The 72,089-nt window shown below is 43.7% G+C and overlaps 1 protein-coding gene and 1 long non-coding RNA gene across 3 annotated transcripts; both read right to left on the bottom strand.

Moving 5' to 3' along the window:
• Window positions 1–14,559: 14,559 nt before the first annotated feature.
• LOC108350490 (uncharacterized) lies at window positions 14,560–18,514 on the bottom strand. The gene is made up of 3 exons (XR_005502019.2): window positions 18,313–18,514; window positions 16,093–16,193; window positions 14,560–14,695 (listed from the first exon to the last, which is right to left on the bottom strand). It is a non-coding gene; the product is annotated as an uncharacterized LOC108350490 (long non-coding RNA).
• A 22,121-nt stretch (window positions 18,515–40,635) lies between these two features.
• Window positions 40,636–50,511, bottom strand: Pax1 (paired box 1). Of its 2 annotated transcripts, XM_063283810.1 has the most exons (6): window positions 50,160–50,511; window positions 49,628–49,920; window positions 48,545–49,174; window positions 46,953–47,095; window positions 46,353–46,575; window positions 40,642–41,855 (listed from the first exon to the last, which is right to left on the bottom strand). In XM_063283810.1, the coding sequence occupies exons 1-6, from the start codon at window positions 50,246–50,248 to the stop codon at window positions 41,764–41,766; spliced, it is 1,470 nt and encodes a 489-aa protein (XP_063139880.1). In that variant the 5' UTR covers window positions 50,249–50,511; the 3' UTR covers window positions 40,642–41,763. The 2 variants fall into 2 exon arrangements, with proteins under 2 accessions (NP_001388828.1, XP_063139880.1); NM_001401899.1 differs by lacking the exon at window positions 50,160–50,511 and having other exon boundaries at window positions 40,636–41,855; window positions 49,628–49,943.
• Between the last annotated feature and the right edge of the window lie 21,578 nt (window positions 50,512–72,089).

Below are 72,089 nucleotides of genomic sequence, written 5' to 3'. Positions count from 1 at the left end.
TGGGTTTCTTCATTTTACAGAAACTGTATCAACTGATGGATAAGCCTAGTTGAACTGTGAAAAAAATACGTCAGTGTTTTTAAAGTAGAGAGTCGGGCTAGCTGGCTCATTAAGTAAAGGAACTGCTGGCAAGCCTGATCATAAGTATGTGATCCCCAGGACCACATGGTAGGAGAGAAATGACTCCCACAAGCTGCTTTCTGGTCTCCACTTACATGGCATGGTGCACAGGTGTACACATGCATGTACATGCACATACACACATGTACACATGTTCTCACACACTTAAGTGGGCAAGTGGGTATGGGTGCAGAGAGGGATCAAAAAGTATAAGAAGCCATTCTCCATCTCAGACCCATTCTCCATCTCCCCTAAGCCAGGAACGGAACTGAGAGCCAAAAGATCACCTAGATGAGCACACAGTAGCACAAAGCTACATAGCACACTGAAAAGCAAAGCAGAGGAGAAGAGAAAGGAACATGAATGGCCCTTCTGCTCATGAGCTCAGGGAAGAAAACACTAAACAGGTCTTGACAACTCTGAGGTCTTGGACAAAAGAGAAAGGAAAAAGACAGGGAGAAGAGGACTTTTCCAGGCTCAGGAATTGGACCAAAAGAAGGCCTGAAGTATCAGAATGCTAAAGTCCCTCAGGAAATAATCCATTAAATCTATTTAAGAGTTTAAGAATATCTGAAGAAGTCTAGTCAGATACCTAGAAGTGTTATTCTGTTTAGAGACATCAAGAAACCAGAGTGATGACTATTCTAGCAGCAGTGCCCATAGCTACAAGTGGTGAGGAGAAAATCTAAAAACAAGTGACCTAATTGGATAAGAGATGAGAATCTGTGTCGGGTTCATAGAAGGTAGAGGGGAGCCCAAAGATATCATGGGTACCTCTGAGATTCCAGAATAATGAGTGAGCCAGTTGGATGAGTCCACAGTGTTGAATAGTACAGGTGAGCTTCATTTTATACTGAGGTTATGCCCAAGGTAAGTTGGAAAAAATCATGAATCAGCAATACATTTGAACACCCCTAACTTAGCAAATACCTTAGCTTTGCCCAGAGTGCCTTAGATTTGCTTAGAGCACTTACATGTGTAGAGAGTTGGAAAACTTCCTCTGCCACAATGTTTGTTTATGCCTAGTAGTCACATGTTCACAAGGCTGACTGGGAGCAGTGCACCCATATTGCTACCCAACACTAGTGACTGACAGCTCATGCTGAACTTCTATTGCCTTCAAAGAACATAAGCTCATCAGTCAGACCATCACAAACCAAAGGTCAACTGCATTCCAAAGTGACATCAAATGATTTGATCCAAAAAGTCACTAGCAGGCAGGAGAGATGGCTCAGCAGTTAAGAACACTGTGGCTTTTGCAGAGGACCTGAGTCAGGTCCACTGTGCTACACTGGGCAACACACAACTGCCTGCAACTCCAGCTCTGGGATCCAATGCCCTCTTTTGGCTTCTGAGGCACGTGCATACACGTACACACACAAAAATATATTAAAATGAATAATTTGTAAAGTCATTGGCATTTTATAAACAGAGAAGAACATTTAAATAAAGCACATCTATAAGCCCGGTTTCAACTTTCTCTTACTATTATTCATGCTTTTATCCACTGTGTATTGCATGAGAATCTCTGCACCTGTTCTGAGATGCCAGCAATGTTTATATTAGACTTACAGGTGGTGAAATGATACAAAAAATAAATACCATCTCCCCAGTTCTGGTGGATAGTTCCTATCAAAATATTTCATAAGTCAGGACCACGCACCTACCCTCCCCTCCCTCAGCAAAATGTAGATCGAGGTAGGAAACAGAGCAAGAAGGAAACTTGGCTCACACTGCAAAGCTGCATCTCATTTGCAGCTGGAAGGAGATGTGCTGAGATCTTGGTGCTAATAGCAAGCAAAACTACAGCTTAGGAGGAAGAAAACCAATATTTGAAAATTATATTCATTAACTGTATTTTATATATCAGCTAGCTCTGGAAAAAATTCCAAAGCCCTGACTGAGGGAGAGAAAGGCTGAACATGCGGGTGTTTGATTTCACTGTGTCTGTTTTTCATAAACTGGCATGGTGCTCGCTTCTCGTCATGGAACGAGAGGATATTCTATTTGAATTCCCCTTTTCTGTACCACGTGGACTATCATTTATGAACTAAAGAAATCTGTTTGTGATTTTTTGCTAGGGTATAGATTACACAAAAATGGTACCTGAAACTTCTTTAGTGACTATGGTCAACAAATTGATTCTTGTGCCTCTGCCTCATGTGCTAAGCAGAATGGCAATGGCGGCAGGTAAGCATTAGAAACAGCATCATACAGTCTTTTGTTGTGAAAGAAGAAAGGTTTGGGGTCTTCACCTGTTTGGCCTATCTTGGCCTCGTGCTGGTCAATCTCTGTTGTCTGATCCAGTGCATTCAGCTTCTCCCCATCTATAGATCTTCTCGAAAGGAACCCACAATTCAGATCCTGGCTTTCACGTGTTCTGTTAAAGCCCTATGTTGGAGAGAGCTTTTGTTTATATGCCTCACACTGCTTTCTTCCCTTCCAAGCTTCTCTGTCTCCATTCTACAAGCCATGTGAATGAGCCCCTGCTTGCTCTTGGGTGCCTTTTCCTAATGTGTTGTCACTTTCTGTCTCTCCTTGTCCTCATACACAAAGATGTTCACACAAGTGCACATGGATGAGTTCACACTGTCGAGCATGTGGACAATCTTCATTTGAGCTGTACCTCTGAGCATTAATGCCTCTGAGACATATAAGCTCTCCTCTGCTTTCCAGACAGATTTTTGCCTGTCTTAGCATCCTCCTCTTATTCCTCCTTCTTCCACCATTGTAAAACCACTCTCACTTCCCTGCTGTTTGGAGCACAGCCAGGATTCCTATGAATCACAGAGACCCTGGGTTCTCCTGCATCCGTCCACTACCCTACACAACCCCAAAGTGTGATTTAGAATTTTAGGCATCGCTACATTCTACACATATGATTCACTAATATGTGGGAGCCACTAAAATACCATAAACAAATGCACACTATAAAGCAGAAATAAAGGATGTCAGTTATACACACGCTCAGGTAAGGATTACCCAGGATGACAGTGTGGGAGGGTCACCAAAGCCCTTCTTAGAATTGAGTGGCCAACCATACATATACAGCCACCCAATTAGACAAGATGGATGAAGCAAAGAAGTGCAGACCGACAGGAGCCGGATGTAGATCGCTCCTGAGAGACACAGCCAGAATACAGCAAATACAGAGGCGAATGCCAGCAGCAAACCACTGAACTGAGAATAGGACCCCCGTTGAAGGAATCAGAGAAAGAACTGGAAGAGCTTGAAGGGGCTTGAGACCCCAAAAGTACAACAATGTCAAGCAACCAGAGCTTCCAGGGACTAAGCCACTACCTAAAGACTATACATGGACTGACCCTGGACTCTGACCCCATAGGTAGCAATGAATATCCTAGTAAGAGCACCAGTGGAAGGGGAAGCCCTGGGTCCTGCTAAGACTGAACCCCCAGTGAACTAGACTATGGGGGGAGGGCGGCAATGGGGGGAGGGTTGGGAGGGGAACACCCATAAGGAAGGGGAGGGGGGAGGGGGATGTTTGCCCGGAAACCGGGAAAGGGAATAACACTTGAAATGTATATAAGAAATACTCAAGTTAATAAAAAAAAAAAAAAAAGAATTGAGTGGCCAAGCCCATCTTCAAAACATGGCACCCACAGCTGCTTCAGAAAGCACGTAGAGGATTGGGGCAGTTCATAGTTCATACAGATCAAGCCCCGGAGCCACAAGTATAATGCCAACTCATGCTCCTTTGCTAGAATTTTGCCCTGTGACCACACTTAACCCCAAAAGAGGCTGTGAAATCATGTCTAGCTGGAAAAGGAGAAAGTGGGTCTGGTGGTTCATTAATAGATTAGTTGTGCTATAAAAATTCAATAATCATAATGGTGAGTACAGAGAAAAATGACATAGGTTGTGTGATGTCAAAGTGGGCTAGGTGTTACAGGAGCAGTATCTGTAGGGAGAGAGTGTACCAATGCACTGCCTCCTTGACCTGAAGCAAAGATATATCTATAAAGTCTCCAAGATAAGAGAATAGCAGGGTCTTCCCCATGACTGAGAGAGAGATGCTTGCTCAAACATGATGCTCGTGTACCAGCTGGCCTTCTGCAGACAAGCATCACTTACAGAAGGCTCTTCCTGCACTTTCCTTGCTTCCAAAGACTTCCTGGCCAAGAGGCTATCCTGCTGAGATCCCCTCTATGATTAGCTAGCCACTCCCTTGTTTTCCCAGAATTCAGTAAGTGCTGCAGTTGCTGGCGAACCTCCGTCTGAGCTCACAGTCCATCAGATCCCAGCTATATGTTTCCTGTGTCTGTTCTTACTAATCTCCCATTGCCTCCAGGACCCAGCCATCCAGGTAAGAGCACATCTGTTTAGATGCTGCTGAATATAGGCCTGGCTTGTTCTGATGTAGATCTTATGGCACCATTTGCTATGGCTTAGATAAGAGTTCCTCCAAAGGCTTGCTTCTGGCCTAGAGCACTATTAGAAAGTGGTGAAACTTTAAGACAATAGAACCTAGAGGAAGGAAGTTGTCTGTGGAGAACATGCCCTGTATTATTGAGATCCTGGGCCCTTCCTCTCACTCCTTACTTTCCAGATGGCGTGAAGTGAGTAGTTCCCATTAAGACCATTGGCTTGAAAGCAACAGAACTAATGGATCATGGGTTGAAAGATCTTAAACCCTGAGCCAAAACAAACCTTTCCTGCTTGTCACGGCTAATCCTGGTTGCCAACTTGAGTGCAACAAGAATCAACTAAAACACAAACAGCTGGACTCTCCTGTGAGGACTTGTCTGCACCAGATTATCTGAAAAAGGAAAGTGAACCCTAAATGTGGGTGGCATCTTTTAGGAGCAGTCAAGATAAAATGACATGAGAGACAGAAATTTTACTTTTTGCTTGACCCCCTCACTCATGCTGGCAAGCTTATCTATCCTGCTGTTGGGACATTCTTTAACCAATATTAAAATCAACTTCTTTAGGTTTGCAACCTAAGCTGAAGACCAGCAGTTTCTTAGGAATCCTCCGGCCTTCAGTGCTAGATTAGGGCTGCTGAGCCATTCATCCCTGTCTACTAAAACACTACTGGATTCCAGGCCTCTCCAGCATGAGACAGCCATTGTTAGACTACCCAGACAGCATCCTATAAACCACTCTAATAAATCTCCTTTAAATATACATTCGTTCTATCAGTTCTATTACTTTAGAGAACCTTGACTAGTACATTCATTATAAATTCATTATCGCATGCGTGCTCTCAACAATACAAAGCTGATGACCATAAATTGAAATGAAAGTATGTCTGCAATAGTAATTGTGATATAAATTGGAAAATGATGGCTAACACAATGAAAGTACAAGGAAGTGACTTAGAGGGAAGGGGTGGTAGGGAGAAATCTTCCAGGTAAAATGTCTCTTTTGTCTTGGTCAATGATGGAAGATTGTTTATGTACTCTATAGGGCATGCCTGGAATACACTAAAATGAGTGTAAATGTTGATTAAAACTACATACACCACATTGTGAGTTCTGCATGAGTAAGGACATAGAAGCCAGAAATCAAAGTTGACAAAAGTATGGAGGAGACCATCAGAAGTGAGGTGGGTAGGTTAGCTAGAGAAGAACGTGATAGGTTTTGATACCATGCGAACACACTTTTGATTCCTCTCTCTTTTAGGGTTTCTGGAAAGAGGTTGCAGGGCTCTCCCAGTGCCTGTAGATATATTCCATCAGAGTGAGGAAGAGGCACACTGTGGGATCAATGGCTGGCAGTGGAGTGGGCTCTGCAGAGACTAAAGAGGCTGGCTGCTAAGGAGGGCACAGTGAAAACAGGCAGGTAAGAGCTGTGCCGTGGGCAGTTTCAGTGGATTTCATGGTCAGTTGGAGAGGGCTTGATGCCCTGGGCTCTGCATCCACAGTAGTCAAAGTGTGGCTGTCACTGCTCCTGGACTCTTTCTGAGCTCAATGTCTCTCTCGGGTGACAATCAATCCTAGGACTTCAAAGAAGAGAGGCTATTTTACCAGGAAATTAAGATTCAACTTCAGAACTGAGTTCATTCTTTCCCTCCCCCTAGTGACAAGATGAACTAATAGCTTCTATGAGCTGTTCCTAATTTGCATAACCACAAGGTGGCAGTTTTCCTAGTGAGGCCCTGCATCCTCTGGCATGCTGCTGCACAGGAGATGGTGGACAGTAACAACAAGGACAATAGATATTATTCATCAAACGCATCAGCTGCCACCACTGGACTAAGCATGTTGCATAGACTGTCCCACTTTATTCACACTAAGTCAGCAGGCTAATTCTACAACACCAGTAGCAAAGTCTCCTCCAGCCCAGCAGTTCCTGGTCTCCTGGGATCCTTTCTTGTTCAATCAAGTATCATTTGTAATCTTTGTGAACCAACATAGCAGCTAATAAAGTGTTTTCTGCTGCCTTGATTGACAGTGTCCTGTGGCAGTTAAGTGGACCAGAGGGTAAGGAGGAGGCTAAGGTTTCATCATGTGTAAAACGAGAATAATAACACATACCTCATCCTACTATCAGAAGAACCAAATTAAATTATACTTGTAATTCACTTACCCCCAGCCTGGCATCTGGGGACCGTTAAGTACATGTCGCCCATTATCACTCCTCAGTCACCACTCCTGCCATCTCTGTTAGTCCTGTGGTTTTGAGATTTACTAGATTCCAGCTGCCATGCTAACCTCCTTCTATAGGCTTTTGATTTTAATTCTCAATATAGCCCCATAAGTAAAAAGGCACACAGAGTGTTGCAGGTTGCCACCTGCTAAGTGACCCATGAAGAGCAAAGCTGAGCTGACGGACAAACATTCCCCTGGTGTGTGCCAGTCACTGGTCCTACAGTGTGCCTCTTTCCCACCCTAGTGAGAGCTATCTACAGCCATCTCTTATTTTGATGTATTTTACACCATATGCTAAGAATAATTTATTTTAAAAAGTCATCATCATCAAAGATTGTGGAGTTTAATATGTATATATTTATGCTACAACACAGGGGGAAGAAATACACCTTCCCATTGAAAGACAAAGACCCAAACAGGTGGTGAGGAAACCATAGGATTATTGTGGTATGTGAGGGACAACTGAAGAATGTGGAATTTTAGAAGAAAGCCTGGATAAAAATTTAATGAAGAAGAGAACAGCTTAAGAAAGTGTCCATTAATAAAACAAACAAACAAAAATATTATAGCCCCAAGTTTGACATGCTTCCAATGTCAAATGTAGTGTGTTTAGGATCTTCCCAGGTACTCTAATGAATTCTTCACAAGATTAAGCTAACTACCATTCTGAAAATGGGAGAAATAGAGTCAAGTAAGCTGAGAAGCACTGAATTAAGTAACATAAATTGACTTTATTATTTGGGGACTTTTCAGAGTCTAGAATATACTAGTGCAGTCTTTCAATATACAGATCTGGGCAGAATGAGTAGAATCTTCTAATTCATGCTTACTGTAAAAGTTTGTGTAGATGGGCATCTTAATTCAGGTCCGATACCATGAACATGGTTAAAACGCACGGGCAGGGGAGTCCTATTCATGATGATTTGCTAAATTGTCATATTGTCAACTCTTTTCTAAACATTTATGTTTATTTTTTAGGTTTGTCCTGCTCTCAACCTTGATCAGAGAAGTTTCTTATTGCACAGAGTAGCAGTTAGTGACAAGATTTCCAAAATGCTGAGAATAAGCCACTGTGAGCACTCAGCAGTACGTGGGACATCGGTATCAACCCCAGCCCCACACCAAGGCTGGGGAAACATTGCAGGAGAGGAGAGAGAAAGAATGTGAGAGGCCACTGAACACTGTGAAAGGCTGGCCTCTGAGCATGACGTGGCTATTACACCCATGAACTCACAGTTGCTATGGTAGCCCACATAAGACCTCCATAAGACCAATGGAGTTTAAAATCCCAGTACAGAGAGGAGAGTCACCTCTCTATCCTTACTATAGAGTCAATTCTCTACCCCAGCTAAGGAATAATGGCACTTGATGACTGCTAAAGGAGGGGGGGTGGCAGTTGGCAAGTTGCTCATGTCCCAGCCAACAACCCCTTAATAGTTGCACTACCTGAGTTATAACCAAAAAAAAAAAAGACATGAAATAAGAAGGACTATGGGAGATATGTTGGGAGGGAGGAAGAGTTTCAGAGAGGGAATGGAGAATGGAAATTACCAAGATATATTATATAAATGTATGACAATTTTTTAAAAGCCAAGAGCTATCAATTGAAGTTGATTTTTTTCACCAGTGCTTAAAAGTAAAAATACTAACATATTTAGCATCCACATTGCTTGCAATATACTTTTATAATGCATGTAAAGAATGATGTAGGATAGAAAAAGCAGTAAGTTGCCAGACAAGTGACTTGGAAGTCTGAGTGCCAAGCCAAGGAGCTCAAGCTTTGCTCTGTAGACAATGGGTGACCATCAAAGGTTTATGAGATGGAAACTGTGGCCAAATTCATCATCTACACAGATATTCTGGCTGTAAAATACAAGAAAGACGAATGAGGAGAGAGAGAAGACAGCATCATGAAACTGTTGGGATGTAGAAGTGAGAGGAAGTGGGTAGGAAGCAGGCAGCAGAGAAAAGCCTTGTCCAAGAATGACTTTGGGTGAGGAGTAAGACATGGGGGAAGCAGCAGACAGCACAGAAGAGCAGAGCTGGTTTTGACATCAGGAAATCATGTTGAAAAGGAAAGACTACTTTAGAGAAGAGAATTGGAAAGGACTCTGCAGGGGTATTACACTCAGATTTGGGTCACGCAGCACAGGAGATCATCAAGAACGTTGAGGAGCAATGACTATCAGTCACTGAAAAGATAATACATTAATATCTCTTCAGAGTTTGAGTGGTAGGAACACTAGACATTAACAATCACCAACTCATAACAAGTAGTCAAAGAGGAAGGACAGAGTGAGGTGCTTCAGGGAGTAAGTAGAGAAAGAAGAAATTCCTAGCTGTCCCCAAGTGGGCCTGTGAGTGTAAACCTTGGTTCCCAATTATCAAATCCCTACTCTCCCTGATCAGTGCCCTGATGATGGCTGACCCAGTTGACTGTTCCCTTGCCTCTGTTGACTACCCTGGGAAGCCCAGTTCTCCCAAGCTCTTGGTTTGTTCCTTCTGTGGATAGAGCCACCATGCATAGTATCCTCATTCAGCTGGCATGATATAGCTAACTTCTGAAGGTTAGTACTCACAAACAGACTGGAGAGAAACAGGTGACGCCACTATCTTTATTTGAAGAGGAATGAGCAAAGAGAGTATAAATGAACACATTCCTCCTGTGATCATGAAGACTTATCTCACTATAGAAGTAGGGATAGTATAGAGCATGCCACATAGCTGTCCATCAAGGGCCACTTCCCAATGCATTTACTCTCCAGAATTTGCCACCTCTGTATGTCTATGCCATAAGGCTCCCAAGACCAGGAAAAACTGGAGAAGAATCACGGAGTTCTCAGAAAGAAGATATAAGAACATAGTGGTTTGCTGGCCTCTAACAGCCAACTAAGCAGAAAGAGTTTTTAAGAGGGGAAAAGAAGAAGGGAAGGATTTTCTCTTCGGAAACTGGCCAGTACCATCCCAAAGGAGAAACCTTAATCAGGCATGCTTGATGTTAGGCGGTGTATTATTGTAAAGGTCCTGAAAGTCAGCAGTCACTAACAGCACCAAATTCACCTTGCCTCTCTCCCACTTTGTACATGCAGGTATAAGAACCCTCAACCTCAAACGAAAGCATTGCTGAGCAAAATTGCTTCAAACATCAAATACACATCTCCAAAATGAAAACCAATCAAACTAAGGTTTAGAGAAAGCATGTGTGTGTTAGACTTACCCTATAAATTACTTTTAGCTATGATTAAATTCTTTCTCTCTAACAAGTTTCTGGACCATCAATTACTATAATAGACAGGGCTTCTGGACTTCTAAAACAAGTTTAGTAATTGCGTTCAAATGCATTCTCTCAAAACATATTTGGGATGTGGCATTTGAAATGCCAGCCTGGAGGAGCAAGGGACATGAGGGCAAGTAAGCACAAAAGAATGGTTGACCAGATGGTCAGCCTGTAAGCCTGATCCATAACCAGCTATGTTTAATATTCTAATGCCCAACCTGGGCAAACTTTATCTCCATGGAGCAATGCATTCTTCAATATTCTGGCAAATAAATATACAGCTGTGGAATCATTTTTCTCAAGTATATTTAGGCATCCATTGTTTGCAACGAAGTTCATGACTGTGTAAAGAATTTGTTGCTACAAGCTTAGGAGGAGGAAGAACAAGAAAATCAGCCCTGTTGGGGATTTTTTCCAAGTCACAAATTTAAGTGAAAATAAGTCAATATTGCCCGCTTCCAATCTCAACAGGGTGCTAAAGTTATTTGGCTGAGTTTCTAGTATTTATTGCTCTTAGAAAATTGGTCTCCAGGGTAATATTTTTACAAAGACAGATTCTTCATAAAAAATTTAAGGTTAAAAAATATATATTAGTAGAACAGACCCCAAGAAAAGTTGAGCTTCCTCGCCTATAAAATAGTGATAATACCTGTTGTGAGTATTAAATGCAGTAGAAGCACTGAGCCAAGGCCTGGCACAGGAGAGAACTTGAATAAATCTGTCCACCTCCCTCAGGTCCCCTGAGAAGGCTGTGTTGCCAAGTGGAAAGAACACCATCTCCTTGATTTGGATTTCTATATCATTGAGGTTCCCTGAGTGACACGGAATCATATATTTATTACACAGACTAGAATTAGTGGAAATTTTTAAAAAGGCTAATGCTTCTGCATCTGACCATAAGCCTGGTGCCCTGAAATAAGCAGAATAGGCTGCATAGAAGAAGAGTTGAATATGTCAGTTAACTTTATCACTATTGTGCAAATGCCTGGCAGAAGCAACTTAAAGGAAAAAGAATTGTTTTGTCTCAGTTTCAGGGATAAAGACCATCATGGTGGAGAAGGCATGGTGGAGCTCCTAGTGGTAAGTGTGCATGAGAGGAGCTCCACACATCTTAGTAGAGCAGGAATCAGACAAGACGAGAAGCAAGACCAGGTAGTAACCTTCAAGGTACACGCCAGTGCCTGTCTGCTGCCCAAGTCCTACATCCTAAAGGTTCCACAATTTCCCTAAATAATGCCATCAGTTGGAACCAAAGGTTCAAACACATGAGCCTTCTGAGACATCTATATTCAAACTGTAACACTGACCATGAAGGAACCCACAGACAGTCTGGAATTGGAGTCCATTTTCACTATACCCAACCTTGATAACACAGTGGTGTTTAGATAAAACCAGTGACCTTACCACACAGCTGACTCATCTTAAAGACCATGAAGGAGAAGATGATGAGGACTAAGGGAGCCAAGGCTTATCTCTGCGCTTACCCACCATATGAAACTACACATAAATGAATCCACAAAGAAACCTGATTCCCTTTGTCTTGCCAGTCTTATACAGTTGAACCCTAGAACTACACAAGAGAAGGAATGATGGGAAGTGTAGTTTCAATTCAATAGTGGTTCATATAAGTGGAATAAGAAAGCCATCACAGCTTCCCTACAGAATGGATTACCATGCTCCTGGAAAAGTTAAACCCAATAATATATACAACAATCCCAAACTCACAGATTTAATTTCCTAACTACTCTACATACAATATGACTGTCCAATAAGTCCAATAAAGCCTATAGCATATGACTGGTTTTTGTTGCTTTGTTATACTTTAATTTTTTGTATATGGATGTTTTGCCTACAGGTATGTCTGTGCACCACATATGTGTCTTGTGCTTGTTGAGGCCAGATGAGGGTGCTGGATCTCCTGAAACTGGAATTATAGATGATTGTGAGTCACTATGTGGATTCTAAAACTGGAACCCAGGTCTTCTGAAAGATCAGCCAGTACTCTTTTTTAAGATTTTTTTTTATTTATGTATGTGAATACACTGTTGCTGTCTTCAGACTCACCAGAAGAGGGCATTGGATCTCATTACAGATGGTTGTGAGCAACCATGTGGTTCCTTGGAATTGAACTCGGGGCCTTTGGAAGAACAGTCAGTACTCTTAACCACTGAGCCAGCTGTCCAGTCCCATATCACCAGCCATCATTTAACAACTTCAGTTTATATTTGGAAATATATAGTATGAGTGCAAAAAACATTAACTTTTCATTAATATTAATGGGAAGATATTATGGTGATTTCTTTTGTAACCCAGGTTTTAAAAATCCACAGATAGAAAAATATACCATTTGAACAACAAAACTAAGTACACATGAGTAATAATATGAAATTTTAATATTACTAGTAACAATTATGAGATATCCGTTTATTTTATCTCATCAATTTCAGTCCATAATCATTATCCCTATCATATTTAGGCCACTGAAAAGGCCATAAATTATGGTGGGAGCATGTGACAGAACAAACCACTCATCCATGACTGGGAAGTAAAAGAGAAAAAAAAAGGAAGGGACTAGGACATTTCTTTGGAGACATTGATTATCAAAGGACCTCCCTCCTACTAAGGCCACACCTTCTAAAGGCCCCACCATATCCAAGCAGTGCCTGTCTAGCAGCTCTTTCCCACACAAACCTTTGAGATGCCTGTAAAGTCCAAAGCATAGCAATGACTGAAATGTAATGTAGGAACAACTTACTCTTCTGATTCTGTTTCTTTCTTCTGTGGTTTTTTGATCATTTTTTTTCAGATTTGAAGAAAGATAATTGTTGTTTTGTATATAAACACTCAAAAACATAAGTTTGTTTTTATTGATACAAATGACTATAGGCATAAATTTTTCTTAACCTGCTTTAATAAGTATTCCACCTCCCCTCTATTCCACCACCCACCAGAAGTAGCAAAAAAGAAAAATTATTAGGACATGGGGAAGTGGACCTGTTTAGAAATAGTTCTTCAGGGTAATTCCAATCTTTGCTGTTCTTAGTCCAGTCCACTACCAAAAACCAGACACACCAGCAGCTGCAGGCCAGTCCACTTGGCAGATACCACACACGAATCTTCAAGTGAAGTTCAATCCAGAAGAAACCTCAAGGCTCACCAACCATCTCTACTCTTCCATAGAAGTGGCAAGTAGTCGCAGGACCCTCATGAGAAGTTCTTTGGCACATTTCTCTCAATGAAGTCACCACAAGCGAAGCTTGAAAATGCAGTGTAAGGTGATCCAATATATGCATGACATCAGCAAAGAATAGCAAGGTGGAGCAAAGGGAACCAATGCTCTGGCTCCCACTGTCTGTGGGGTCATATTTATATTCTTTCTAAACAGGAAGTGTCTTTTTACACGTTTGCTATAGCAAAGCATCCTTTCACCTGTGTCTGCTTCAGCAAACATCCTTTCACCTGTGTGCCCCAGCAAAACACTATTTGACACAACTGACTTTCCAAAGGAACCAGAAGTTTCCACTTCAAAGGACAGTATTTCTTCATTTTAAAGACTAAATCATATTCTACATCACATTTCTGGCAAATTGCCCCTAGTGACAAGAGCATAGAATTTCAGCTCCTCATATTTTGGCAGATCAGGAAGCAAAGACAAGACCGAAGGGACTCTGGTGTGATCTAAGGAGGCTTTTGTTGCTTTACCCTGGAAAGATTTTCTTAGAAAGATTGAACATGAACTTATTAGAATTCCTGTCAGTTTCACTTCCAGAAACGCCATAATTGGTTGGCCAGAGCCAAAGATCTACACAAGATAGACCAATGAAATCCCAACCTGGATTTTATAGGTATAATATAGGAAAGTTATCAAACCCTAGAGACAGACTCTAGGTAAGGGGCACAGCAGAGGTGATCATGGAGACATCTGCTGTGTGTTTGATCATTTCCATAATAAAGTTTTCCTTTATTAATTTTTATCATCAAGTTCCTGATGGCTTACAGCAGTCACATTTAAGTTTTAGCCTCTCCCTTGGGAAATAATATAAAATTGAAACAAAGGTAGTTTTTAAATGATCAGCTTGGTTTTTAAATATAACAGTTTCATAATTATTATGAGCTTCAATTTTTAAGAATAAATTATTATATCATTATTATAATGCAATATCTATTGCATAACACTCCCGGTAATATCTCTTGTCCCAGTCCCTCCCTGTCTTCCCCAAGGAAGCCTAGGAACTTGAACATCAAAGGTTGACATCGCATGTCCCAGCACACCTGGATGAACTCGGGTTCATCAGATGAGCATTTGACACACAATTGCACTGACCCTCTTCCGCCAGGGCACAGAAGGTTGCATTCCAAAAGCCAGGGAGACTTGATCAAAAGATAATGTGGCGGCTTTTCCAAGAACAAACCTTCTATATCAGTTACCCACATGAAACGCACAGTCTGTTGCAAAGAAAAATCGAAGCAAGTATGTGAGTAGACACAACAGGAATGTTAAAAAAAAAAAAAAAGCAAAAACAAAACCATGGTTCTTGTCCTGTGGATCTTTAATAGTATGGCCAATGAGCAACAGGGACCGGGCTGTATTAAAGGCCTCCTTATTTATATCATGGCTCTGGACAGGTGGTGGTCCACAAGGGGGCACTGCTCTGTGGCGCTGGGCTGGAACATGGCAAAGCATCTGGATTTCCAAATGGAAAGAAAAAGTCACAGAGTTTACAACACACAGTAGGCCTGCAAGTTAATCATGGCACAGACACATGTCAGAAGCATAAACAAGCCTGCACTGTGGTCAAGGTAAAGTGCACACAAAAATCAGGTTTATGGTGCTTGTATCCAAATGGCCACAGCTCCAGGGTCCTGAAGAACATGAAGTGAAGAGATAATGCTTGTGGATGCTGATTATTGAGTGCCTACTATGTGCTAAGCATTTGCAGATGTATCCTCACTATCACAACACACACTCGTTGAAGGAATTATTATCCCATTTTTGAGATGACACTGCTGAGATACAACATCTCAGATAACAACATCTCAGATCCCCACACTGAGGAGGTAAAGGCAGGAGGCTCTTTATGACGTCAAGGCCAGTCTAATCTACACAGCAAGTTCAAAAAGTCAAATAAATAAAATCTCAGATCAATGGATAGAAAAATGAAAATCAAGATGCAGTGTTTCTTGACTCCAAAACATTTGTTCCTTTCGACTGTACATCAAACCATATCCAGGGCCTGATATAACTCACTCCATACAATTTCTTCTCCACAAAACAAGATCTGAATATAGGTAAAGGTACTCAGATTAAAATAAAAACTTGGGAGTCGTAAATATGGGTCAGCACATAAGAGAACTGGCTGCCCTTCCAGAGGACCCAGGATTGAGTCCCATCACCCACTTGGAGGCTCACAACCGCCTGTAACTCCAGTACCAGGATTCTTGATGACCCTTCTCACCTTCAGGCGTATGGTACACACACATGCATGCAAGCAAAATACACATACATATAAAAATTAAATAAAAATAAAAGCCTCATGGCATTCCATTCAAGTCGGACAAAATGCAACTTCGAGGTTTTTTTTCCTCCCAGACTTAACTTCAAGGTTACTCTCCCATCCTAGCTACTTATTTTACTTAAATCATTTAAATGAAGCCTTGACACCGCTGTCACGTGGGGGGAAGCCACAGCCATCATCCACAGGACAATTGAGAGGTAAAACGTAACTATGAAAATGTTTATAAATACCTGCCAGTGGTCTGGCTAAAAACCATTCTGTGAAGATGCACAGAAAATTAATGATAAAGCAGTAATGCTTTATGGGCTGAGAGGAAACCTGAAAATGATGAGATGGAGGGTTAGGAAAAGACAGTCCTAACTGGGATGGGTAACAAGGACCTGTGTCACCACAGACAATGGACCACCACTGGGTCACAGGACACTTAGATGAACAATGGAATGCCTGCCTAACTAACAGCAAAGCCTCAGCCTTGATTTCATAGTTCAGCAAGTTCCTGTAAAACAAGGGACCCCAGCCCTGACATCCCTTTGCCATCCCACCAGCCTGTCACCCTCTGTCTTACCAGTCTCGTTCTTCATTTAGTTTCTACAAAGCTTCAGCCGGTTGGTTGACAGTCACCTCATCCCTGACACAAAGTTCTAGTAAAAAGACTGAAGGCCCACCCTATGCAGAAGAGAATGTATATAAGAATGGATTCTAATGGAGCCCACTGCCCTGAAGTCCAGGGAAATGTGATCTCTTAATGCCAGATGCCCACACATCTTTATAAAGGAGCCATAAGATACTTCAAGTTGAACGAATAAGGGCCTCTAATGTCAATCTCTGGTCTCCATGCATATACACACTCATGCACATACACACACACATACACACACACACACACATACACACACACACACATACACACACATGCACACACACAGCAGTGGATAATCCACTTGATTAGAATTTAAAACATTGCCTGTGTGTACATTTGTTCCTTCTAGAAGTATATTCCCTTTAGAACTCCCTCCTTATAAACAATGCTATATCAAGCCAATGTCTCACATGATGAGAAGAGATCTCTCCTCTTGAGCTAAGGAGACCTCAGAATACATTCTCTTTTGAACTCCAATGCAGTACCTGATTATATTAAACCAGTAAATAAGACTTGGTTTGGAACCATGGATATGCAATACCACTGTTTGTCTATCATTTCTTTTCTGTTTGTGAGTCCAATTAAATATTTTGATTAATTCCTTGAGAATTGTATACATTGTATTTTGATCCTATTTGCTCCCTTCCCTCAACTCCTCTAAGGCCTGCCCCCTCTTTCCTACCTACCCAACATCATATCCTTCTTTTTGTTTTTTATTCCTAGCAAGCCCAGTTTGTGCTGACCATATACTTCCTAGTGTGTAGCTTCCATAGGACATGGTTGACCTACCAGGGATCACATCCTTAAAGAAAATGTGTCCCCTTCCAGCAGCTATCAATTAACAAAAGCTCTTCACATGAAGTTAAGACTTTGTGCCCACCTTATCTCTCCATGCTGGGAGATTTCCTAGCTTCAGCCTCCACAGGTTTTGTGCATGCTTTCGCAACCACTGTAAGCAAGCCTGTTGTGTCCAGAAAACAAATTTCTTTCTCTTTCCTCTTTGGTTTTCCTCAATGATTCCTTGAGTCACTGGAGGAGAGGCTATAATGTATTATGTCTCATTTATGGATGAAGACTTCCTAAGTCTTATTCCCTACACCTTGAACAATTGTGAGTCAGGGTCTTAAAGGAAGATTTCCTTTTTGGTTTGAGCTTATAAGGAGTATGTGTTTCTACTCTCACAGGGACCTGTGAGATGGCTGGGCAGGAAAAGGTGCCTTCTGTCAAGCTAAACTGCCGGAGTTCCATCCATGGAACTGGCACTGTGAAGGGAGAAAGCCAACTCAATCTGCTTATCTTCTAACCTCCGCAAACACATCAAGGCATGCATGTGTCCATGACAACACATGTGCCCACACACATACACAAAAAAATAACTAAATGTAAATATTTTTAATAGATTTTCAGGAAAGGCCAATGACAACTTTGACCCAGAGTCAGCTGGCTTAGTGGGGTTCTAACCCTGTGACTGTTGAGCCTCTCTGGATTTCACAGGCTTCCGGTGTCAGTTTCCATGTGTGGCTTGAGAGACCTTGGTAAAACTAGGGCTATACTGCAGTGCATAAGCACAGTCCTGGGCATCCAACTTGCGGTGGTTAGACCAGTTGCCAGAACCTGCACATGTGACTTCTCCCTCAGGATTTCAGACTTTAAGCCTTGATGTGGAGCGTTGTTAGGACTGCTTCACCTGAAAACAACCAAGATGGTGTCTCCACGGTAGGCTTTGCAGAGTTCCGTTGAATCTCTGTCAAGTCTCTCTTCCATGACACCTCTCTTGCCTTCGGAAAGCTGATGTTTTCATGTAGACATCCATCCCTCCCCTACTCTGATTCCCTCAGCTACAGAACCCAATACAAGCAGCTACCACAACTCTCAGATTAGGGAGCTGGTTTTGAGAAGTACTTGGAGAAAGGAAAGGGAGATAAGTCAACCAAGACTATGACTCTGAAGCAGTTGTCTCTGTGGACAACCTACGCTCCTTCCCAAGGGACCTCTGGGGGATGGCGGGGCCGGAGGATTGTGAGGAACACACCTCAGACTTTCCCTATTCTGAGATGAGATGCTAGGAAATTTACTAACACATCTCATCCCATCATTTGTTGAGCATTTGTCCTGGGGCATTATCTCTTGTCATTTTCAGCTTACCCCACATCCAAGTTGAGTATGTTCTTGGAGCCAGAGAACTCCCTGAAAGAAAGACAGACATAAAGTTATGGACAAATAAGGAACTATAAAAGAAGAATGACAAAGTGCCTACTGTGAGCTCCTCCTGGCTGACAAAACCAGGAGACAAGGCTCCTACAGTGTACTATTCAGAGCATACCCTAATGACAGTAATCCATGGATGAGTGAGTCAATAAATAAATGAGCTAATTAAAATTATTAGGTTTGTTTTGCCCAGAGCAACACTATAGGGGAGTAACTATTCTTGCCTGTTGCTTCATAACAAATTTCCTTGAAAAATGATTGACTTAAAACAATAAACACAAATTCAGAATGTCTAAGGCTCAAGAATTCAAAGTCCGATTCTCTGGTGGGTCTGTCTCAGGCCCCTCATTGTGGTTGCAGCTACAGCCATAGTCATCTGAAGGCCCAGCTAGAAGATCCGCTTCCAGGACGTCTCCCCTACAGGACTGTGACATAAGGTCTCCATTTCCTGGTGAATATTAGAGGAAGACTTGGTTTTTCAATAACTCATGAATTGAGTAGCTTTATGTCAAGACCATCAGTCCAAGAGAGAGCAGAAGGAATCTTGAAAATCACATATTCTCACTTTCCTTTCTCTGTATTTCAGAAGAAAGATATGAGTTCCAGGGGAATCTACACTACTCAGCTCCATGTCTTAAGGAGAATGCCATGATGCTACGGGCTTTGTGTGCCTGCTTTAATTCTCCAATACCCTTATTTTACTGCAACCCCCTGTAAGCCTATCATCCTAAATCTCCTGCTGACTTTCCCAGACCTTCCTACTCCTCCAGATGACCCTGGATATCACTGAACATGCACTGTCCCAACCTTTCTTATCCATGTGCCACTTGACAGGAATCTTGTATACACATAAGGGCATAGTTAAATCCTATCCATCCATCAAAAGGAGTTTCAATTCACTTTCTCCATGGAGCTTTGCCTATGTCTCTATTGAGATCCTATACTCTTTTATGCATTCTACAGCAGTGATCATTTCTTAGACTTAACATTGTACGAATATCCACTGATTTTCTTTCCATCTAGACAGTAGCCTCCTTGTGGGGAAGCTCAGCCAAGTCACAGTACAGTCAAGTGTCTTCTTCTGCATAACCAAATCCATATTGGGAATCTAGCACAAGAGTCAAGAAATTTTTTCTGTAGAGAGACAGGTGGCAGATATCTAAGGCTTTGTAAGTTATTTTATCTCTGACAAAACCACTTACCCATACATGACACAGACAGGCAGCAGTGGGTGACCTATAAACATATGGGTGTGGCTGAGGTCTAACCAGATCTTATGTCATAATACAAAACCAGTTGGGTTTGGTCTAGGAGCCCTGGTATTCCAAACACTAAACTCAGGTATCTCCTAAGTGTCACTAAGTTGTAGGATTCTGGGATTCAAATGCAGAATTATTCTATATTGACATGGCATTTTCTCTGCTATTCGATTGTGGCTATTTTCTTCCATTTTCATACTCTGAATGCATTTCCTATATATATATATATAAAAAAAGAAAGAGTATGTTAACTTCATGAAAATTCCTTTCCGTGTTTTAGAAATCATTTTAAGGACTTAGAGGCTGAACATAGTATGCATACATAATTATATGACAGTCATTTTCTCACCATTATTCTGAGACAAAAGTCACTAACGTAGTTCTCTAACTCATGTAGAAAGTAACCCATTTTATTCTCAGTTACAAGACTACAAGCCAGTCATTTAATAAACAGGAATTTCTACACAAAGTTGAGGATTAGGTAAACATTCTAAGAAAGTCGTTCTAATCTCAGCTGTGACTCACGTATTTAAACCGCCTGCTTCTCTCCTAAGATCTGCATGAATCGTGACACTTAGAGTCAGCGAGCCAGATCACATACATAAACTGATGTGACTACTTATAAAGTTGAGCTTAATGAGAACATAATAGAAAATAAACAATTGTCTAGTTTTACTGAGACAGGAAGAGGCTGTGGAGGATACACATTTTAAAAGCTAACATATGGGTCTTTAAAAGGAAATAACATTGTTCAACAAAGCCACCCTCAAAAACTTTAGCTCGCTTTTATAACAGTGGATATGAAGCTTGAAATATACCCTGATAATAAAGGAAACTCTCTGTTTTCAGGGAAATGTCAGGATGCAAAGTATATTCTTGTTTAAACAGAGGTAAAAGAGAAGCCAGTGTGCGTGTTTGACAGTGATAAATAGCTTCCAAAGTAAATAGAGCAATGGCTGTCTGTCCCACCTTTGAAGAACCCGTTCTGCGGGCTGACAACCCTTTGGCTTCTTTTCTGTCTGTCTCGATTGATCACAGAAAGCAATTATGAATTATCTGTTGTCTCAAAATTTACATAAGACTCCTCATTTCAAATCTTCTAAAAAATTATTAAGTAAATGATTTAAACATTCAAACGAGTTTTGAACCCCATCTTTGATCACAGTGCCTCCCTGGATGCTTGTGGGAGTTTGAGAAAAGCATATATAAAGTTTCAGTGTCCTCAGTAAAATAAATAGAAACGGTGTTTAAATCACTAAATGGATTCTATGACAGTGGCTTGGAAGGATGGTTTAAATTTGGTCAGTACATTGTTAATTTAAGTGAGATAGATTTGAAAATTGACAGAAGATCCTAGGAAGGTATTAATATAGTGAGCAATGCTCTATTCTAATTAAAGGGAATAATTTATAGGTATGCTATGTAATCATTTTGCCTACAATCAGATGGATAAATTGTGGGTTGGGTGTTTTTTGTTTTGGCTTAGTATTTTGTTTTGCTTTGTTTTGTTTACAATATGCTACTACACTGCTGTATATTTTAGATAGAACAACCATCGCAAAACAATGGATTTCATCCAGGCATAGTGACACACACCATCAATCCCAGAACTGGGTAGGCAGAGACAGGCAAATCTCTGAGTTTGAGGCCATCCTGGTCTACAGAGCAAGTTCCAGGACAGCCAGGGCTAAAAAGAAAAACCCTGTCTTGAATAACAAAAACAATAGAAAAATTAATCTCATACATAAAGTTGAGCAAAAATCCAGACATAAAAGAACATCATCATATAGTTCACTCATATGAAGCTGAATAACAGAAAAACTAACAGGTCAGATAGAAAACAAAATAGTGGCTTATTCTCAGTGGAGATGAGCCATAGGCAAGGAAGAAGTGTGAAAAAATACAGTGTTGATCTTCACACTGTGTTTGTTTTGCTTATTACAGCACTAAGGCTTAACCCAAGGGCTTTGCACATTCTAGACAAATGCCCTACCACTGAGCTACCTCCCTTGCCCCAGCAAGCTGGTCTTAAAGACTATTATATTATAATCTTTATGATGCTTTCCTGTTTCTACACTAAGTCTTTTTAAAAAAAATTAAAGGTTGTTAGTGGAAACATCTCTAGAAGAAGGAATAGAAGTTGTAGAAAAGACCCAACAGGAAACCAGTAAGTCAATAAGGGGTGTGTTAGTTACTTTTCTCTTGGCTGTGACAAAATACCTGGCAAATAAATTCAAGGAAAGAAGGGTTGACTTTGGCTCATGGTTTAAGGCAGGATATGGTACATCATGGCAGGAATGCCTAGTGGCCACTGCTGTGGTGGCTGGTCACACTGGTTTACAGCCACAAAGCAGAGAGAAATTAATGCTGGTACTTAGCTGGTTTCTTCCTTTTCCCATTTTATTAAGCCAGGAACTGTAATAGATGGGATGGTGGTGTTCACATTTGGTGTAGGTCTTCTCTCCTCAGTTAAAAGTCTGTGGGAAGTCTCTCACAGATGTCCACAGCGGTGTGTCTCAAAGAACTTCAAATCCCGTAAGGCTAGTCATCACAACCTTCCCAACTTGACATACTTCTAAACTGTAACCTTCCAAAGCTGGTCCTAAAGTTTCATGGCTGTCTCATAATGAAAGATGCATTTAGTCCATCTCTAAGTGTCCCCAATCTCTTAGCATTTCTAAAAATGATTTTTATCCAAATTCTCCTTTGAGAGTCAAGGTAATCCTTTAACTGTGAAAGCTTACACATTGGAAAAAAACAGTATACAATGGCATGAAATAAACACTCCCATTCTAAGAGGAGGAATGGGGTGGGGCAAGAAAAGATGAGGTCAAAGAAGACTGAAGTTCAACAGAGAAAACACCAATCCCTCCAACCATGTCTGTCACCTAGGACTGGTAACGGCCTCAACAACCTTGGGTAGCTATACACCTCCTACTCCGCTGCCTAAAGCACCTGTAGCTAATTTCATTCTGTGTTTGCTGCTTCCCCAGACAGACATCCCTCTGCCCTGGCATGTCCAACTTCCTGTGGCCTCCATTGCAACTGAGGTTTCTTCTTCATGGCTTCATACAGTAGCCTCTCCAGTCGTTCATTTAGGGACTCAGATCCCACGACGCAATGCCTGGCTTTAGTGGCTGCTGGAACCTTGGTGCTGGACTCCATGATCCCATCATTCTTGCATCTTTCGTGCCTGCAAAGCCAGAACCATGTGGACAATGCTGCCAAGTTCTGCTGATAGGTCGAGATTCAGTCTGAACACTCTGTCCCTTTATAAGCCGAACCTTCTAAACACTTCCCTAGAAAGCCATTCTAGAACAAGGATCCTGTGATGGCTTTCTCAGTTCAGAGCTTCTCTTTTCAAATGGATCTAAATTATTATCAGCTAGAAGCTTCGATAAATGATGATATCTTGCTCCCAAAACACTTCCTATTAGCCCAGTGCATGGTATGTGGTTTCTCCTTAATGGCACGAATACTTTTAATAATTACAGCTGCGTTCTCTGCAGCTACCTATAACTTTAATAGAAGCTCACTCAGACTCCTGAGTGAAGCTGCACAGATTTTCACATCCTTCTGCTTTCTCTCATGGTGAATCTGAATAAGACCAGAAAGCAATAACCATGAGACAGTCTGGATGTTATGCTGACTAGAAGTTGCCTCCACCAAAAAACTTGGTCTGTTAGTTTTGAATTTAGCCTCATTTAAGTATTCTCTCTCTCTCTCTCTCTCTCTCTCTCTCTCTCTCTCTCTCTCTCTCTCTCTCTCTCTCTTGAGGTGTGTGTGTGTGTGTGTGTGTGTGTGTGTGTGTGTGTATGTGTGTGTGTGTGCGCGCGCACCTGTAGAACACAGACATCAGATCCTCTAGAATTAAAGTTCTAGGCAGTTATGAGCCACACAGTGTGGGTGCTAAAACCCAAACTTGGGTCTTCTGTAAGAGGAGTACTCAGTCTCAACCTCAAAGCCATCTCTTCAGACCATGGTATGCACTTATCCATCAGCAATCTGCTTTGTAACCTTCCACTCAAATCAACAATTAGGCTCTGATTACAGCATTTGTGTCTCTGCAACCCACGGGTCCAAAATCTCCCACTTCTTCCTGCAAACTAGTTCATTAAACCTATGAATTACACAGTCATAGCAACAGCCCCACATCTCTATATTAGTTACTGTGCTCACAGCTATGGAAAACACCTGACAAAGGTGACTTAAGGGAGGAGGGGTCTGTCTTGGCTCACAGTTTGAGAGTATAGCACATCATGGCATGGAGAATGACAGCAGGAATGAAAGGAGGCTGGCTGTGTTGTGGCCCCATTAGAAAGCAGGAGGGATAAATGCCTGATCTTAACTCACCTTTTCCTTTTCTCTTTTCTATTCAGTGCATGACTCCAGCTCATGGGATAGCCGCACCCACATTCAGGTTGAATCTTCCCTCCTCAGTTAGCCTCTCTGTAATGCCTTTTCTAGGTGATTCTAAAGTTGACCAAGTTGTTGATGAAGAAATGCCATCTTGGGAATATAAGCAGGGAACAAGAAGATGAAAATATTCCTTTTCAGGGTTGGGGGAAAAGGAGCATGGGAAGAAGAAGGAAAGCTCTGATTTTGAACTAAAACTTAGTCATGTGCTTAACCTATAGTGGGGCTTATAGGATCTACATTTTTCTACACAGCTTTTTTTTTAAAGATTTATTTTATTTATTATATATATAAGTACACTGTAGCTGTCTTCAGATACACCAGAAGGGGGCATCAAATCTCTTTACAGATGGTTGTGAGCCACCATGTGGTTGCTGGGAATTGAACTCATGACCTCTGGAAGAGCAGTCGGGTGCTCTTAACCGCTGAGCCATCTCTCCAGCCCTCTACACAGCTTTTTTAATCTTTCTTTTTCTTATCAAGAAGATTACATTGGTAATAATAACTTCAACAGGAGCAAAGAAAAGAGTGAGTTCAGAGAAAGTGTTCATTTAACCATATCTCAAACACACTAGGCTGGAGAGGTAAATTAGAGAGTGAAACACTTATCACACAAGCATGAGGACTCAAGTTCAAATCCCCAGATTTCACATAAAGCTAGATGAAGTACCTATAAGTTGCATTGGGAGAGCAGGGGTAGGGATCCTCATAGACCAGCTAGCCCGATGTACACAGAAAAGAACTCTGTCTTAAACAAGGTAGGAAGTGATACAACACCTCCTGTTTTATTAGTTCAGAGGCTAACCTGGGGGGTGTTAGATTGGATATTTTGCTTTTAAGGGATATTTTGGATATATTGGTTATTGTCTCTCTGTTAGAAGTGATGTGTCCTCAAACGCAGTAACATGGTCCCTTGTACACCTACTCTTCAGGATTTTTTGTTTGTTTGTTTGTTTCATCTTTATTAACTTGAGTATGTCTTATTTACATTTCAATTGTTATTCCCCTTCCCAGTTTCCAGGCCAACATCCCCCTAACCCCTCCCCCTTACTCTTCAGTTTTTGATAAATCTGGTATGATAAAATAAGAAGGGCCAACTTATATGTAATATTTGATAACCTTCATGTTAGAAATCTCTAATACATTCTAGTAAACACATTCTAAAGAAATAATCTGGGCTGAAGAGATGACTCAGTAGTTAAGAGCTCTGAGTGTTCCTCCAGAAGATATGAGTTCAATTCCTAGCAACCACCTGGTGGCTCATGACCATCAATAATGGGATCCTCTTCTAGTCTGTCTGAAGAGAGCAACAGTGTACTCATATAAATAAAATAAATAAATAAATCTTTTTTAAAAAAATAATCTGAATTAGATGAATGTGTCCAGCACTACTTATTACAAAGATTTGATTTTAAAATTGTAAACTTTGTAAAACTCTGTGTGTTTACCTGAAGATAATCTGATTGATTTTAATATGAATCTATCATGAGTTATATAAGAAAACTCACCCACTTGACACAGATCCTATCATCAAATTTTCATCAACCCCTGAAATGTGATAACAAACATAAAAGCTAGGGTTCAGCCTGGCCATCAGCAGGTGTCATTTCCCAACCACAGGCTGAGTATGTTCCTGACATGGAACCCGGCTTTCCCCAGAACATATAGTTCCATCAAATGAAAAAGAGGAATATGTCCTTTATGGGCCAACCTCAAAATAAGAGGCTACTGGAGACTATAAGGTAGCTCAGCCCCTAAAATGCTTTCATGAAGACTTGTATTTGGATTCCCAGCATCCATGTAAAAAGCCAAGTGCAGTGGCACTTGACTCTCACCCAAGCTCTCAGGGGTACAGGGAACAGGGAAAAACCTAGAATTCACTGGATCGAGAGTCTAGCCAAACAGCAAGTTCCAAGTTCAGTAAGAGATTCTGTCACAAATATACAGACAGACAGACAGACAGATAGACAGACAGGCAAATAGATGTTATATTTTTAAAGGAGAGAAAGACTAAGGAAAACATCCAACATCAACCTCTGGCCTCCATGTGCACACACATACACTTGCATGCATATGCACGTACACATGCACACACAGACACACACACACACACACACACATCACTTACTGTTATTTCTTCAAGGTTATGTTGGTGGCACAGATTAGGCTTATTTAATGTCAGAAGGAGTTACAGAAGAACATAAAACCTGGTAAGAGTAATTACTGAGGAGCGTGCCTCTTAAAGGCTGCCTGTCACAAGATAAACTCCCTAGAGTTTTATCAGGTAACTAGACACCAAACCACAGACTGCTGCTAGAGACTTTGCTCAAATTCCTGGTAGCCTGATCCCTCCAAGCTATTCTGGAAGGCATGTGCTCAAAGACTGAGAAACAAATCTTTTCTCCTTTGACAATGTTGCCGACCTGCAGGTACTGACTACTAATAAACTTGTATGTCAAGATCAAGATAGTGCTAGCCCCAATAGAGGAGAAAGCTCTTCAGCCCACAACCCTTTCTCTTCTTTCAAGTAGCCATTCCATCTCCTTTTCTACATACATCTTTCTCACTTGGCATATTCATATTTTCTAGGCAACCTATGTGCTCTCTCTCTCTCTTTCTCTCTCTCTCTCTCTCTCTCTCTCTCTCTCTCTCTCTCTCTCTCTCTCTCTCACACACACACACACACACACACACACACACACACAAACCTTTATTCAGCAAATAGGAGTATTTGTCATCTGGGACTCATTGCCAGGTGCTAAAGACTTAATGTGGGCTCCAGAGAACTGGCCACATACTTGGGCAGAACTCCAAACTCTCAGCTTCCTAATGCAGTGTCCACACAACCACTTTAAATAAATGTAGAGGTGCACAGCCCAGTTTTCAGACAGCTTTCAAAGGGGAACTCTGAAAATCTGGACAACCAAGATGACTAGAACTGCAGATGTCTTCCCTGAGAGAAAAGGAATAGTAGGAGAACATAAACTCTACTCAGAATGACTGACAAGGATGCAACTGGGTCCATTGTTTTCACGTTCCTCTTCCACGAATCCAAAATCCCACTCCCAGAACGATCAGATATCAAAAATGATGTGAAAACAAGGTCTTGGGAGATCCCAGTGGATTCTCTCCTGAGTTCCCAAGAGCCACTGTTTTGAGGCCTCCTGTAATATAATTTAATTGAACAGTAATCTGAAGCCCTATATGTTTAGTGAACAAGGTCAGCAAAAGGATATGAGAAATGTGGGGAAATATCTATTTCATTTATGCTTCGGGTAGCACCTTTCTCCAAGGATATTCATGGCTGTTGGAACACTAGCCAGCTCTATATACAGTGCTTCTGTTCACGCCTGTTCCCTTGGATTGTTCGGTTCTGTTCCCACTGTGGCTTTTTTCCCCCTTTTCCTTTCCTTCTCTTATTGCTACTCACAGGGTAATTTGTTCTGCCAAATCCATTTACATTAATGGCTTGAGACTTGTGTTTTAAGAATCTGGACAACCAAAATGATATGCTCAAAAATAGAATGTTTAATCGTCGCAACATGAGGATCCAACTTTTTCTATATTACAAATTCAACAAATGCAGCAGCACACCAAGAAATCTCAACAGCCTGTCCCACTATTTGTCAAAGGGTCACTGAATGCACATCCAGATGCTAAGAGCAAAGAATGAATGCCTAATAAAGAAAAAAAAGTTCTTCCTATTGAGGGATTAAGTTCAAATGTTCTCCCCAGAGTATGACGTGGAACTCAGGGATACCAAACAAATAGTTTTTATAGATTATTTGGTAGTAGAATGGGAGGGCATAGGTGGCATTTGAACCCACAATGAGGCTTCCTGTACCCACATCTAATATGAAGGTATCTATACCCCCAGAGGTTGCATTCTCTGGATAGCTTCCAGCTAAGAAGATCAAAGTTCCGAGGGACATTAGAGGACCATGGTACATATTTAAAACATGGTGGCTCGGTGAGGTAAAAATGATTGCCTCACATGCGTCAAACTCTGAGTCCATCCCCAGCACTACAAAAAAGAAAAAAAAAAGTATTGGTGATTTCTGTGGGCTCTACAAAAGAAAAGCTGTTCTAACAAAGTTTTCTGGCTTGTGCTTCCTGGTGTTATGAATAAAGTGCTTATTTCCACTTAGACCGAGTCAATTATCTTAGGATACAGATTACACCCCTGCATAGCTTTCCCAAAGACAGTATAGGTCATTGCCCAGTTTTTTCACCATCAAGATCGGCATTGCCTGAACAGTTCTCCTGCCACTATACCTCTTTAAACCTGTTGTGGCCATGGGTGTATCTCCAGGTCTCATATTGTGTTCATAAACAAATACAAATGTGTTGGGAATACCATCTCACTAGAAGTATGGCTTCAACCAAGCTGAGGACAAGAACACCAAACTCCAGCCAAGATGAAGAAGCTTGCGAGCCTCTGTTGGCTTGGCAGCCATCTTCCAGCCCACTCTTTCTCTCTCAAAACCCTCTCTGTTGCTCTAGTTGAGGTGACAGTCTTCAGATCCGAGTGCTACATGGATCTGTGAAGTCTTGAGGAGCATTTAGAGGAGCATGAGGAGACTGGATTCAAATCCTGAGTCTGCACTTCATGACGCCTCAGTAGAGCCATCCAGAGTCTCAGACCTGTGACCTACAAGTTGAGCAGTACAGATATCTTTTTACTAAAGATAAGCTCACAAATGATTCTGCCCAAGTTGAACTAGCATATAGCAAACAAGAATTCCCTATGAAAAAAAAAAGAAAGTGGGGAAAATATGTAAAGTATTATGAGAGATAAGAGGGTTTCAAATGCAGCAAACAACTGAGCGGCCATGACTTAAAACAGAAGAAAATTAATCTTTCTCCTTAAGAGATTTATGAACTCCAAAGCAGTAACCTCAAGCCTCCCAACCAGGAAAGGGGAGCAGAGAGTGAAAGCTGAAATCTGAGGGATCGTACGAGCTTTGAGCAGCCTCACAAAAGTGAATGGAGAGAAGAAATAATTCAGGATTTGGAGTCTGACAAAAAAGAGAATTCTAGAAAATTTCTGTGGCTATCTGGTGGAACCTTGCATGTGATGCCCTCGGAGAAAGGACAAGGCAGAGTGGAACACACCATGGAAAAAGCAGTGACCAATCTTCACCGAATTAGCATGGTTTCTCGTCTCTCCAAACCTGTCCAAAGAGCCAGGTATAATAATGCAAACCTGTTGAGGCAGAAAGATGGTGAGTACTAAGTTAGACCAAACTATGTCTAGAGAAGCTGGCAAATAAAATAAAATAAAATAAAATAAAATAATCTGTCCAGAGCCTTCGATCATCCTGAAGTCTATCATATATAATGTCTGATAGCAAATAAAAAGAAAAGCACCTGTCATTCTAGAAGGTAGGACTAAATGACAGCATATAAACTTGGAAGAGGGAAGTGCAGGCCACAGTGTTTAGAAAAGGTTAAAATAAGTGTGAATAACATGGAGGGGTTCATGGAGGGTTTCAGCACATAATTAAAACTAAAGAAGCTACAGGCAGCTTCTGTACCAAAAAAATAAAGACACTGGAGGTACAAGCTAGACAGATGGTCTCTAATGCAGAGAACTGATCGGCTAAAAGTAACATCAGTGGAAATTAACCAAACGAAGGCATGGGGGTAAAAATAGAGACATATGGGACACAGACGAAATATGCAACATATAATACAGTTGAGATCTACAAAGCAGAGGAGCCAGAAACTGTGGCAGGTGAAATACTTGAGATACTTAGAGGCATAGTATTCAAATTTATGAAGAATTGCAGACTCCGAGAAAAGCAACATACAAAGAAAGCCACAACTAGGCTACAGTGCTGTTAAATAGAACGGACAAAAAGAAAAACCAGCAAAAAAAATAAAAACAAAGACCTGTCTCCATTCCCTACAAAAATGCCAACTTGCCACAACTTAGTGATGTGAGTAGGGAACCTTCTGAGGAATGTCCTTCTGAGGATAGCCTTGACTCATAGGAGGCCCCACAGTAGTGTGGGCAGCACCTTCCAGTGGTGCAGACATGAGGGGGATTTCAGAAGGAAGAACTTTGTGTTTGCTTTCCCTTCCATCTCACCACTGCCGATTGCTGCTACCGCTGATTCCTTTGCTGACACCAGAGCCAATGTTTCCAGCTTCCATAATGGACCAAGTGTGAACAGCTCTCCAGGAACCTCCCAGGATTCCACACCGGATCTGGACTATTGAAGCACCCATCCTTGTGAACTGAACGAGAGCCGCTGATTCTCAGCCTTCGCAGTGAGAGACTGCTACAGCTGCTGAGACACCAGCCTTTTTAGGAATTTGCAATACATGGTACTTTTTAAAACTTCTTCCAGGGGTTAGGAGGCAGGTTATTACATACTACATGGGCGCGGGCGCGCATGTGCGTGCGCATACAGACACACACACACACACACACACACACACACACACACACTGAAAATTTTTAAATTCTTAAATGACCACTTTGGCGAGTATTTTCAATGTATGCATAGTACTTGTAGGTATTTTATGTAAACTGGTGTTTGCAAGTATGCCACTGGGAAATTCTAAGCACAGGAAGAGTGAGCAGGTCTCTTGGTCCCAGGTGCAGGGTGTAGAGTGATGCAGGTGCTATGTTGTCAATCTTGTATCCACCAAGCCTAGAACGCAGAGAGTAGGTGTTGTAGCTAGGATCTGGAATATCCTCCAAAGACCTTCGTATAAAAGGCTTGATCCACAAGCCTTGGTACTTAGGGGTGGTGGATGCATTGGCAGGTGGGACCTCGTGTGAGGTCTTTAGGTCATTTTGGTCACATCTGTGAAGAGGAATGCAGGACCCTGGCCTCTTTTCTGTCTCTCCTTTCTCTGTTTGCTGATAATGCTGGTGCTCTGGGTGTTCCAAGCCAGGGGCTCCTGCCATGATGTGCTGTCTCCTCACAGACCGAAACCAGTGATCAAATGAATCATAGACTGGAACCATCCAAACTGTGAGCCAAAATCAACCTTTTCTCTTTATAGGTTGCTTTCCTGAGGCACAAAGCAACTAACAACAAGAGTTATCTGTCAACTTTATTTGCCTGATTAGACCAACCACATCACATCAACCCAAAAACAGAAGTTCCATGTGTATTTCACCTGCTAAGTTGCTGAGTTGCCAAAGGGATATGACTAAATTCTTTTTAATTCAATTGGCTGAATCTGTTACTGCATGGTAAAACAATGCAAAAAAATTATCAAACTAAAACTGCTATGATAAAGTTGGGGTAATATATAAATGAAACCCTTAGATGTTTTATCCCTTAAAGTGCCCAAAGATGCAATTTTCTAATTAAGTAATGTTGGCCAGTAGTTGGTCATCTAGAACCCTAGACTAAAGGTACTTATAGGATAACCCTACTGGCTATGTTGTGAAACAGTACCATTTTACAGATGGAAAGCCTGAGGCTCTGAAGACAAGAATGAAGCTCCCCCAGTCAACCCTGCCGTAGCAGCAGGTTCCTTGCGGAGTACAGGACCCACATGCAGCCTCCACTCTGTTCTGACACCATGATTGCAATTTCTTCCATCTACCGACATGAGCAGAACTCTGGATTTCAGAAAGGTGGCGAGCTCCTTGGTGGTCTGGCACTTTGTACACCCTTGAGTGGGCTTTGTGCTTGCGAAAGACCCAGACCTCCTGAGTGTATTTGAACTTGATGCCCAGGATGCAAGGCCAAGAAAGTCAAGGCCTGCTCTGTTTTCATTCAAAGACAACAAATTTTTTTTCTTCTCTGTGTAAACATCAGGTTGTTTTCCTCATTCTTAACTGAGTGCCAAACCACAATTTAAAAAAAAAATGTACTTATTGAGTAGAGCATTAGGGATACATGAAATGAATCTCAAAACTGCAAGCATCCAGGTTTCATGCAGGGACACCCAGCATGGCAAGTGTTTCCACAATCCCACCCTCACTGAGCAGTGTTTAGAATCAGACAGTCTGGAGCTGCTGCATCAGCTTAAACTCTACTGACTGAAGAATCAGACTAAGCAGTCTATTAAGTAGACTCCAGATAATATAAGTGCTCTCCTGGATACTGTAGACCTACAGCAAAGTCTGAAAATAAGATTTGAACTATCTACATTATGGAAGCCAAAATCAGAAAATACATATGATATGTGTACATATGCATGGAGAGAGAGAGAGAGAGAGAGAGAGAGAGAGAGAGAGAGAGAGAATAGATAGGTAGATAGATGATAGGTAGGTAGGTAGATAGATAATAGGTAGATAGATAGATAGATAGATAGATAGATAGATAGATAGATAGATGGTAGATAGATAGATAGATAGATAGATAGATAGATAGATAGATGATAGGTAGATAGATAGATAGATGGATAGATAGATAGATAGATAGATAGATAGATAGATAGATGATAGGTAGGTAGATAAATGATAGATAGGTAGGTAGATAGATGATAGATAGATAGATAGATAGATAGATAGATGGATGATAGGTAGGTAGGTAGGTAGGTAGGTAGATAGATAGATGATAGATAGATAGATGATAGGTAGGTAGGTAGGTAGGTAGATAGATAGACGATAGATAGATAGATGATAGGTAGGTAGGTAGATAGATAGATAGATAGATGATAGATAGGTAGGTAGATAGATAGATAGATGATATGTAGGTAGGTAGATAGATAGATAGAAGATAGATAGATGATAGATAGATAGATAGATAGATAGATGATAGGTAGGTAGGTAGATAGATGATAGATAGATAGATAGATAGATAGATAGATAGATAGATAGATAATAGGTAGGTAGGTAGATAGACGATAGATAGATAGATAGATAGATAGATAGATAGATAGATGATAGGTAGATAGATAGATAGATGATAGGTAGATAGATAAATAGATAGATAGATAGATAGATAGATAGATAGATAGATAGATGATAGGTAGGTAGATAGATGATAGATAGGTAGGTAGATAGATGATAGATAGGTAGGTAGATAGAAGATAGATAGATGATAGATAGATAGATAGATAGATAGATAGATAGATAGATAGATAGAGATATAGATACAGTTAAAGATAGAGATGGATCTACATGAGTTACTTGCTCCATTTTCCAGTTTTTTTCTTACATCTTAATACCAAAATAAAATGTCAAACAAATGTTTTCATACCTACCAGGTTCCAGGCCCCAGGCAAGTGGACCTTTATTTGCCCTTCCTACCCAATATCTGATTTGATAATAACCCAGCAGTACTTACTGATTACTTACCCCAAATTTGGCACCTAATAAGTATTAAATGCCTGTTACTTCTTTTACAAGCTCTAATGCTTACTTCAAATGCATGAAGGTATTGGAGTTTTAATTTTAAATAAAGAAATTGTGAGTCTTAAGGCTCCACACTGATAAAAACAAACGGAAGTGTGTAGACTATTTATTACTTTTGCGTATATTAAACTTTCAAAAGATGCCTATTCCCGGACCACCGTGTTTTGCTGCTGTGTTTTAGTGCGTTACAACAGCCATCAATAGTCTCACAGCTGCTGGTAAAATCTGTGCTGAAACGATTTTTTTTTAAACTAAAAACCCACCTCACTAATTTGCTTCTGCCGAACTAAACAAAGTGAAACTTCTGCAGCCAAAATTCCTTCTGAAGCTGCGCCAGTGTGATGTGAAGAATTCCCTAAAGCTGCGTTATCATGACAATTAAAACAAAATGCTGGCTGCCTTCTTGACTGGCCTGGTTGAGCTTTGATGGGTTTAAGGGTGACTCGGATGTTGTTGTTGTTGTTGTTACTTTACACTCTTGATAGAATCCATCCCATGGAGCCAGGGAAACCTAGCACTGTTTTTCTCTACAAGTCCTCATCTGCCTTCATGTAAATACATGTACATATCATGCTCACATCTCAACAGTTTCCCCTGGCCATACTGCTGTTGGCCGAGAGGAAGAGACAAGCCGTGTGCCACATAGACCAACCAGGACATTTACACAGAAAGGGATGAGTTGAGTCTGGCTGGAAATCCCATGGGATTCGATTAAAAGTAGGAATTCAGACTGCAAGTGCCACTCTGTTGCTTCTTTTCGGGAAACACCACTATTAGGCAATATTAATCATTATCTGGTGATCCCAATGACATCACAGGAGGGCCAAGTCTCCTCTGTGTTGAATACGTTAGGCAACTTTGATTATTTCCAACAACTAAATGAGAACTAAAAACACATTGTACCCAGCACATTTCCTTTTAATTTTTAAATTCATGCATATTATCACAGAAATGAAATCCACATGTCTATAAAAATCCATTTACACTTTGCACTTCAGAATATGTGACAGTCTCTTTATAAATCTTTTAATGTCTTTATTTACTTTTGGAAGCATCCGGTTTGTGAAAACAAACTCTAAATAATCAGAACCAAGCTGCCATATTCTATGAATATGCACCCTTCACACATGACTGATAAGTCTGCAAACATGTGGAACTGATTCATGAACACCCTTTGGCGCAAAGACGTGTTGTTAAAAAGACTTAAGAACTGCTTGGTCATGGATTTGGAGCATGTATGCATATGTTTAAGGCTTTGAGTACTTGTGGGTGCTAGAAGGGGGCACAGCTCTCCTCATAGCTCTAAATCTTGTACCCAATCTTCCTAAAGGGGAAGATATTTTAATGTAAGTTCTCCTGAAGGAACCAAGTTGTGGGTTTTGGTGTTATTGTTTAGGGTCCCTGTTAGCAGCCAGCCTGAGGAAGGGAATCAGGGATGGGGGAGGGGTAAACATGTTGATCTTAACAAAACTCATTTACCCACTGAGAAGAGTGAGACACAAGCCAGAAGCCAGCAGGCCACCCATAATCAGCCCGCTAAAGGCAGAAGCAGATTCAAACTATTTTCCAGCTCCTGGAAACCTATTTCCCAGGTATTACAAGGTCTCCGGACACCCTTCCAAGTTGCTGATGTGACACAGTGAGCAATAAAATAAAATTAACCAAAACAAACTCAATAGAGAAAGTCTATTTTAATGCAGTGTTTATGGCTACCTGCTGTCATGAGTCATCTCTGGTCAAGCCATAAGATCACCAAGTAGCCTTAAGGTCTTGGTGGCCATCTGTAACTACCAGAACTGATCAGTAGCTGACAGTTCCTTCCCCCTTTAATGCTGTTGATTGTTCTAGACAACTCAGAAACTAGCCTTAACTATCTGAACAGCTACAGGATCATCCACAGATCTAACATACAGAAAGTATAGTCTGCGGGACAGTGATATGAGCTAATTCCCTGGCAAATGTTGGTGTGCAGCAGAGAAACAAAGCCTAGCACGGGGGCACCCCTATGATCCAAACACTCTGGAGATGGAGCAGGAGGGTCTCAGGTTAGAAGCTTGTATAGTCATTTTGTGGCCAGCTGGGTCTATATAGCAAGCACTTGTCTGAAAGATGGAAGAAAAAGAAGAGAAAGGGGGTTTGGAAAGGAAAATAGTGGGAGAAAACAATAGCAACACTGTGAGGAGTATATGACAGGGAGTCTCTACTCTTTCCAGTAGTAGAGAGGGCTCTGCTCATTCTAGAGAGGTGCTCCACCACCGAACTGCATCTCCAGACTTGGTTTTGAGTTGGTTTGGTAGTTTCACTGATTTTGCTCTGTGTGTGTGTGTGTGTGTGTGTGTGTGTGTGTGTAGACTCTTACTAAATTGCCCAAGTTGGCTTTGAATCAAAAATCTAAGATTATAGGACTATGCCACCAGGCTCAGGAGTCTATTAATGCCTATTATGAAATCCAAGTATTACAACAGCCCAGACAAGGAGGTACAATTCCCATTAAACAGATGAGAAAACTGAGGCTGGTAGTTTTGTGTAGTGTCACCCAAAGTGACACAACTGGTAAGTAGACAAAACAAGATTTGAACCAGCATTTGCCCTCCTGTGCCAGTCTCTAGCCTCTACATACTCTCATTTTCCTTGACACATCCACCACCCGGGGGCATTCTTCACTGTGGGTAGTTTGAGTCTCATATGCACAAGTCCTCATTAGAGATGTCGAGAGAGGCCCCTTCTATCCATCCAAGAAAGAAATCGTCTGTATTCCATTCACAAAATCCTCTTGGGATTCAACCCTAAAGTTAACTAACAAAAGACAAGCTCCTGTCTCCCGGTGCTGTTCTTAGTGTCTATAATGAGCCATCCCTTGAAGAGAAGCAGTATATGCAAATTTAAATGACTGAAGACTCTTAAAGGATTGCTAGAAGTGGACAAGTTGCTTGAATCCACCCCCCCCCAAAAAAAATCTCCAAATTTCACAAGTGTAGATGAAATTGATTCCTTAAAAACTATCAGTTTAGAGCTGGATCCTTTAACACTGATATTGCTTGATATCCACTCAATGAACTAACTGAACACACATCTAGATTTCAGTCGGGGTGAGAAGTGAGGTCTGTCTTTGAGTGGCTATTGATATCTAACTACCTTATTTGATGCTTCCCAGGTGGTTGGGCCTAGAACGTTTGGGGCAATAAAAATCACTACGGCAACAACAAAACAAAACGAGTGTTCCTCACACATGGATGTTCACAACTGGTAAGAATGTGGCTTTCACAGAATGATTTTTTTTTCTCCTGAGGAAGCGTTATCTTCCGCGTTATCTTCCTCCTTATCTTCGTGGAACAATGTGCATGCCCCCTTGTGGCCAGAATGATATCTTTCCTTTCCTAGATAGTGTTAATCAAATCACAACTTGTTTGCCCAAGGATCTTTTTTTTTTTTTTTAATGTATTCCACCCACTTGGTGTTCCAACTCAACTTTGAAAAAGAAAAAAATAAGAACCGATTTCTTTCCATTCATTCGATATCTTATTTCATTTTATTCCCAAAAGACTGCTGTTAAATCAAAACCAACTAGTTACCTGAATGAGTCTCATTTTATTCTTTGCTATTCGAAAATCTTATAAACTAAAACCTCGTCCACCGGTACTTGGAGAACTCTTGAAAGCCAAAACTGCACAGTCCCTATAAGAAAGACACTGGAAGTTATCCATCACACCAGTATATCTCACCAGAGAAAAGGGAAATGAAACGTTACAGGATGGAAATGTAATTTAATAGCTGAATGAACATTTGATCGGCTTATTTCATCCCGAAGAAGAAAAGGGGCGAGTGGGGGCGACCCAGGTGGTTAAATTGTAATACAGTAGAAATTCTATCACCCATGAAAACTGTAATTGGGATTCCACTTTTGGATTTGGCCGACCCAGAAACAGATGTGTGTTTCAATGAGAATCCCAGGCTTCACCTCCTCGAGAAATGCTATTCAGACTCAAAACAGGGCTTTCAACGAGCCTGCACGCCAAAGAAATAACTGGGCTAAATTGACTGTAATTGTCCCAACTGTTTAGAATTCCCATGTTGGATTGGGGCTAGCTAGATGTGTGGTTCTCATTGTGTGACCTCGAAGAGGAAGACACTGTCGTTTCTCCCACTTCTGCCCTTGCGGGAGAGGGAGGGATAATACAAAAATGGGAGAAAATGCCTTTGTAGAGTCGAGATCCAAAGATTTGAGCAGAAGTATCCTAGGCACGGGGCATTTCCTCAGTGCTTGAGTTAGATAGAGAGAGCGGTGTTAAGGTGAAGGCTTCATGTGTGTATAATTCTCTCCCAATAAGAAAAAGGAATCAAACATTTCTCATTATACCACCTGCCTGGGTGCACAAGCCTTTCAACTGAGCTCCTCCGATGCATTCTGGCAAGACTCTAAATTCGGATCATCCTCATAGCACGGAGCAGGTAGCATTTCTTTTGAAAAGAATCTCTGGCCCATGTAATTCTAGCTAGAGAGGCTGGTGCCAGGAAATTGACAGTGAACTACATCCAGACCACAGTTAAATTCAATAAACCTTCATCTTTTTACAGGAGTCAAGAACAAGCGAGGGGGAATGCAGTTGTCAGAGAGCGAGGGTCACCAGCAGCAGCCTAGTTCTTCATGGGTCCCAGTGAACTGACATGAGGTGACTGGAATGCCTGGGACAATACTGGGTATTTCCATCACCTTGGTTTATATCAGCGTTTCTTCGGTGTCTCTTCATTCTTTTCTTTCCTGGCCCAGAGGGAGCTGACTCCCCAGTCCCAAGACTAAGAAAATCTAATTCATCAATTCCCCCGGCCTGAAGGAGTCAGGTTACCTTCCGGAAGAACAAAGCTTGTGTCTCTTGTCCCTGTCCCTGCCCCCCTGAATCTGCTGTCCCTCCGCCTTGCTACAAAGTAGCCACTTCCCCCAGGGAGGTTATTGTAATCCATTCTAAGTACTTCCACTAGCAAACAACAAAACAAATCCTGTCTTGAGTCACTGGAAACATGAAGCTGGCCCTCTTCACAAATATGTTGTTTTTAATAAACACTTGTGGATCTGCATCCACTCGAGAGAGTAGAATGAATGCTGTGCACAGAACAGATTTGCCTCCCGTGACTCTATGTACAGCACAGCTCTTCACTGGGTACTTGAGAAAGCAGAAGCAAGTCCTCTGCCGAGGGAAGGGCCTATGGGAAGTGGCAAGAGCGTTCACCTGTAGGAACAGAAATGAGACTGCGAAGCAATGATGAGTTTTTATTTTGATGACTCTACTCCCATTCTTTCAAAGCCCCCAGAAAGCCATCTGAGTGATTCTATGTCTTTGTACACTTTTCTTTTTGATACATCATTCTATTTTTCAAGTTATTCTTAAAGTAAAAAGTAAAAAAGCAGGTGGTGGCCCAGAGATAAACTGTTTCTGAGTAGTGATTCTCTCTCACATTATTCTGCCCTTTGTGGTGCTGTAAAACTGTGTTATGAGTCTACAATTCCTCTATAGCTCCAGATGCACAGAGAACAGAATGTCATTTTTTAAATGTAATTTAAATTCTGGATCTCCCACCACTCTTAGCAATAATTGCCCTACCCTTTTTAACAGCTAAACAAATCCGTCTCCAGAGAAGGCAAGCAAGGGTAAGGGCAGTTTTCTTACTGATGGCTGCTCCTGAAGGCATTACTGTAGTGGAAGGGTGTGTCTCACAGATGGGACTCCATGGTTAAGGGAGACTACAGTCCTTTGTCACCCTCACAGGAGCAGGAATTTAACCCAAGTTCACAGGGACTCTTCACAGCCCCGGTCTCAGCACAGTTTATCCATAACACAAAAAGTCAAAGCCTCTTGGTATTGTAACTACTATATGCATCCCTTATATTCTGCCCCACTCCCAATGTTCTTCTGTAGCTCCAGAGGCAAGAATGTTCAAAGATTTACTTTCATCACAGGGTATCAAAAACAATGGGAAATAGATCTGAGCTGTGTTTCCCTTTGCAGGTAGGACTTGAATAAAATAAGTCTCCTATCATCCTGAGTTAGATTTCAGGCAGGAGTCCACTAACCTTTATCCCTGAGAAGCCTACATACAGAAATCAAGGAGCAAGAGAAGACTGTAGTATATAGTAGAGTAGTATATAGACTGTAGTATAGACAGAGTGTATATGTACAGTGTGTATCATATGATTACGTCTCATATTTACAGAAAGGGTTGCAATGTCTTCACCAGTCTAAGCAAGCGAGTCCCTCTCCAGGAGTGTGAGAAGATCCCTGAAGCTGATGTCCAGATCGAGTAGGCTGCTCTCATCTGAGTACCTCAAGGCTAGCTGAAGTAACAGAGGCCCTGCTATATTTTTCACAATTCCCTCCCACTCTCCTGAAGACCCACTTCTCTGCAAGATCTACTGGCAGGTGGAAAGCTGGCTAGACTGTCCCAGAGTTCAGGTCCCAATCCTGACTCTCGGATGCGAAGAGATACTGTCACTCATTTCTATAGCCAAGCTCTTTCTTCCCAACTTGCTGCGTGAGCCAGAAAAAGTTAATCCGTATTCCTATCTATAGAACGGAATTTTTTAGAAGTCCGGAGACTTTAAAACCTGAAAAGCCCATGTAAAGAGAGTGAGAACTGTTTTATGACTAATAACTTTAACAAAGACAACTATTTTTTAAATGCAGAAAACATTATTTCCTACTGGTCCTATGTATGGGAGCAGATGGGATGGCTGCAGTAGACAGTACCACTTACAAGCAGTAACTTAACTCAAAAGTCTCTTCCTTGGGTTACACAAAGCCAAACACTGCAGGAGAAAAAAAAAAATCAGCCAGAAACCCCTTTGTACTTTAAAAGCACTCAGTTGTTTGGTAACCTGAGATGCTTTTGTTTAGTTTTTAGAATGCTAGAAAAAGCTCTCCGTTTGTTGCCTTTTGCCTTTTAGATTTTCCTTTCATTTTAGGATGGCTTCTGTACTTGGTTTTCCCCTCTGGTCCCCAAAGCTGAGCTGGCACTTCCTGGACTTTTGCCACTCTGGCCCTGAGGGAAGGGTAAGGGTCTACCAGTCACATCAGTCTGCTGGAGCCACTGACAATCGTCCCCACGAAGGTCACTTTCATTTTCAGCATCTACCCAAACAGAGCAGTGAGTACCCAAGAAAATCAAGAACCCCATCCTCTGATCTGATGCGTCCTGGGAGGAGAGATGTAGGAACTCCCCTCTGTAAGCACTAACACCCCCCCCCCAGAGAACACAAGACTATCTCCCTCACCAAGCTGGTGAATTTCAGAATTTCCTTTATTCAAAGACGCCCGCCCATGTTTAACAGGTGAAGCCAGACTCTCACCAGTAATATGTTTATGACTACAAAAATTGAATTATACTCAGAGTCCCGCCACCAGTTCATCTGAACTTGAAATCAGTTAATAGCCCTCTTGCCTTACTCCAGAAGAGCCTCCTGGGTTCCTGGGTTTTTACCCACTCCAATTCCTTGCAAACCAGAAGCCAGAATGGACCTCAGCACCCTGAAGCAGTTTGTTCCTCAAAATCAACAAATGTATGGAGGGGAAAACACCTGAAACAATGCTGTTGGGTCGGGAGGTACATTAGGGAGCATTGGGTGTAGCCGGGCTAAGAGAGGTGTGCCTAGTTTTTAATTACTGAAAACACTACCCGTCCCAGCATCTCTTTCTCTTGCACTGTCTTCTTTCAGGTGGCATTAACTTAGAAATAAAGCCAGCCTAGTCATTGGGCACAGAAAAAAATATTCTCAGGGAAGGGGCAGCAACCCAGGGAAGTTGTACTCCTTTTTGTTACTATAAAAATATATGAACAAGGGTTTTGGCTTTGCTCCTAGGTTCAAGCCCCACTCCCTTGGGACGGAGGGTGTTCAGGGGAGGAGGGGATGGCGGGGGTCGGGTGGGGGTAATAGAGGAGGGTTGGGTCCTTGCAGAGTGTACTGAAGTTTGCCCAGATTGGAGCAGTAGAGTCAGGGAAGCTGTAAAGATCAGACCTTTGATTGTGAGAAAAGTGAGAGAGAAACCAGGAGATGGAGAGGGAAGAATGCAAAAAGGGAAAGAATTGGGACGAGAAAATAGAGGAGGGAAGAGAGAGAGAGAACAGGAGGAGGGAGGAGAAGATTAAAAAAAAAAAGGTAAGTCGACGCTGTGGATTCAGGAGCCTCTCTCAAGCAAGGAAGGTTAGCGCAGCCTTCAAAAACCAAGGTTGGGAAAGACCGAAAAGATCCCAGGAGCTCGTGAAGGAACTGTTGGGGCGGAGGCAGTGCCGGAGCCCCAACTTCAGGATGCTGCCAGCCAGAGGTCGAGTGAGCGGAGCCGCGGTCCGGCCGGCCCCTCTGAGCTGATCTGTGGCTCTACGAGGGGACAGCCCCTAGGAGGTCGAAGCCGGGATGGAAAGTCCGTGTAAGCTACCGAGTGCGTCCGTGGCCTTGCCTCCCGGGCTAGGGGGCTTCCTGTCGGTCCCTGCGGAGGAAGCACAGGAGCATCGGGTCACCCCCCAGAGCCTAGATTGTAAAGTAGGACGCCAGTCCGGACTTGGGGATGCTCACCGCCCACCCCACCCCCCAATCCTCACACACACACCCAGGGTCCCATTCAGGGAGACACTCCGCAAGGCGGGCTAGTGGATCTCCTCAACAGAGCCTCTTCGCCAGGCAGTTACTCCTGATGATGACCACAGAGACCAGCCTTCCCTGTCAACTCCGGATGCCAGGGGTGGTGTGGTCTTCAGCTCCTAAGAAGACTTCGAGACTAACCTAGTGCTAACACCCGCAGACCGTGCCCTCCTGACCTCCACCCACCCATCTACCTCAGACCCCCGCGGGATAGCAGGTTTGAGGAGCATCTCAGGGTGTCTGCAGGTAGGCGGTAGGCGAGGTGTGGGGCGAGGGGAGGGGGAAACACGCCACCAAACATTCTTGGGGAGCTCAGACTTGAGCCAAGGTAGCGCGTTAGATAAGCAGCGAACACTGCGGGCACAGCACATCCTGGAACTTGTGGGCCTCTGGATTAAATGGCAGTGGGCTTGCCATATCAGACGGTATTCGACACATTGCTCTATTATTTGGGGTTTTGGGAAGGGGCCCAAGTTTTGCTACTGGAAGCCAGAAAGTGACGCCATGATTGTGCAACCCTATTTTTCCTTTCCCAAAACCCTGGTCCTCTGTGCAGGTTTTCCTCGAACCGGGAAGCAAAAATAAATTATCTAACGGGGCGCACTTTCGATTTTCTTTCCCTCTTCCCGAAACAAGCCACTATCTAACGCCTCAATTTCAACCGGAAGAGAGGGAACTCTAACTTGCCAGCTGTCCTACTCCCAGTTCCAAGCATAATGCTTTGACTGTCCTAAAGTGACAGTACACAACACACACACACACACACACACACACACACACACACACACACAAACCAGAGTAGTGAGATATTTGAAGATATACAGATGGTTCAGACCACCTCTCAGCTCACTTTACTAAGCACAGTTATGACTGTATAACCAAATACCCAGACTTCTTTCCATCCCGTTCACACACTTCAAAAGGGAAGACCTGTTTTTAAAACATTTGAGGTGGAGGCTTCTCAGGCAGGAATGACAAGTGGAGAAAAATAAACACCCAGGAGCCAGGAGATGGATTCTACCCCACTTTGGGGAGAGTCTCCTGTTTCCACCTGTCTCAGTTCCTCCTCCCCCTTTTGGGTGGGGGTCTTCTGTAGGACCCTGGGAATGGAGAGGTACCTTTACTTAGGGAGTCACTTGGCAAACTCTAATCTCTGGGAATGTGACTAAGGTGTTTACTTTTAAAATATGGGAATTGCAACAGCATAACGCGGCGTGACAGAGAACCAGGAGAGGTGGGACTCCACCAAAGGAGGGGGAATAGCAAAGAGTTTCATAATTTGCACAGGGTATCTAGTCATCCACAACAGAGTTCACCTTTGGTATCATCCAAGCACCAACTCTGTATTAGCAATAATCACAACAAAACTGCAAATTCTCTTTAACAAGTAAAAATCGCAGGTTTACTTTGTGCGAGTTTACTTACTGGAAGCCCGAAAGTGACACTCATAAATTTGATTTTTTTTAAAAAAATTTCTCCCACCTGTGTTTTTTAAATCCCTCCTAGGATCAGTTCGGGAACGCTAAAGGTTTGCTGTTTTCTGAAACACATTGTGAATGCCTGTTGGCTTAAGAAGAGGTCAGTGCGGTTCTTCTGGGAAGAAATGCACCAGCACAAAGACCTTTGAGTGGATATGGATGGTCTTAAAACCCCACCCCTCCTTGTGAAGGGAATAAGACTTCCTTTTTCTTCTCTCAGTTCCAAAGAATTAAAGTTCCCTTCAGGAGATGGGAAACATCAACAATCACTCCTACTTTCTTGCCTCCATAGGAGGGAACCCAGAGCCAATACCTCTCGCCCAGACAAGGCACAAGCTGAGAGTCAATGAGGCTCCAGGCTGAATAACCAGTAAGATGCCCATTAGCAGCTAACTGGAGGAACACTCTACTGAATATTATATCCTGGATACCCATTAGGTCGTCAACAAATTGATTTTTTTCCTGGGTATATTTATATTCATATGAGTACAAATTCGGATTGTCTCTGCAAAGATAATTTTGTATCAAAAAGTTAACTAATATTACTCCTACTATTATACAGTAAACAAAAATGACAGTAAACTCCCATGAAACAGTTTTGTTTGAGCACATCAGTTGTTTGAGAAATTGTTGAAAGTAACCGGTACTGGATTATATAACTTTGCTTTGACTCTTCAAAGTCCAGTTAGGGAGCAATTCTTTTCTGCCCATGAGAAGAGTGTAAATTCATACTGCAAGGGAATATGTAACTTTCATGTTTCAAAAACAGGAGCTTAATGAACAATTCTTTTTACAATCATTGAGCACAAATGCTTGCATGCCAGCCTGAGAAATTGTTCATCAGTGTGGGTGTGAATAATTCCTTTAACTAATTCTTTAAAGGAACCATATGGATCAGGACATCAACTTACTAATTTAATAACCAACGTAGTTAACTTGGTCGTAGGTTTTAAAAACAGGGCATTTTGTTGTAGGAAGCATAGATGATGGCCAAAGAGACATTCCCAGTGAGGTGGTCTGTATTTCTGAAAAGGGAGTGTCTGATAAAGAAAATCGATCAGGAATAAACCCAAATACAGATCCTTCTAAGTTGACTACAGGTCTTCAGAGTTAGTGAGTGTGTCGTTGATACATCACAGGTTTCTAATGTGGGACTGGAAGCACCCTCAGGACTATGTGGCCTTTCTGAAAACTACCTCCTTTTGGAATCAACTCTTTAGTTTCCTGTGTCTTCTTTCTCCTTGGGGCCACCCAGGAGAAATCACTAAATTCTCAGCTATCCACTTTTAGTTTAAGTAAGCCTGCTCCGTATAGCAAACCCCATTCAGACGCCCACATCCACAGTACTGAGTTTCAGTGTGAGGAAGAGTGAGAAGAAACTCACCCTGAGACCCTTCAGCTGTCCTTAAACATAGGGCTATTGGGAGCCAATATTCTCAGACTTCTTTCAGGGATTTTTTTTTTCTCCTTGTGGGCAAGTAGTGTTATCCTATTATTTAAACTAAATTAAAATAAAGTCTCTGACATTAGTCAATCTTAATAGCCTAGGATAAGACTGTTCCAAAAAAAGTAGTTAAGGGTTGGAGAGATGGTTCAGCAGTTAAGAGCACCAACTGCTCTTCCAATTCAATTCCCGCAGCCGCATGGCAGTTCACAACCGGTTGTAACTCCAAAATCTGACACACTCACACAGACATGCAGATAAAACACCAATGCACATAAAATAAAAATAATTTAAAAATATTTTTAAAATTTAAAAACTAGTCTTCCCTTCTGAATCCCAGATTCTGTCACCTGGCTTCACCAAAACATCTTGAAAATAGCTCTTTTTTGTCTGGGGACTATTGTCAACTGTCTACCTATGGCCACAACCCCACTGCCACCCCCTCCAGAATTGGTAAGTGTGAGACGGGTAAGGTGAGGAGTCTTTCCTAACCCCAGCACCGTTCTGTCCTTTAGTTTGTGTGCACCGTTCCTTTCTCCGCTGGAGCACAGACTCCCTTAGTGGATCGGTGAAGTTTACATTTTCTGGTGATCAAAACCTAAATATAAGCAGATTCATAACTGACAGATTTAAGATCAGGTGAAATATTTCTCAGTTCAGTGAAACAAGAACCTCGTGGACAGTGTGGTTTAATCCATATGGCCCCATATTGGCTTTTTAGAAAGCAGATTTAGAAGGGGGCAAGAGATGAGGTTCCAAGTCATGGTGCCCCGGGAAGGAAAGAACCCTATGCTTTCGATTTCCTCATCGAATGTGGTGAAGAAAAGGAATCTAAGAGACCAGGGCCAAGGTTTAATAAGAGACCAGGGCCAAAGTTTAAAGAGAACCAGGAACAAACAAACGGAAGGGCAGGAACCAACCAATGGGGAGTCCAGATGTGGAAGTCAGGAGTGCCACTGGTAGGTCCAATCCCACTTGAAGTGCAGGGCTCTCTTGTCCGCTCTAGAAAGCTACTACACAAATGTGGGCCTGGGCTGTTTTTCAGTCAACACATTTTTGCAGTCTACACAAATGTGGGCGTTTTAGATCATTCTTGGCATAAAGAACATAAACCCGGGATGGGGAGGAACAACTTGACCGAGGGTGCAAGAAAGTCAATGACACCTAAAGTCTTGATTACCAGCCTGACCCTTTTCCTTCTCTCAATAGGTTAAAGGGGGCAATTTAAGTGAGCCACTCACTCTAGGTGCCCTTTCTTAAGGGCACCTGCTAGAGATGAATCTGCCCCAATCACCTTGCATCTGCCTCCTCCTCTTCTCCCCCCTCCCATCCCTCCCGCATTTCCTTCTCCTTCCTTTCTTCAGACTCCCAAGCTCCTCTAACCCCTCCAGTATCCTGACACCTCCCAGATGGTGCCCCTCACCTTCTCGGCTGGGGTGTTTGAAGGTCATTGCCGCGGCAAGCTCCCCGCCGTGCACCGCCACACCAGCTCCGTGGGGCGCCAGCGGGGGTGCCTGGGCTGGTGGCCAGGGCGGGCCGGGGGATAGGTAGCCGGCTGCTGGAGCGCTGTATACTCCGTGCTGGTTGGAAGCCGGGTAGGCGCAGGCAGGAAGGAAGCCGCCCACTGCGGAGAGGCTGGAAGCCGACTGCCGAAAGAGACAGAGTCAGAAAACCCTCTTGCTTCTCTGGCACAAGCAGAGTTGACACGGACTCTGCTGTCCTGTCACTTGTCACTATTCTAGGACTCCTTAGCAATCTGATTTATAAACCTCAAGGGTTTAGAGAAAGAGGGGCTTCCAGCCTTTTCAAATCGAAAGGCAAGCCAATCTTCTCTCGAAAGCCAGGCAGGCTGCTACGAACTTGGACCGCGGGACTTGAGGACAGCAATAGGCCGCTGGAAGATGCTCTCTGCCCAGACTTCGCAAAGCCTGCCAGAGAGATGCTACTGCTCTTTCTCGTTACCCTAACCCTTTCTATGCCCCCCTCCCTGCGAAGGTCACCTACTGCCCTGCATTCTGGTTACCTGGGTATATTTAATGTCTGCCTCCAAGGCAGGTTTCTCGAGTCCATTCACTGCTGACGAGGTGGAGAAGGCGGCACGATTCACACTCGCCCAGTCTTCCACCTTGGGGGAGTAGGCAGCGCCTTCGCTCCCGGCCAGGGCCCCTGAAGGAACGCAGATGGAGTAGATATCTGTGCACTCGTGAAGACCTCCAGCCCACACGTTTGCACACGAGCACTGCCAGACATCCCTTCCCACCCCCAGAGGCTGCCACAAACTCCAAAGACCTTTCTTTGGAGGCGGGGGAGGTGGCAGAGCCTGGCATTTCAGAGCAAGAAGGAGAGGAGCCTCCCCTTCATTTCATCCAACCCTGGGTCCGCTTCCTACGAAAAAGCATAAGTGCCAGTGAGGCTCAACGGGAGGCAGTCTCTCCACTGCTCAGAAACAGCAACCAGAAAGATTCAAGTTCAAGGCAACTTCACGAAAATGTTGTAAACCTCTGGATGTCTTGTATTAGCATCCAGAAGGCTAGGAGAGCATTTTGGCCCGGGTCTGCCTCTAAGAACAACTCCAAGAAGACCTATGCCAAAATGTCTCAAGCACAGAGCTGCTCCTAGATCAGGTGTGTGCCCCCTGCTGAGGGAAACGTTCAGTGGTGGGTGCAGAGCTGGTAGCCACTTCCCAACCACCTGCCTTCTGCTGCTCCATGGGTAGTTTCGGTTGGTGCTATTTTGGTATAGAGCCATTCAAATGAACAGCGTGCGAGGCCTCAGAAATGGGGCTAAGCAGTCCACTTTCCCCAGCTTGTCACCGAGACAGCTTACTGTCCTCCTGGGTCTGCTCAGGTCTGCTCCTGGCTGGGAGCAAAGGGCGCTGTAAGGAAGGAAACACTAACTGTTTGGGAAAGGGAGTTGACGCTTCTAGAAAAGATATCATCCTACGCAGGGCACCAAGGTTGCCTGAAACTTTCAGCCTTTTCCGTGCAAGAGAAATTACCAACATTTGACGGAACTTTAATGACAATCAGAGCACAAGCCTTAGCGACTGCACCAAAAGAGAATGGGGGTGTCGTTACCTTTATTCTAATGGCAGGACGTGAATGGCCTCTGAACCTTACAGAGGTCTAGGCCATACTTTAAAAAAAGAGAGAGAGAGAAAGAAAAACAAAACAAACTAACATATAAAACACCAACCACAGGGGCTCTTTCTCTTTTACTTAAAAAAGCTCCTGGGCCTGCATAAGCTCTTGAAAGAACCTGAAAGCTAAGGAAGGGACTGAGCAAAATGGTCCAAGCGGTTTGTTTGGCTTAGATTTGGCGATAGGCATTTGCATTCTTTTTGCAAGAATGAAAAAGTGCAATTTCAGGCCTTCGATTTTGTGGTCTGCGCCTGCTCTTCTATTTGGGAAATATTTTCCATATTTGTCATAAAAAGTTCAAGATGTCCGAAGACTCCCGCAGAAGGCTCTGGACCCCCAGCCTGGGTGACCAGTCCCGAACTTAGTTTTGAACCAAAGTCATTTCTCCAGGGAGAAGGGCATGCAACACCCTCGCTCATCCTCCCGCCCCAAATTCTGCCTTTTGTAAAGAATTACCGAAGATGTCACGACTGACCTGTTTGCTCCATAAATGTCCGGATGCCCAGAATGTTGCTGACTGAATGTGCGGAGGGCCATGAACGCGGGATACTGACGTGGCCCGCTGAGCCGGGAACCCCGGGATGACTGCCCATCTTAGTGCCCGTGGGTGACACTGGGCTGGGGTACGGGTACTGGTAGATATGATTGTAGGGCAGCGCGGGCTGCGGCGGCGGCTGTTTACTTGCTTCGTATGGCCCTGGCTGTGCCAGGCTGCCAATCTTATTTCGCAGGATGCGACTAATAGAGCTCACGGAAGGCACGTTGTACTTGTCACAGACGCCGTCAGCCAGTAGCCGGTCACGAATCTCCCAGGCAAAGATGCCAGGATCGCCCTGCTTGTAGTCCCGGATGTGCTTCACTACATTGGGGGTGGTAACTCGAGGTTTGCTGCCCCCAATGGCCCCGGGCAGGATGGAACCGGTCTCGTTGTAGCGCGCCAGGATTTTGCTCACACAGCCATGAGAGACCCGCAGTTGCCTACTGATGTCACAGGGTCGGATACCCAGCTGTGCTAATTCCACGATGCGCAGGCGGATGGCATTGGGCAGGGGACGGCCGTTGACGAACACACCACCAAGCTGGTTCACTTCGCCGTACGTCTGCTCTGCAGACGCACCGGATAGGAGTGAGCAGGCGAGGGAAAAAACACCAGCGGGTTACTCAAGGGTGTCCGGGGGAGGAGGGGTGTACTTCACACTAGCGCGACTCTGAGGTAACCCTCAGGTCCACCCCAGCCTCCGTGACAGCTCAGATCTGAGGGGCAGAGCCGGGGACATGCTGGCAAAAGTCGGAGTCAGGGACAGACATTGTGCTCTTCAGCCCTTGGTGCCCCTACGCGACTTTGGTCGTGCCCTCACCTCCTCTCTGAACTTAAGGGACTAACCCCTCGAAGGGTGGGATCAGCAGAGGACACGGCTCCTGAGCACATAGAGCCTGTTCTGCACAGGGAAAGTGGATCAAGGGGGAAGGAAGGGAGGTAGAGAGTCTCAATCCAGCTCGGCATCCGCCCGCACCCGCCCGCACCCGCCCGCACCCGACCTGAGGCTCGCCCCCTTACCCATCGCGCGCGGGCCGGCCAGCTGCCTGGCGCCGGAGCGGCGGGGGCTGGGCCCGGCACAGTCCGGGAGAGCTCGGGCGCCGCCACCGCCGGAGAGGCATAGAGGGAGGGCGCGCGCGAGCCGAGGGCCGCGGCGGCTGGAGACGCGCAGTGAGCCGCTGCCCAGCGCGCCGCCCGCCCCAGGGACCGCTGCCGCAGCCGCCGCCGCCCGTTCCCAGGACACTCTCCAGGCCCGCGACCCCAGGCCCAAGGTGAACTTCATCCGATTGGGAGAAATTCGTCTGACCGGGAAGCTGCGGGGTGCGAGAATCAATTTGACGTGTCCTCCACGTCAATCTCTACAGTCACGCCGGAGACTCACGAATTGGCAGCTCATTGGTTCCCGTCACCGCGCCCCGGCGTCCCCCTCCCCGCCCAGAAACTCTACCCCTCCTCCTAGTTCTTGGCTTCCCCCCTCCGCTTTCTCCACCCCCTCCGGAACCCTTCCCCCCCCACAGCACCCCCTCCCCCACACACACCAAAAAATACACACCATCCTAAACCTAGCTGAGCCAGAAGCCAATCTTCGTTGTCGCTTTTTGTGGCCTTCCTAACCTGCTTCCGAAACGGTAGGGGAGTCATTTCAAATTGATCATACAATCACCTCTACCGCCATTACTTAGAACCCTTTGGAAGGTAGAAGTTGATCCTGCCAAGGCGGTTTAACTTGTGGCTGTCTCCACCACCTGCTGCCCTGAGGAGAGGAGATGGGTCAGATGGATACAGCACCCAGGGAACTGTCAAGATGAAAAGAAAGGAGGTTCGGCTTGGTTGGGGTATCAGGGATGGGTGGTCCACAGTGGCTTATGTTGCTGACTCTCCCATATCCCATCTTCGTCCATCCTGTTCTCATAACAAATGTGCCTTTGGAGTAACATGAGGTGATTCCAATGACCCGAAAGAGCACATTCCTGCCTCTATTGGCAAAGCCCACCCACCAGAACTCATTCCTCTCCTTCAAGTGACATAAGGAACAGACAGGAAAGACAGACTTGCTGCTTCCTGTTCCCAACAATCGGGCAATCTAAAAAAAGAAAAAGAAGAGAAAAGAAAAAAGAAGAAAAAACACCTTTAATTGCTGCTGAGCTCCTGTTCTAGATCCAGACGGTCCCTGTCACATAGGCCAGGAGATCCTGCCCCCACCACACCCCCATTCCTCAGCAGCCTGGCCTAGCCTTTCCCCAGCGCCATTACTCTTCCAGGAGGTCTCTGCTAAATGCCCAGCGGTCTTTTCTCCACCTAAGTAGCAGTTTGCACAACCCTTCAGCTCTGGCATTAAAAAAAAAAATCAACTCTTTTATTCCATCTCAATACACAGTGAGGGGCCTCCAAGCTGGCCTCATAATGGCTGCAATCCCAAAGGAAACAATGGGAGGGTCTTGTAGTTTTGCACCTGAACTGGTGCCTGCCAGGCAAGACTTGAGAGTTTCCAAGTGAGACCAGTAGTCACCGAGAGCTTTGGGCTAGTCACAAAATAGCAGGAAAGAGGGTCTGATGGAAACTCAGGAAACAGCCACATTTCCTGAACCTTCCAAGGAGTCCAACTACCTCCCATCCCTAGCTCTTTAGAGCAGCCTGGAGACTGCTCACTGTAAGAGTGCAGTGATGTTGCTCGAGGCTCCTGCAGGTTAACCCTGTCGGCATAGCTTCACGAGCCTCGCTGGAAGCCCTAACCCCTTTTCTCCCTTTTTCTGAGGGAGGGGAACTTTGATGGACTGCATTCAACCCGTGCAAATGTGTGTCAGAAGGACCTTTGCCATAAATTCTTGACTCTCCAGAGAAACTGTACAACACCCAGTAGGCTGGGGTTGGCGAGGAGGGAACTGTGGAGAGAGAACAGTCAGTGTCTCTGTCTGGCAGCCCATAAACACAGTGCAAGCTCAAGCTCTAAGAGTTTCACAGAGGTTGCTGGGATGTGGACGAGGTCTAGGGGATCAGTGCACCCTTGAAGGCGTCCCAACCCCTTAGTGAGAACAGTAAACACTTGGAATACCAGGCCTATCAGAACCGAGCAACCTTCCAGTAAAGTCCTAGAGAACGACATAGATTTAAGGTGGGCATGTTAGGTGTGGAAGCTTTCCGTTTGGGGCAGGGGCGGGGGCATGTAGAGAGTGCAACAAGCCTAGGAGAATGCACTGGGAGAGGGGGGGAGTTCCTTAAGGCTTTTGGGAGTAAGGGACTTCTCTCAATTCTTTCTGGAACTTTTGGGATTTGATAGCCTTTAATCTAAACTAATTTCCAGAATTTCTAGTCAGGCAAGGAATACCAAGAAATGTGTAATCTTTCACCGTGGGCTCTCCTAGGTGTGAAAAACAGCTTCGGTTCCTTAACCGAAAGGTGCATCAAAGTAGCTAACGGCTGCAGGCCCGGGGCGGGGGAGGTCTTGGTAAGACAAGCTCAAAGAACAGTTAAAGCGAGTTGTGCCACTGTGAAAGCTGTTTCAACGAAATTACCCTTTGCTCAGCCCGCGCGCTTCGCCGGCAAGAAGCTCGGTCCAGACAGCATCAAACTCCATAGCGGAAGGTGGCCAAGAGGTCTGGAAGAGGAGAAGGTGGAGGAGCTATTTAGGAGATTCGCATTTGGGGTGGCAGGCTCTCTGGAGTAACTGAACTGCAAGTCTTCCCTTCACAGGTTCCCTCCCCAACAGCCAGCTGCGCCGGCTGCGACCACGCAGTGGTCAAACGTCTAGGCTTGGGGAAAACCTTACAGTTTGTCGCCCCCTGTCGGGTCCGGTCCCGGCTTGGTTTTGCAGGTTCCCGCGCAGCTGGCTGGATGAGGTGGCTCAAAGGTTGGAGTGCAGAAGGCAAAGTGTCTCTTCAACTTTCCGGATTGCGGCTTGGTCTTCTCCACCGCTCTGGGGCAGCTAATGGTCCGTGAGGTGCGCGCAAAGGTAAGAAAGCTCGTATTTTCCACGTTTGGACGTGACAAAATAGTATTGCTTGCGCTGAGTTCGGCGAGCAACGAAGTGAGTGAGCAGTGGTTCCAGGAACGTGGAAGTTCCGGGGCTGGAGAAACCCCACGCAGCGAAAGCCTGGTCCACCCGGTGCTGAAAGCTCACAGGGGCAGAGAGGCCAAGCTGAGGGTCCCTAAGGGTCCCTGGCTCAGGTATCTCAAGGCAGGTAGAGTAGATGAGACAAGCATCACAGGCGTTGGAAGTTAAAAAGGAGGTCAAAAAGAGAAGCGAATCTTTCTGGGGACTGGAGACTGGGAGCGGAGAAAGTCGCTAGGAAAAATTCTGCCCATTTGTCACCGGAGTCTGGAATGGAGGAGCCTAATGTTCATTCAGGCTGCGGCTTCACTTCTCAGCATCATCTTGATTTTTGATGGGATCGTGCGGGAAAGTTATTTGGGTGCAAACGAAGCGTGCAACTGACTGATTGTTCCCCGGGACTCACACATTTCAAGGTCTCCAAGAGTAAACTAAACAAGCAGATGCAAGTTCCATTCTGGACCCGCAGGTGCGCGATTTGGTTCTGCTGGGAAGGAACCCAGAATAGGAGCGAACAGGCTGCATTCCCAGAGAAACACTGAACTAGCCTTGGTTTTTCCAGCCGCATCTCCGGCCAGTCGGGGGCTGGTAGAGATGGGTTTCGTTGCTCCAGTTTCTCTTGGTTCAGGCCTTGCACTTTCACTGTTTGATAAGCACTGGGACGTGCATTGCATGGTTCGAAATTAAAGTAAAAAAAAAAACAACCTCTTTTCTTTTAAAATCGTGGAGTTTTTTTTTTTTTTAAAGCAACGCAAGCAAACTTCAGAGCTCTTTGTGTAAGGATTCTGTGTAAGAAGAGACTACGCAAAGGACTTCGTGTGAGAACAGCCTACCTTACTTTTTAGACGACATTTTACAATGAGCAATTTTACCACTATGCAACACTTAAAAATAAGAAAATGCATTTTTTTAAAAGTATGAGATGTGGTCAGATGTAAGAAAGCGTCGGGAGTAGGATTGCAGAGCCTTGGGGAACACCCGAACAGGAATCTAGCTCACTGGAAGCGGGAGCTTGTAGAGTGCACCGAAACTACACGGAAGGTGGAGAGTGTCTGGGATGAAGGAGGGAAGGACAAGGGAGAAGGGAGACTCACAGATTAATTGACCTCAACGACCAAGTCAGCACAAGGCCTGTGCCCCTTCCCCACCTTAGGGTGCCAGTGGCCCGCAGCACCTGTTTTCCCGCCCGGAACTCACACTCCTCCCCATCTCCAGGTCCCATTGAGAGATCACCCCTAGGCTTGTATTCACCCAGCCAGCTTGACTAGGCTACCTCTCCCACCCATACCCACCCTACCCCACCCCCACCCCGCCGCTCTTTACAGAGACTGTTTACCCCAGCTACCCAGGGAGGGAAAAGTCCGCCAGCAGCCCCAGTCGTTAGAAGGTGTTTCAGCCTCTCACAGCCCTGTGCTTAAAAATGCAGGCTAGTCCCCAGCTCCGAAAAAAAGAACCAAAAAGAAAAAAAAAAAATGCAGGCTAAGAGAAGCAAAGAAAAATCTTTTACAATTTTTTTCAAATGAAAGGAATGAATAAGAACAGATAACTATTTGGAGGAATAAAAACAACCTTGGATGTTCCATCGAATTCAGGGACTAGAGAAGAAAAAGAATATAGGCTTGCTATGTGAGCTTATTAGGAACAAACAGGGGGAAATTGGGCATGACCAGCGAAGATCCAGGATACTTCCTGCTTTGAAATGCAGGGACCTGACTGCTCTATTTGACCTTAACTTTCAGAGTTTCAGAATGGAAGCATTAAAGGTTGCACTTGAGTGATAAAAAATAAACTATGAAAGCCAGTAGTGGCTTTTGTGAGTGTGGGATAGTTTCTCTGAGCTTTTGAAGTAGCCCGTCTCCTTGGTTCCTGTAAGTCCTTACCTGAACAACATCCTGAGTCCTGCATATTGGTATGTCTCCCTAACTTCCCTGGCAATGGGGAGTTGTCATAAAACTCGATTTCTCTTTGTGTAAAGTTACCCACATCGTGCAATTAGATTTATTTCACCTCATTACCTCCAACCCCCACCTCCTCACACTACATTCATCAAATCCCAGGCATGGTCAAAACTCCACCGTGGCAATAATCTCTCAAAAATGCTTATGTGTCCATGCTAAAAAATCTAAACAGCGACATTAACGTTGGAAACATTGGGGGAACATCAACTATGCATGGGTCATATCCCCTGAGTACTTGGGAAAGTGGGGGCATCTAAGAAAAGCCACCACGGGAGGAGAGTCTAGCAGATAAAGTGGTGTTTACAGGGGGTGGGGGGCAGCCAGAGTTGTAAAGGACTTCTTAAAAAGCAGGGCTGAATGAGGGTCTCTGGCTGCCCAAAGGATGTCCCGGCTGATCAGACTAACTCAGCTGCAAAGACTGACACGTGAGCCACATCCACCCTGGCCCAGCCTAATAGGAAACAGCTTGAAGCGTGCTCCCCGTGCACTCAGGGGCAATGCTTTAGAGGTTTCTGCTTCTGCCTGGACTTAGAACGTGGAAGATGGACACGGTAACTGGGGGTTAACTTATTGAAGTCTTTTGTCTCAATGAAGACAGTGCCTGTCAGACCTACTTTGCTTGGATTTCTCATTAGATTTCTTCTCTCCACTCTTCAAACGGACAGGATAATTTACACCCTGCAAATGTGGTAGTTAGATTTGCAGAGTGACTGCTGTCATCATTTCACTGGGGACACTAAAACTTCAGGAAGGCACTGCCCAGGTTCCCTTCCTACCAAGTCAGAGGGGGTGGAGCACAGTCCCACTTCAGTGACCTATTTCCTCCATAATTAACATATTGATTAATAATTACAAGTCCATTGTTTTATTTCCATAGACACATACCTCTGGGAAACATTGACATCTGGAAATAAAGTCTTTGCTCTGGTCAGTTTCTTTAGCACTAGCTCAGAAGTCTCAAAGCCTTCCTCCTGTAGTTGCATAGTCACACCAACGCACGGTCTCCTTCAAGTTCACTTCGCTTTTCATATTCACATCTCTGTAATCTCTTTCCACAGGGAATCACTTTCCTTGATCAAGTGTCAAGAATCAAGTGTCTTTTATGCTGAGGTTTCTTGAAGGCACGGATGGGATTTTTGACTTGTAACATTTTAACTGCTCATCTGCCCCACTCCTTTGAACTGATAGCTATTGGATATCTTTTCCTCTACAGTCCTTGCAACATCACAGTACCACTGGCCCACGTGCAGGCACACACACACACACACACACACAGACACACACAGACACACACACATATTTATGTATACATAAAGTATGTCCGCTGTTCAGTGATGGTTTTAATTTTCCTCTCCCTCCCCCTGGTGTATGGCCTATGGAGTTTTATTGAAGACCCGTAATGCCTCCGGTTTTGATTTAGTGTTTTGGAGTTTGTGATCTCATTGCCCAGTATGGAAAATATTAGACAGGGTCTGCAGATTGTACACAGGAAAAGACCCGAGTCACCATTGTGGGGTGAGTGCTCTTCTCCAGCCCTGAAACAACACAGCTGGTTCTAGACAAAGAATCAGCTTTCTGTCCTCTAATAATGACGCCTGCCCTGCCTTTGCACAGGTTTTAGAAAAACTACTGAACACCTAGGCACTCTACACCCTGCTGACACCCAGAGACTGTGGTTGAATTTGAATGGTTACAGCTTCAGCCTGGAAATCAGAATTCTAAAGAATCATGCAGATGGTTTTCAGGTGCATTTAAATTGAACACTCATTGCTTTGGAGGAAGATGGGGGAAGGGGTTGTATGACATGATGCTTCTTGCTCTGTAGCAAAATTCTGGGAGGTGAGCCAACTGGACTCCTCTGTGCTAATGCCCAATGAAGACAGTTACTCATGTTCAAATCTTTGTCTGAACCAGCCTCCTCACAAATTTTGCTTCTGTAGTATTCTGATCTTCTTGGGAACTGCAGGGCAGATCGCCTTGGTCACTGCTGGCTGCTGATGCTTCTGTCTTTAAGGATCCCCGTCTTTCTGCCCTTGGACAGGTGATCCTGGGCTCCTGGTTAAGTGTAAACCCCTGCACAGTGCGCCAGGGTTAGCTCAAGAGCATTGACAATGTTTGGCCTGAAAGGGTGTGGAAATGAACCGTAAGCACCCCACAACAGGGGTTGGGGGTCGGGGTAATTGGGTCATCAGAGAAACTGGGAACTTCTCTGGTCTTCTAAGACTAACACGGCTTAAATAATAGACATGTGAAGTAGCCAGGCTTCCAAGGTCATCTGAGAAGCATTGAATCCTCTAAAAGTTTGACGTAATTTCAGATTTTTGTTTGTGGTCATAGTTACTTCTGTGCCCTGTACCTTAGAAGACGGAAGCTTTTCCGTGGTGGCAGTGTCAGGCTGCATGTATGCTGAAAAATCAATGCAGACTAGGATAATGGTGGATAATGGTGTGTGGGTATCTTGGCCAGAGGAGAGGAGGGAGGTAAGGAAAGGCCCACAAATCAACTTACAAGTCTCTAAAGTCTCAGAAATAAAATTAGGCACCTCTTTTATTTTTATTAGGTTAGCTGGATAATGTTAAGACCCAAGCTGTTTTTAACTTGATTTTTTTTTTAAATCATTTTAGGAGCTTGGGTATGTTCCAAATGACAAGCATAATTTCAGGTTTGCTCTTTTCCCCTTTCTGTTCTTGCTTTGGTTCTGTTTGTTCGTTTGTTTGTTTTGTTTTGTCTTGTTTGTTTGTTTGTTTGTTTTTGTTTTATATTTTCTTTCTTTCTGAGACAAAGTATAGCGCTTACTCTGGCTTCGAACTTCAATCTTTCTGTCTCCGTTTTCTGAGGGCTGCGTCACAGACAGTCACCAGCAGTTCACCCTTGACTTTCTTTTAATGTTGCAAACATGTTTCAATAAAACCCTAGAGTCACTGTCATTGCAAAACCTTCAACTTTGAAAATCCTTTCTAGCTGTGAAATGCAAACCATTAGTAAAACTAAAAGGGAAAATATAGTTCAGCTGGAACTTGGGGGTTTATCTAGTGTCTCGGTTTGGAACCTGTCGCCCCGAGCATCCTAGGCAGCCATTCTACCACTGAGCTGCACAGGCAGCTCTTGTGTGCATGTCCTAAATATTACACAGACATTGTTGCGGATCTCTCTTGAATTGCATATCTTATAAATCTATCAATATATCTCATAAACTCTATTAATGACTTCAAGTAATCTATAAAATTATTGATGTTCATAGTCTTTGATAAAGTTACACTCACTATTTTAAGAGCATATGAAAAATAATTTAAAGATATATGAAAATTGCTAACAATACTGATGACGGAAAAAAAATAAAATGCCCTTAAATTTGTCTGAGGTTTCTCAATAGCAAACAGAAGCTAAAGGTTGGAGAACGGTTGAAATGTCGTGACAGATGCTCGCAGAACTACCAGGTGGTGGATTGCATGAACAGATAGGCTGAGAAAATGAGTCTTGACAGGACTCCTAGGCATGTAGACACTGGCAAAATGAGTTCGATTAATATCCGCAAGCCTAGGACGTACTCAGAATTTGTATTATGACTTCTTGGCAGGCCAACAGGAAAGGGGTTTGTCCCCATCTCGTGGGGAGCATCAGGGGTCACTGTCCATTCCGTTTTATGTGATAACACTTCTAGTTGAGCCAAAACTCTCTAGTTTAATCTTTCTTCTGCAATTATGCTACACAGAATGTAACCCAGGTCGTGCGATCTGGGGCTGTGGGCGCATGTGTGGGGCATGTGTTTGTGTTTGCGATCTCAGCTGACTGGCTTGAATCTCAGAATGAATTCTGAGATTCATCTTAGTTTCTCTTTAAACCAAGGCACAGGTACCTCTGCAAGAAGGGTCATGGAATGGGCTGGAGCTGGGACGCAACAGAGCTTAAACTTGGATGATCAGCCTGAGGTGGGATTTGATGGCGTTATAGCACAACCCTGGGCTTAAGGTTTTGGGGTCATGGAATTGGAGCTTCCATGGTGATGACCATGGTTGTATTGGTTCTGTTGTGCTGTCAGAGGATCTCTTTGTGTTTAAGCTGGTGGGAAAGTGGGGGACAAATGGGCAGGACTGACTAATGGTTATGTATGGCAAAAGTATGTCAGGTGCAGGAGTAGGGGTGGGGAGGAGTATATGGGTATGCATGCACCATTGTGGAGCTCAAACGCTTTTTCCTTTTAAAGCCTAGGATTATTAAGTCCAAACTGTGTATATACCTTAAGCATTCTATTGACTACTGTAGGCTTTTATGTCCACCCATTAGATGCTGGGGGTATGATTTGCTAATGAAAATGCTTATAAACCAAGCTGCAGCACAAGGTGACTTGTGGAGAATGTGGATTTAAAGTACTTACCTGACTTCTCCTCTGCTTGCTGTGTCCCGTCACGGGGCTGGTTCAACACACGGAAATGACGTCTCGGGGTGACAGAGACACAGCCTCTACTTTATAAAGCTGCATGACAGATGTGTCACCCATCGTCTGTGGTTTGAGAAAACTGTGGAAGAAGGAAGGCCTGAGTTTGCCCAGTAACATGGGTGGGTTGGAGTTCTTCATTTTTGTGTTTTCTGGTCAGTGAGGCATGCTGGACCCTAATCTAAACAGGAGCCACAGTCTACTCTGGCTTGGCCAGTGCCATATGAAGTTTGTTAGAGAGTATCTCTCACTTCTGTACTTATTCTCTTAGTTTTTTGCCCCAGGTGGAGTCCTTCACTTCCTTCTTTGCCCTTTGAAGATGTTCTGCCAACAGGATCTCCCTTGGGGTTCAGTCCTTGGGTTCAGTCCCCAGAGAACCAAGCTTGTGCCTCAAGAACTCCCACTTCTATTAGCCCCCTGCATTCTACATGGTGTTCCCGACTAAGAATAATGTTTGATTCCCTCCCTCATGAGTTACCATTTGCTGCCAAAACTCACATTTCTCTTAGATTGCCCCACATTTTTAACTTTTTCCTACTTCAAGAAGTGCCTTAAGTCCGATATTTTTAGTTAAGTGGCATCTTCTGTAACCTTAGGATAAGCATCACATCGACCGCTTATCCTAGTAATCACGGCTTCCACTGATCGAGGTACCAGATGCTTATGAACAGCAGCAGACACTGCCAGGCACTGTTCAAATCTCCCTGCCCAGGACTCAAATGCTCATTGCTACAGGCTGAGACTATAAATGCCGATGTTGACGATTCACACTGGGGACTCTTTCCAATTGATCTAGGCTAAGGAGCCAGTGTGCCGAAGAAAATAGTTCTCCCATGTGTAGTGAGTGCACTGATGCTCACGGTTGGGGTATAAAAGCCTGTGAAACAGGGATTGAAGAATAACTTGGAAGGGCCATCTCAGCATCAGGGCACCAAGTGACTTTGCAGTGACTCTATCACCATTCTACTTGTCCTCCTGCTAAGTCAAGTCCCACACCTCTCTCAGATGTTGATCCCAAGAAGCTGGGCAGAGTCTACAAGTTGTGAACACTGTCTGTTTTGCCAACCACATGAATCTGTTTTTGCAGTTTCTCTGGTGTAAGGGTGAAGATTTGAACATATATAATTGTTGTAGAATCACAAGCATGGAGGTCAGAATGCCACCTAGTAGCTTTCCATCCTTTTCTCCTACCGAGGGACACGTTCTAAACAGGTAGGGGTTCTCAAGAAAGAGAATGATTTGGCTTGAGGTACCTCAAGGGTAAGGAAGGGTTAAGAGTTGCACTGACCACCATCAGATTAGCATTTGGGCTCTTAGAAAGGCACCAAGTATGGAGGTGGGCGGACTCCAGGACAAATACAGGGGTTTTAAAATATGATCTGACTTTGTTTCCATCACGGGCAAATTTCTGAAATGGAAATACACGGGGCCTCCGAGGCACTCCACAAATTAGAGCGTGGAACACGAGCCTTGTTGGTGGGCTTATACCAACCCTACATAATAGCTTCGTTGAGCAAATTAATCACGTAGTTTTGATTACAAGGGAAACATATCTACCGAGGGGAAAATGATTTTCAGACCCTTTCAGCAGTGTGTTAACATGTAATTCATTTGAGCAAACAGAAGAAAGTTCTTCCTCTAGTCAGCATGCAGCTTGTGTGACAAGAATTGGAGAAGCAGGTTTTGTTCCTGAGGGCTTCGTGTCCTGGTTGCCTGCTTCTGAAGCTGCTCTTGCAGATTTTCCTAGTGTTTAGCGAGGGGTGGAGGGAGCTTCTGGCCATGGGAATACTCATCTCTCCAGAGTCCCAGTCTCACCTAATGATTTTGGAAAACAATGTTATTTTGATATCAAATATGCATAGATTCTTCAGGGCATAGATTGAAATTTCTTTTTTGTCCCCCACCCTAGTTACCAGATGTCTGTGCTTAACTCCAATTCTGGAGTGTCAAGGCGTATTCCCCAGGTGTCAAGGGAGGCGTTAGGGTGGAAAACTTTGAACTGCATTGTGTCAACTGCCACCCTAGTTACCAGAAGTCTGTACTTAGTTCCCATTCTGGAGTGCCAAGGCGTATTCCCCAGGTGTCAAGTCAGGTGCTATGGTGGAAAACTTTGAACTGCACTGTCAACTCAGTAAGCAGAGCACATCAGGGTAAACACGAGATGTGGGTGTCAAAAGGGATGCTATGCCATGAACCTTTGAAGTGTTCTGTCAGCTCCATAAGCAGAGACCATCAGAGGCAACAACACCATCTCTGATGTAGGAGGATTGCAGGGCTTTGCGGGTGGGTGCTTGTATCTCAGATGGACCTTGAAGAGAGGGTGGATGCTGACAAGTGGCAGTGCAGAGGGCAAAGGAAGGGCGGTCAGTGACTCTTAGGGAAGAAAAGTGCTGGGGCAAGCAGAAGTCACAGGGAAGATGTGACTGAAAAGTTAACCACTTGGGCTAGGAGGGGAGCTGGGAGTGGTGGCACAGGAAGCAGGAAGGAAGGTTTGGGCCCCTGTTAGAAGAAGCCAGAAAGGCAGAACAACAGAGCAGATACTAGTAGGTAGAGAGATTGAGAGACTTGGATGCTTAGGCCTTTGGACCAGGACTAGAGGTTGATGTCATCCCAGAAACTGATCTGACTAAAGATGACTCCAACCCCCTTTCCTTCATTTCAGGGCCCAAGCAAGCCATTGATACTCCGCATCTCAGTTTTATATCCTTAAGTTCATTTCACAGGAACATCCAAGGATGCTGAAAACCGGCTGAAGAAGATAATGTGCTTAGCTTAGCGTAGTGCCAGCAGCACAGCAAACGCTCAACAGAGGTTACTGTTCCTATATCACACTAACAATAGATCATTCAAATATGCTGTGCTATACCATTGTATAGTTTTCAACACCAGATAATAAGGCTGTGAAAAATTAGAAGGGAGCCAGACGAGCTGGAACTGAGAATTGCAGAAGAGAAAGATGTGCTGGCAGAAGTTTTGTTCGGCCAATTGTAAAACGATCTCAATTATTCAGAATTTCTGCAAGCCACAGCTTGCTGGCCTCCACTGTATTTACCGCTGGAGAATGGCTGGACCTCATTTTTTTTAACATCTCCTTTGAGTTAAAGTTGCACTTTCATAACTGTCTCCTTCCTCTTCCTACTCAGGAACAGTCACAGGAAAGCATAGTGCCACTTGGGACGGGGTGGGATGGGGGGAATCACTACCAAGGGCCACAGACTGCATCAGGGCAAAAAGATGCCCTGTCTAGAAGTGCATGGGTAGCCACGAGCAAGGGCTGTGAGTAGCATCCCCTTTGTTCACCTTCAGTTTTCACGGGTATGAGCTTCTCCACTAGAACATGGCCTTCCATCTCAGCTCAGCACTGAGAGGAGGGAGAGGCTGAGCCCCAGCTACAGGTTATGTGAATGTGGCAACAGCCCTGCAATGTGCTGAGTGCCGTTTTCAGACCTCTTCTAGACTTCGATCCCGCTACCCACAAACCTTTGACCCCTGGTTCCCCAGCTCGGTCTTGCCTCTTGCTTCCCTTCTTTTCTTCTTCCTTCTTCAGCATCTCTGCAGTTGTCCAGGAGACACCGACTGGACCAATGTGTACCTGAGATCTCCCTTCACTTTGGTCATCACCTCGCACCCACGTCGTCGTGATTGAAAACAGACTTTCCTCCCTGCCCTCCTCCCTTACTCCTTTTCTTATTCTCTAAGATGTGATTTCTCAGACTTTTCTCTTCAAAACTGTTATTTTATTTATTTGTGTGTTTATGATTTTGTGTGGCCTCACCCCTATGCCACAGCTTACACATGGAGGAAGGTCAGAGGTCAGCTTTCAGGAGTCTGCCCCTCCTCTACCACAGGTTCTAGGTATTAAACTCAGGTCACAGGTTTGATCAGCAGGGGTTTCTGCCCCTGCACTAAAAAAAAAAAATAATCATTCCCCGTATCCCCTTAGTTCTCTCCTTCAAGCATCTTTGATGCACTTGCTGGTTCCCAAACTTATGTCCCAATCACAGTTTCTCCCCAGAAACTCATGGTTCCTTATCTCCATTGCCCCCCCCCCCAGAACTAAGGAGATACCGGGAACAATTACACTTTTTTTAGTGCAGGGGCTCAAAGAAGGTTTGAATGGAAAATCTAGAAATGCTGGGGTGGGGGCCGGGAGAGTGGAGAATGACCTAACAAAATTAACTTCAAATTTCAATGGAGAAGAAGAGATGATGAAAGACACTTTGTTCTAATAAAAGGAGCAATTACTCAAGAAAACTATCCTAATTGTATATGTACCAAACTCTGTATATGTAATTGTATATGTACCAAACACCCGATTTCATAAAAATCACAGTACTGGGATTAACATAAATCCATTAATACTCGGTGATTTCAGTGCCCTACTTTCCCCAGTAAAGAGGTCATCTGGACAAGAGCAGAAGAGCATCGAAGTTAATCACACACACCAAATGAGCGTAGCAGATATCTACAGAATCTTCCACCCGAACACGAAAGAATGCACGTTCTATTCAGCAGCGCATGGAGGCTTCCCTAAAATAGACCACATCCTGGAACCAAAACAAATCTTTACAAGTTCAACGAGATCGAATCACTCTTTATAACACGACTTATAACACTCTTTGTAACACGGTGCAATCAAACTTAAAGATGATAGTTAAAAACAAAAAAAATCCCTAGCAAGTACGCAAGCTCGTGCTGTATACACATTTTTAAACTTTCTCACTTGCCTTTACTTTGCTTAAGGTGATTTTTTTCCGAAGCTCCTATGAGTTTCGGTGATGGGCTGGGAGGTAGCTGCTTAGCTAGCATGCATGGGTTCACTCTCCAACACCACAAACGCTGTATACAGTGGCATAGACCTGTAAACCCTGCATTCTTTATTCAAAGCAAGAGGGTCAGAAGTTCACAGTCACGCTCTGATACATAGTAAGTTTGAGGCCAGCCTAGGCTACATGAGACACTGTCATAAAAGAGGAAAAAACCCACAACAATTAGAACAGAGGCTATTTATTTATTCATCTGCTGAAGTCAGCATGTCTAGGCATGCCTTCCCTTCATGATATGCCCCCCTCCCACACACCCATCAGGCATATTTGTGGCCCTTCATTACCCACATTTAATCCATGGTGCATTGAAGCTAACCCTTGTGTGTGGTGTGAGGGGTGGATCTCTCGTTCACCAGAGGCTTCAGGGAAGCCTGACTTGCTTGACTGCAGTTCTGAATTTAACCAGAACCAAAGCCTCCCAACCTGCTCCCATAGCATAAATCCTGCTACACCATGTCATTTCCCTAAGGAAAAAAGGAGGAAGAGAGAGGGAGAAGAGGAACGAAGGGAAGCGGCAATCAGGATGTTCAGTTAATGAATGGCTTGATTTCTAAAAATTGTGAACACATAAAATTTTACGAAGATTATCCATTACTTATTCATGTAATGGTATTATGTTTTTGCCTTTTAAAAGCCTTTTTATTTCATAGTCCAATGCATAGAAATAGCTCCTGAAGGCACTAGGGGTCTGCCTTAATGAAATCTAGTAAATGTATTTGTTGTATGACAGACTTTCTCTGTAGCAACACAACAAACACATGTCTATCAACCCCAGAAAAGGAATCCGTGACAGACCAAAGTAATGACTGCACCAAAATCCAGCTTGGTGAACCAGCGAGTTTTCACTGGGGTTACTCACAGGAATATGGGTGAGGGGTTGCTTACAGGAAGGAGCAGGGGTGACTAGAAAAAGCAGCAGCATCACTTAAAAGTGCCCCTCACACATGCACACACCAGGGGACTCAGGAAAGTAGCTTCCTTGGAGCTCCACACAGCTTTCAGGCAACTTTTACAGCTCTCCCGGCTGAGTCTTCTTCTCTATGAGTAGTTGTTTATCCCTGTAAAGTTGAGGAGGACCCTTAGAGATGCACCCAAGTTTTCACTTTCCCACACATGTGACCTTTTGTTTACCCTCTGGATCTTATGAGCCTTCCCCTCACTTCTAGGGGAAACTCCTGTATAATGTGCATCCAAGCCTGTGCACATGTCTCTCTGTGTGTGTGCGTGTGTGTGTGTGTGTGTGTGTGTGTGTGTGTGTGTGTGTGTGTGTGAGAGAGAGAGAGAGAGAGAGTGTGTGGTGTGTGTGTGGTGTGTGTGTGAGTGTGTGTGTGTGTGTGTGTGTGTGTGTGTGTGTGTTTAATCTAGTCCTATGACTTCCAAAGCTGCTTCAAATCAGCACCCCTAGTGCAGAGGTCCCAGGACTGGTTGAACTTCCTGAACCTAGTCACGGCCTTGTGGAAGCACAGCTTGGTTTCTAGGGGCCCTCGTTTATTACCAGGTAAGTTGGGTCATCATCTGAATATGATAAAGTTATGGTAGTCTGGTGAGGACAGGCATTCTTAGTTTTCAATTCAAATATTGTCAAACACTTCTCCCTATCCTAGTAATTACTCTCCTTCCCCCAAACAGAACCCTGGAAACAGTAGTAGCAAGAGCTTCAGTATTGTAATGTCTGAGCCCTCTTGTGTGGAAAACAGGAAGGTAAACTGCCAAGTAAGGCAGACCCAGGGACCCTTAGTTCTTCCCCTTCTTTTCCAGTCTTTCCTTCTAGGACATCTCTACTCCCTTTGGATACTCACACCTGCAGGACAACTCTGTGCTCGTGCTAAGCTAGAACTCGGGTAATTACATTATTCAACCCACATCAGAGAAGCGTCTTCTTGCAGTAGATGGGGATTAGCACAGAGTCCCACAACTGGACAGTGCACGGTGTGGGGGACATTAGAACACCCTGCCCAAAATGGGATGTCTTCAGCAAACCTCTCCCTTCAAGGTTCAGGGATCCATGCCAAAGAGAAGGCAGAAAGATGGTGAGAGCCAGAGGTGGTGGAGGACTCACAGAAACAGCATCTTCCGGAAACAACAGGATGCCCACACAGAGACTGTGGCAACACACGTAAGACCTGCACAGGTTCAACGCAGATGAAACTACAGATGAAGAAGAAGTAGGCACAAGGTCCCACTTCTAACTAAGGAGCTATTTGTAATTGATACCTGCTGAGAATGGGAAAATTCAGTTGTCAGTGGAATATTACTGGCATATAAACCACTTTACAGAGCAGGCTCCCATGCCTGGGAATCATTGACCAACACAAAACGAACTCCATATTTTTTTTTGTTGTTTTATGTTTTGGTTTAGTGAGGTCTTATTATTTCATTTGTTTTGGTATTTTTTTGGTATTTTTATTTTGTTCTTTCTGGTTTTGCTTGTTTGATAGTTCATTTTATTTTTTTTTTTTGGTTTGTTTGTTTTTTGTTTTTAAGAAAGAAAAGAGAAAGAACATGAAGTTGGGTGAGTAGAGAGGTAGGAAAGTTCTTGGAAGAAGTTGGGGAAGAAAAACATCAAAATATACCGTATGAAAAAATACTATGTAAGGAATTTACCATGGTTTCTAAGACTTTTATTCTTTTATTTCTGACACAGTTGGTTTTCCAAGGACAGGTTAGAGTTAATTGTTCTATTTTTCTTACTGAATGCTGACTTCCTGTTCGCATGCAGTCTATAGACCCACAAGCCCTATTCACCTACAATGCATAGCTCCAGTGTGAGGAGGGTGCACTGTGTATAAGTAACGTGATGCACAGCTTTCTAGTCTTCTCACCAAATTTCAGGGGGCAGGGGACACTAAAATACTCATTCATCAGTAGTCTCTGCCCTGGGGTGGGAGGAAATAATAATTCCCTTCTCTAAATTCTCTCTCTACTCATGAACTGGTCTTTTCTCATTAGACGCATAGCTTATTGCATTAGACATTTTTCTCATTGCTTTACATAACAGACAAACATGACATAAGGAACGATGGGTTATTTGGACTTGTGGTTTGAGGGGACACAGTCTGTCATAAGGAGTAAGGCATGGGAGCCTGGACATGAAGTTGCTGGTCCATGCAGTCATACCAGGAAACAGAGAAAGATGGGTGGTGTTAACGCTGCTCCTCTCTCTCTCTCTCTCTCTCTCTCTCTCTCTCTCTCTCTCTCTCTGAGTGTCTATGTGTGAGTCTCTCACTCTCTTTTTGTCTCTCTGTCTCTGTGTATGTATGCCTGTCTGTCTCTTTGTGTCTCTGTCTCCCTGACTCTTTGTCTCTCACTATCTGTCTCTCTGTCTCTCTCTGTGTGTATCTGTGTGTGTGTGTGTCTGTCTGTCTGTCTCTGTGTGTGTGTCTGTCTCTCTCTCTCTCAATTTCCTTTTTCTCTTTCATATTTAGTCTGAAGTCCCCATTAATGAATGGTGCTACCCATACCATTAAACCTCTCTGGAAAAACAAAACTCTCACACACAAATCCAGAAGTATGTCTCCTAGGTGAATCAAAATCCATGCAAGTTGAAAACGGAGATTACGCATCACACGGATGATGTTTTTGTTCTGTTGAGACAGGTGTGTTGGAAATCATTGCCGCAGTGCCCACTGCATTATCCATTCACGACTTTTCTGTTTATTTAGCTTTGTTTATGTAGAACTTTATTGGTTTGTTGACAAAAATAAAATAACTATATAATTTTAAAGGCAGCGAACCACGTGAAGGAGCTACTAGACGTTGTTGAGCATGGCAGTGACAAATTTCAGAGTTTTTACTTTTTTTTAAAATTTTATGTGTAGAGTGGTTTTGCCTGCAAGTGTCTGTGCGTGTGTGTGTGTGTGTGTGTGTGTGTGTGTGTGTGTGTGTGTGTGTGTATGCATGGTGCTCTTGGAGGCCATCTCTCTCCGACCCAAAATATAATGGTTTGATGTAATGGGAGGTAAAGATAGGTGCAGGTCTGGAGTTTTAGGGGCAGACCTCCCTCAGTAGACAATTCTGTTCTATAAAACACTTTAACTGTGGATGTCCCCCTGTCCTGGATATTGGCCAGCCATTTTACTCCACTCCCCTCATTTTTAGACTTAAAATTTTTGCTATGAATCAATTTTGACAGCAAAGAGTTCATGGCATTCCTTAAACCACAGGCAGATCCTGCTTATGGCTGCTACCGAGTGAAAGTAAAAGTCAGTGGACAGGGCTGAAGAGATGGCTCAGTGGTTATAAGCGCTGGCTACTTTGCCAGAGGTTTCAGATTCAGTTCCCAGAACCCACATTGTGGCTCGCAACCATCTGTAACTCCAGTCTCAGGAGACCCAGCATCCTCTTCATGAGTGCCAGGCATGCAGATGCTGCACAGATGTGCATGCAGGTAAAATATTAATACAAATACAATTTTTCTTTCTTTTAAAAATATGTATTTATCGTATCATCATTTTATGTGTATGAGTGTTTTGCTCACATGGGCCATCTCCCTGCCTGGTGCTCATAGAAGTTCAAAGAGGATGTCAGATCTCCTGCAACTGGAGATACAGATGGTTGTGAGCCATCCATCATATGTAAGAACAAGTGTTTTAAACTGCTGAGCCAATTCTCAAGTCCATAAATAAAATTTTCAAAAGCAAGGTCATGATCATGTCCTTCTGTGTCCTCAGCCCTGGTTTCCTTCATCCTTTTATTCAACCCATAGCAACACATGGGTTTTGTTTTGTTTTGTTTTCTGAGCCAGGGAGAGTAGTGGCCATTTTCAGAGCAAGGAGATGTGAGTCCCCCAACCACTGATTGGCTAACATAAGTCATTTCCAACTCCATGCCTGCCACCCTGGACAAGAGCACCCATGAAGAAAATGGCCAGGTGTTCAAATGTCTCCTGGGCCCAGTTAATAAGGGATGCTCTCTTAAGTGCCCTTTCCTGTAGCAACATCCTAGAGTACCTCCAAAAGTGCTTTAATATTCTAAATAGAAAATAACCTGAGTTATGTTATACCAGCAACCCAGGTAATCAAGGCAAGGTAGACATCTGAACTGCAAAAGTAATGAAAAGGATTCCTGCATCAAAAACAAAACAAAAACAAAAACAAACAAGCAAACAAAAAACATAGTACTGGAAAGATGGCTCAGTGTGGAAAGCACTTGCCACGAGTGTTCGGACTTGAGTTTGAATCTCAGATCCCATGTAGAGTTGGGCTCAGTAGCACACATTTGTAATTAGTACACTCCTACAGCGAGATAGGAGGCAAAGAAAGAGTTCCCAGAAGCTCACAGGCCACCTAGACTTGTGTGCTCAGTAGTGAGCAGCAACAGAAGAGAGACCCTGCCTCAAACAAGGTAGACAGCTTCAGAACCTGAGGCTGTCTCTGACCTCCATACACCATGCTGTGACACTTACACATGGACTCTCACACAAACAGAAGCACACCGTTGTGTGTACACATACATCACACACACACACACACACACACACACACACACACACACACACACACAAGAAAAACATGAAATCAATACTCATAAAATGAAGATGAAGTACTTTTAAGTTTGAGTTTCCAGAAGGAACCATAAACAAAAACAGAAGCCATTTCCAGAGCCAAACTTCACTGCTTTTTTTTTTTTTTTTTTAAGTCCTGCTAAGTGGCGGAGGCTGAGCATGAGCACGTGATTCTCTTCCTGAAGTCTCCTAAGCTCTGGGATTACAGGCTTGTGCTACCATTCTCAGCTTTCCTTGCTGGATGTCTTAGACAAGCCCACTTTTATAATCGAATAGTCAACTCCCAAGGGGCAGAAGCGATATGAAATACTAGAAGCTTACAGAAGCGGCAGATACAACGCTCATAGGTAGCTAACCGAGATGAAAAGGGAAAGCACGGCTGCCTCTGGGAACAGAGTACACCCTGGCAGACATTCCGTATCCCACCAGATGTTTGAGGATTCATACGAACTCAGGTAGGGAAAATGCCAAGTTGGATGCTCAGCCCCTACAAGGGCTAGACACACTGGTAAAGGTCACTCAAGGTTGGGCCTGGTTACAGAAGTATAGAAGCTGCCTCCCTGGGTCACAGGTCACGCTCTGGGATCATCTTGCCCCAAACTGACATACTCTTCCTTGACCTTGACTATAAGATCTGAAGTTGGCTGAAAATCTTCTCAAGGCCAGGCATGTGTGAAGGACTTAAACATATGATCTTGCTTGAGTGATCTTAACACCGTCAGAGGTAGGCTGACTTGGAATGATGACCCCCAAAGCACAGATGGGGAGATGGCACGTGAATGCTAACCCAAGGCTGCTGACCTAGGATTTGAACCTGGCATCTGACCCTGGAGTACACATCTATTCCCTGTGCCGGTCAGGAGATGTAGAGAGCGGGCAGAGATTCCTAGTACTCAGTCCAGGAACTTTTAGCCCTCCTCTAAGGTTTATCATGCAACCCACTTAGCTTCCCAGACCTGAATTCTGCAGTTATTTAGGCTCAGAATACCTCCTCTCCCAGAGGCCGGCAGGCACTTGATGTGCTCTCTAGCGCCCCCATCAGGAGGCAGCTGGTAAGAAACAAGGTAAAGAATTCTCTTTTGAAATTTGGTGGAGACTCTCTTCCAGGTAGTTTATTAATCCAGCCTTTAATATTTTTCCTGTGCTGGGGATCATATCCAGGCCATGTGTATACTAAGCACACACTGAACCACTGGCCTATACCCCAACTCCCCATCCACTGCATTTTAAACTGAGTCAGGGGTCCCAGAAGTCATGGAGCCACACAGCCTCTAAAAATACAGTCTCCATCCCTGCTTCTCATATTTTCTAGAAAGGCCATCATTCATTTGCATCAGATTTTCAAAGGACTTTACTGAAAATGTTTGAAAATCATTACTGTCTTTGCTCTGCAGCCACGGGAATAAATTAAGCATTATGGTGTGATATGCGCCTTAGTGATAAATACAAATATTTTAATGCAGTGTGAGGAGTTTTACTCCTTTTAGATTGACAGTCATTTTAGCACTTTGGAAAACACACTGAAGCTGGAATGAAACCTTGGTTCTTATGACCTCTGAGCCATTGACCGGCCACACGTTCTAAATAAAGTCCAGCTTTCTTCGAGGTCTCAGCAGGCTCAGCTTCAAGGAGCAGGACAAGATGTGCCCTGGCTGCTGCACACAGGGCCCCACTTGTGGACTTAAAATGCATGGTTGTCTGGGGAACATTCTCTCACTCTAGACCAGCGTTATTCACAATATTTTCCTAAGTTTGGAGGCATGATTGGAAGACCCAATAGTCTTCTTGCTAAACAACCGAAGGGCCTTTCACCTTTACCAAAGGTGGGGGGTGTTAATGTTAAAGGAAAGACATGTGCTCGTTCATTCTTAGGTTGGAAATTGGAAGAAACTACTGTTTCTCAGGTTGCCAGCCCCGTGATGAATGGCTGCCGACAGAAAAGATCACACTTTTGCTTCAGGTCACAGCGGTGAAGGCTGGTGGTCTCTGTGTCCCATTATCTTTTTAATGTGGTCCAGTGGCTTGGCAGTTCCATTACAGGTAATGACTCTCAAAGGTTCAGTAGGAGTGAGGTTGGGAATTCACTAACTAAATATGACTATGGAGTGTATGTCCATAGTCTTATTCCCCCCTAAATTATCTACCTGTCTTAATAAATCCTCATGTCCCTAAACCCCAGAGGCTTCCCAACCCTGCTGAAGAATCAACTTACCATGTTTTTTAGCAGTCTTTACTTGAAATTGTTTTTATCCTTTGGTCTAGTGGCTTTGTATCTCTGAGCCTAATGACTGTTTCTGTTTAATTTTCAGATGCTTAATTACAGTGGAACACTTCAACACCATTAAATTAAAACAAGCTAGTAGCTTGTTCTTGATTGTGGCCTGGAATGCTTCCAAATGACGTTGACAGCAATATCAGATATTTAATTCATACCACACATTTGGTTAACTCCGGGACAAAATTGTGAAATGCCTTGCACAAACCCGCTTGTGAGCTCGGAACATTTCCACGAGGGAAGGACTTTGGGCAGCATGTCTCATCTGCTAATGAGTTTTTAGTGTTTTGCAGAGACCAGAGTCTCTCGTCTTAGAGTATAATGACTTTCCAATTTGGTTTTCATAAGGGCTGCTTATATTACATTTTGCAAAAAACTAATGAAATTACATAATTCTTGTAATCATGGTTTTATTTGCATGGCCATGTGACCAAGCC

This window comes from Rattus norvegicus, chromosome 3 (assembly GCF_036323735.1).
Source record: "Rattus norvegicus strain BN/NHsdMcwi chromosome 3, GRCr8, whole genome shotgun sequence".
NCBI classification, from domain to species: domain Eukaryota; kingdom Metazoa; phylum Chordata; class Mammalia; order Rodentia; family Muridae; genus Rattus; species Rattus norvegicus.
The sequence above is the reverse complement of the archived record's forward strand: the minus strand, read 5'-3'. Positions and strand labels throughout refer to the sequence as shown.

What these genes read in the sequence shown, in the direction of transcription:
- Pax1 (XM_063283810.1), bottom strand. Translation starts at nt 50,248, where the DNA reads ATGACTCCCCTACCGTTTCGGAAGCAGGTTAGGAAGGCCACAAAAAGC. An exon ending in GACATTTATGGAGCAAACAG is followed by an intron (nt 47,096 to 48,544) that starts GTCAGTCGTGAC and finishes GCGTTCCTTCAG; the next exon opens with GGGCCCTGGCCGGGAGCGAA. An exon ending in CAAACACCCCAGCCGAGAAG is followed by an intron (nt 41,856 to 46,352) that starts GTGAGGGGCACC and finishes CTTCCTCCGCAG; the next exon opens with GGACCGACAGGAAGCCCCCT.